The following is a 72,089-nucleotide window of genomic DNA, read 5'->3' as shown; positions in this document are numbered from 1 at the left end:
CCAGTCCAGAGCCTTCAGCGGCGGTCCGCAGCCTGGAGCCTTCAGCGGCGGTCCGTAGCCCGGAGCCTTCAGCGGCTGTCCGGAGCCTCCAGCGACGCTCCTCAGCCCGGAGCCTCCAGTGAAGCTCCCCAGTCCAGAGCCTCCAGCGACACTCCCCAGTCCGGAGCCTCCAGCGACGCTCCTCAGCCCGGAGCCTCCAGCGATGCTCCTCAGTCCGGAGCCTCCAGCGATGCTCCTCAGCCGTGGAGCCTCCAGCGACGGTCCTCAGCCCGGAGCCTCCAGTGAAGCTCCCCTGTCCGGAGCCTCCAGCGACACTCCCCAGTCTGGAGCCTCCAGCAACGCTCCCCAGTCCAGAGCCTTCAGTGGCGGTCTGCAGCCTGGAGCCTTCAGCGGCAGCCCGCAGCCCGGAGCCTTCAGCGGCGGTCCGGAGCCTTCAGCGGCGGTCCGCAGCCCGGAGCCTCCAGGGACGCTCCTCAGCCCGGAGCCTCCAGTGAAGCTCCCCTGTCCGGAGCCTCCAGCGACACTCCCCAGTCCGGAGCCTCCAGCAACGCTCCCCAGTCCAGAGCCTTCAGCGGCGGTCCACAGCCCGGAGCCTTCAGCGGCGGTCCGCAGCCCGGAGCCTTCAGCGATGGCCTGCAGCCTGGAGTCTTCAGCAGCGGTCGGCAGTTCAGTGCCTCCGGCGCTGATCCACGGTCGGGTTCCTCCGGCGACACAGAAGCGGGGGGATCAGCGGGCGGTGTGGGGGCTACGCCCCGAACCAGAGCCGCCGCCTAGTATAGATGCCCACCCGGACCCTCCCTTATAGGTTCAGGTTTGCGGCCGGGAGTCCACACCTTTGAGGGGGCGGGGGGGGTACTGTCACGCCCTGACCTGAGAGAGAGGGTTTGTTTCTCTATGTGGTTAGGTCAGGGTGTGGGGTGGCCATTCTATGTGTTGTATTTCTTTGTGTTGGGCCGAGTATGACTCCTAACCAGAGGCAGCTGTCTATCGTTGTCTCTGATTAGGAACCATACTTAGGCAGCCTGTTTTTTCTTTGGGTTTTGTGGGTAGTTTTCTGTTTTGTTCCTTGTAACCAGACGGAACTGTTGACGGTCGTTTTTGTTGTTTTCATTTAGTGTTTTCATTAAAGAAAAATATGAGCACTTTACACGCCGCGACTTGGTCCCCTTTGTAGGACCTTCGTTACACGTATTCAATCAAAGCTAGAAAACAGGCTTCTAGGGTAGGATAAAAACAAACCCATTAACTGTGGAATGAGAAACCATGCGTGATTTAATATTCAATAAGTACAACTATTATTTCATCATAAACACAGACCATTGAAAGCATGTATCCTAGCATGTTAACAGTTATGGGCTAAGTGTGTGGTAACAAATTCATGCGATATCAACATTCTAGATTATAAATTATGTCAAACTCTGTGATGAAACTGTTCACAAGTTAGATACAGTGGGGGAAATGTATTTGATCCCCTGCTGATTTTGTATGTTTGCCCACTGATAAAGAAAGGATCAGTCTATAATTTGAATGGTAGGTTTATTTGAACAGTGAGAGACAGAATAATAACAAAAATATCCAGAAAAACGCATGTCAAAAATGTTATGAATTGATTTGCATTTTAATGAGGGAAATAAGTATTTGACCCCCTCTCAATCAGAAAGATTTCTGGCTCCCAGGTGTCTTTTATACAGGTAACGAGCTGAGATTAGGAGCACACTCTTAAAGGGAGTGCTCCTAATCTCAGCTTGTTACCTGTAAAAAAGACACCTGTCCACAGAAGCAATCAATCAATCAGATTCAAAACTCTCCACCATGGCCAAGACCAAAGAGCTCTCCAAGGATGTCAGGGACAAGACTGTAGACCTACACAAGGCTGGAATGGGCTACAAGACCATCGCCAAGCAGCTTGGTGAGAAGGTGACAACATTTGGTGCGATTATTCGCAAATGGAAGAAACACAAAAGAACTGTCAATATCCCTTGGCCTGGGGCTCCTTGCAAGATCTCACCTCGTGGGGTTGCTATGATCATGAGAACGGTGAGGAATCAGCCCAGAACTACACGGGAGGATCTTGTCAATGATCTCAAGGCAGCTGGGACCATAGTAACCAAGAAAACAATTGGTAACACACTATGCCGTGAAGGACTGAAATCCTGCAGCGCCCGCAAGGTCCCCCCGCTCAAGAATACATATACATGCCCGTCTGAAGTTTGCCAATGAACATCTGAATGATTCAGAGGACAACTGGTGAAAGTGTTGTGGTCAGATGAGACCAAAATGGAGCTCTTTGGCATCAACTCAACTCGCCGTGTTTGGAAGAGGAGGAATGCTGCCTATGACCCCAAGAACACCATCTCCACCGTCAAACATGGAGGTGGAAACATGCTTTGGGGGTGTTTTTCTGCTAAGGGGACAGGACAACTTCACCGCATCAAAGGGACGATGGGCCATGTATCGTCAAATCTTGGGTGAGAACATCCTTCCCTCAGCCAGGGCATTGAAAATGGGTCGTGGATGGGTATTCCAGCATGACAATGACCCAAAACACACGGCCAAGGCAACAAAGGAGTGGCTCAAGAAGAAGCACATTAAGGTCCTGCAGTGGCCTAGCCAGTCTCCAGACCTTAATCCCATAGAAAATCTGTGGAGGGAGCTGAAGGTTCGAGTTGCCAAACGTCAGCCTCGAAAACTTAATGACTTGGAGGAGTGGGACAAAATCCCTCCTGAGATCTGTGCAAACCTGGTGGCCAACTACAAGAATTGTCTGACCTCTGTGATTGCCAACAAGGGTTTTGCCACCAAGTACTAAGTCATGTTTTGCAGAGGGGTCAAATACTTATTTCCCTCATTAAAATGCAAATCATTTTATAACATTTTTGACATGCGTTTTTCTGGATTTTTGTTGTTGTTATTCTGTCTCTCACTGTTCAAATAAACCTACCATTAAAATTATAGACTGATCATTTCATTGTAAGTAGGCATACGTACAAAATCAGTAGGGAATCAAATACTTTTCCCCCCACTGTATGTAGAATTGTTGCTGTGTAAAAAATAAAATGTCAACAGAGTATTTTGTATTCACTGAAAACATTGCTCTGACCATTGTGGATTTATAGGGTGTGTTCGTAAATTCACTTTAGAGTGCCAGAGTGCGCTCTGGGTGTTCTTAAATTCAGAGCATTGTCAGATTGTCCGTTGGTAAAGGCAGTCAAGCACCCAAGCTAACTGACTAATGTTGGATAGCTTGCTACCCAGCTAGCACAGTGGATCTGGGACGATTCTGGCTGAGAGTCGGGGCACTCGGATGAGAGTCAGACTCGTCCGACGTCATGTGGCCCGAGTCAGTATTACTTATGGCTGGTATGCGGGGATTGAGTTTGGGCCGATTCCGGTGTGAGTTATCTGGCCCAAATATATTACTTGGGGCTCGGGCAGATTCCGGTGAGAGTTATCTGGCACAAATGTATATATTACTTGGACTCGGGCCGATTGGGGCTACTCTCTGGCAGATGATTACATGGGCTGCTTTATATAATTAACATTTCATTATTTATTTTTCCATATTTTCTCATTGTTTCTGTGATCATAAAATACAATTAACATTGAAATTAAATTCTTTAAGTCCTGTGTAGTATTTTAGTATTTTGATACTTTGTGCAAGGCAATTGATAAGCATTAAAAACTTTGTGGATGGAGCCTCCCGAGTGGCGCAGCGGTCTAAGACCCTGCATCACAGTGCAAACTGCGTTGCTACACATGCTGGTTCGAGACCTGTGCCGGCCACGACTGGGAGACCCATGAGGCGACGCACAATTGGCCCAGCGTCATTCGGGTTAGAGGATGGTTTGGCCGGCCCGGGATGTCGTTGTCCCATTGCGCTGTAGTGACTCCTGTGGCGGGCCCGGTGCATCACACACGGTCACCAGGTGTATGGTGTTTCCTCCGACACAAAATGCTTTTTTTGTGGATGGTTATAATTTGTATGTATAAAATGTATAATAGTAATATTTAAAATGACTAAATCGGTACATTTTGTATACATTTACATACATTTGCATCAGGCCACTTCTGGGGGGATTCTGGTAAGATGCCGGCAAAGTTGGCTGAATTCCGGTAGACGGAAACGGCCCAGTGTACATGGGCCGATTCTGGCCAGTCATTTATTTTGATTCTGGGCTGAGTCCGACACCCGATTCCGGGTCGATTCAATCAGTTCCGGCCCCTCGGAAGAGGGATGCTTCTGGGCCGATTCCTTATTGCTAGCTGGGTAGCTACTTTCAGACACAAATGAGAGAACACCTCACTCTGGCCATTTTACTCGCCCTAGCAGAGCTGGTTAGGCTGTTTTCATGTTATCTAGAATGCTGGTAACTGTGCTGCTGGCAACAATTTAATAAAAGAATGTTGCAGACGTTTACTGACAGGTCATATTCAGTGGGTGTTGAGAGTGCTCTGAAATCGGAGTAGATAGCCAGAGTAAATTTACAGACACACCCATAAGCTCGTCAAAGTCTATGGGTGCGTTTGTAAATTCACTCAGGCTATCTACTCCGATTTCAGAGCGCTCTTGTCTGAGTTTGCCAGAGCGCAGAATAACTGAGGAATTTATGAATGCTTAACACCCCTTAAGTATGTCAGTAAACGTCAGCAAAAAAAAACATTATTAAATTGTGGCCAGCAGCACAGTCACCAACACTCTAGAAAACATGAAAACAGCCTAAGCAGCTCTGCTAGGGCAAGTAAAATGGTCACAGTGAGGTGTTCTCTCATTTGTGTCTGGAAGTAGCTAGCAAGATAGCCAACTTCAGCCAATTAGCTTGGATGCTTGAGGTCAGAACACTCGGATCAACCCTACTCCTCGGCCAAAGCATCCAGTGTGTGCTCTGAACTCTCCAAGAGTGAAACGTGAAACGCACAATCTGACAACACTCTAAATTTATGAACGCCCAGAACACACCCGAAAGCCCTCTTTCCATTGGACCTTTGAAGTCAACCCAGGTTGGGCTGGCCTTGGTTTGGATATCTCAAATTGCGCTTCCACTGCCAGAAATGAGAAATTATGTCATGTTACTAGTTAGCCAATATGTAACTGCAGCTGGCTTCGCTATTGTTGCAAGCTAGCAAGATTTTGAAGAATTTAATTCACCCTCACTATGCTGTAACTAACGTTACCCCATACTCCTGCCAGTGCCATCCAGACTCAGAGCCATGTACTGTATTTAGCTTGCTGACATTAGCTAGATAGCTAAACAGTTAGTGTTGTCGTGAGCATAACAGGCTAGCTAGCTTAATTCCTACCTTGCTTGCCATGGCATTAGCTAGCTAGCTAACCAAGCAAACCAGAAATGTTTGATATGATGTAGCTAGCTAGCTTTCAATACGCCCGGCCAGCTAAAATTCCTGCTGGCTCTCATTAGCTAGCTAGTGCCAGTGGAAACAGGGTAAAAAATATGTCACTTACAGGTTGGTTCTGATTTATGCAGTATGACTAAATATATAACAAAGAGAAGGGGTTCAAATAAATATGTAAAAAATGTACAAATACTGTATATTGTTTTTAATGGCTTCCTCTATTCACGCCCACTACTGCGCCACACTGCCAGGTGCTTCTCAGACCGGTGGTCATAAAGGAAATGAGACATTGGCCTAGGTTTTAGTTTTGTGTTTTATATTCATTTTTATTTCTATAACTTTTTAAATGTTTATTTGAAATTCAGTTTAGTTTCAGTTAGTTTTCAGACCTGATTTACTAGTTTTTATTTAGTATGAGTTTTATAAAAACATTGCTATTGCGTTTTTATAATGTTTATTTTCAGTTGAAGGTTTAGTGTTAGGGACTTAAATTTGTGGATTTTTCCCTGTTAGCTAGTGATAGTGTTGCACAAGCTAGGCCTATCTGAAACATCGCAATCTCCTGGCAGAATTTACTGCCAGATTCAGAAACTTTAAAATCCCATTAGAAAAAGGCTTGAAAATCCCATTAGAGTTTTGCTCAAAAGTATAAATACAACTGAACACAATTCATGATGTTTTTTTTTTAATTTTATTTGGTTTTGGAGTCAAAGATAATAGTTTCAGCATAGTTTTAGTTTTTCAAATGGGCTTGTTCATTATTTTATTTCAGTTTACAAAATCGTTTTTTTCATGATTAGTTTAAGTTTCAGTTTTAGTTTGCTATAATAATCTTCTCCCACACAGACTTGATCATCATGCGGCTGGCTCGGGTTGAGTACGGGACACGTCCTTTCCAGGTCGCCCAGTGGAGGCCAGAGTTCCAGCCGATGTGTTCGCCGGCAGGATGCCAGTCACCGTTCAAGCTGGCAGAACCACAGCGGCTGTACCACCACCCTCCTCCATCCAAGAAGCTGCACTTGTCCACGGCGATGTCGCCAAATAAGATGCAGGGTGAGCAGCCGTCATTGTCCTTGTCGGTTGTGCTGAAGCCAAAGCCGTTCTGGTCAATGCCGGCGTATTTCCCACGGATGGCATCACCTACGGAGAGACGGGGAGGGAGGAAGAGAGAGTACATAAGTTCTACTTCAAATTCACTCTTAATTGTATTGACTTCAATATTACAATATCAACACAGCATACATATCATATGACATAAATGAGAGGCGGAGAGGTCCCATTGCTGCCACCAAATGTGAAATAATTGTAAGACTGAAGTAAATAATATGACCCCTGTCACCTTGTGCTGTTGAAATGAACTGTTACCTGCGTTGCCCTTGTAGGCTCCAACGTTCAGCTTGTAGCTCTCCTTCTCCGTGCCCAGACGGAAGTCGCTGTACTCAGCGAAGGCAGTGCCCCCTTCAAAGTCCCACAGGTCGACCCGCATAGTCGAACTCCGCCCCCTGCCCCCGTTGGTTAGAGCAAACACCTTACTCAGACCCAGCCAGTGGTCCTCTAGGAAACAACGGCAAAGAGAACTGAATTGAGAAGTGAAAAACATACTTAAAGTAAATGCACTGCATTATGGGGAACCCTCTATGATAATTTGACTAAGAAGTAAACATGAGCGTTATAGACAAAAATGTATTTCAATTTGTCTAACATTGGCTCAGCAAACTACACAGTTCTCAGTATCCATTGCTGGTGGAATATGTGGTGTTAGAGGGACCCTTCCTTACTCTGTAAATGCCCAAAGCCTTGTTCGTATTCAGCCCACGTCTTGTTGAAAAGAACCTCTGCCCCAGTGCGCATTTGAAAGACTGTCCAGCCTCCGTCCGTCAGCATCTCACAATACACCTGTATACAATGTAAATATACTTTTGAATCAACAAATTGGTTTGTTGGAACCCTGTGGAATTCCAGTAATTCTGGCAAGCCTGGCGACACCTTCAACATTCTATAGCTAAGCTTTACTTCGCCTGTGTGGCTGTGTAACCAAATGACAACTGTAGATATAGTACCTGGCCTATATATTTAATGTTTCCATACCTTAAAAGGGGATGTGACTCCTGCAGGCTGAATGACATACACTCCACTGGTGGCTCGAGGGGAGAGAGTTTTGATCTGTGTGCAATCTGTCCCTGAAATGAGCAAAACACATGCACATACACAATAACATATTGAAAAGTGCAGGGGTCAGGTTAAGAATGGTTGTCTCTTGTGTTTACAATGTAAGTTAAACAAATAAAAAAACGAACACTTACCTTGAACAACTGAAGGTGTTTTCTGGCCCTGTACAAACCAGCAGATAAGTAATGGTTACTCCCAGGTTTAAAGGAATAACATGTTTCTCTGTTTTTCAGTGCTAACTGACTGTATATTTACCCGAGTCTGGTCAGTGAGGCAGATGAGACAGACCACCAGTCCACAAAAAATTATCCAATTCCACATTTCGTCAAGTTTCTGAGAGAGAGATAAAGCGATTAACATTTGTTAGCTTTTTTCTTTTTATGGGTGGCATTGATATCACATACAGCAATTTTTTAAATTTTTAATCCCACCAAAATAATTTTCTCTTTTAAACTGAAAAGGAAATGTCTAACTTATCTAAAATCTTAGCAGACTACTGGCAAATATCACAACATTATCACAGAGAACATGAAATGTCACCATTCCCTCTCCATTCACAACACAGTGGTCACCATACATGTAACGTTGAAATTCAGTTTGACCAAATAAGGGAAAATGTAACAGTTATAGTATATGCTTTTTGTTATGCTGCCATCATTAGACATTTCACACAGGATAAATAATATGTAAGTTATTATAATCACAATTTTGAAACATGCGTGCGTGTGATTCATGAAGAGAAAACCTACCTTGTCCCATGTATTCCTTTACGGTCTATGGTCTACTCCCAGTCAGTTTAAAGGTTATTCAGAGAGGGTTTCCTGTAAGCCTATTTATTTAGGCCAAGGGGGTGGATCTGTAGGTAACCATCCGTACCGCCCTCGTTCCGCCCCTCTTGATCTCCTGGAAAGATCTGTATCATGTATTGCGCATATGTTTCTTTACCTTTACTTTACACACAAATTGTTGTGGTCACCCTCCCTTCACATTTCTCACTGTCATTCGTGAATTATAAGTTTTCAAGTTTAACCAGTGAAATGTCCATGCAGCATCTGCATGCCATCATTTGATCTCAATCAGATTCATGGGAATATGCATTTAGATCTTTTTAGTTATGTACAGCGTGCAAATTTAGAGAAGATGGTGTTAAGAAACTGTAGAATACTAGTGTTTTGTTTCAATCAAAGCACATCTTCTTCCTAGTGGCACGTGTTGTTGAGTTGTTGCTGTACGAGACAAAAATTTGACCATTCATACAATCATCCTAAATGTACATATTATTTTTTTTTGTCTTACAGTAACATTATACTATGCCTTATTTGGTTATGTTATGTAATATACTATCATTATGTGATCTTGCAGACACTGATTCAGTATGATAGATAGATAGTTAATGTTGTTGCAAAAAACACTCCACCATCATGTGCTTGTCCTAGTGTTATTGTGGGCTCTGTGAGCCCTGTTGCTATGCTACTTACAGCCCCCCCGCCCCCCACAGAAAACACTCTTAACAATCCAATATTGGAGTGTAGAGGAAATTACAAACCGCCAGGAATACATCCAGCACAGTCCAATGAGCAAGGAATAAAATAAAGTTTGTGTTTATGTGTTTATCTCTCAAATGTCTTTAATGTATCCTATTCACCCCAAATACAATTGCAAAGTGTTTCAAATGGTATTATTTATGTATCAGGGTTGGGTGGATTTCTTGAAAAATTTTATCAGTTACTGATTACAGATTACATGACATGAAAAGTAATTAGTAACATAATCCATTGGATTACGCAAAATGAGTAACGTTCTTTTGGTAATCTGATTACTTTTGGACACTCCTCAGTTTATGGTCTAGACCGATCAGTTCCCTCTCTAACACTGCTCTGTGGAAGCTCTTCCCTCAGATTTATCCTCAGTGCCCAACACCGATGTTCTAGAATGGGATGGATCCTCTGTGACTCTGCTCTGCAAAAACTATGACATGAGTAATGCTTGCTGGAGCAGAAAGATGTCATTGGTTTCGATGCATTGAACCCATAGTGGAGATATCAGGACCCAAAAAATGTTTTGTCCTGACACACCCTGCCAAACACAGGCTCAGAGGTGACCAGATGGGTAACCCTACGAAACAGGTTTGAGGTGTTAGCGAGGTAACTCTGCAACTCGGAATAACTGGTCTTACAAAAGTGGCTCACCTTTTAGCCAGGTCAATTTCTATTGCAACATATCCTTCAGAACTAGCCTGCTCTGGGGCAGGCCAACTCACGGCTAACTCCTCTTAAATATATCACATTACACATTTAGTAATGAAAGAATGCAATTTAAACTTCACGCACAGTAACACTTTTGTATGACTTAATACAATTATTTTATAGCTAAGAGAAAGGTGCTTGTGGTTGTGCAGTGATAAGCTCACCAAAATCGACCATTAACAATAAGTAATACAATAAAGATACTATTTCATACCATAGCTTGCAGAATTTGCAAGATAACTTTTTCTTTCATTTAGATTTCAGTACAAATTAAAATGTGGCACTGACTTGCCCATGGATTAATGTTTTAACATTGTCTCAATGAAGAGTTTGGTGTGTGACCAGCCATGTGCGACATGCAAGCGGAGTTACACGCCTGCTAGAGGTCGTAGTACAGATTAAGCCTGACCTGGAACATGAAGCTAACTGAAGCTGGTTAGCTTCAGAAAACCCTGGGTAGATGTACAGTATCTTGCTTCATAGAATACCATTCTGAGCGCTGGAGAGGTAGACCTCACCTACTGCTGCATGACCAGAGCTTCTCCAGACCAGCTGACTTACCATCTAAAGATAGTTAATGGCAAGTCGTTTTAAGTCAACGTCCTTCAATTGTGGTCCAGGGAAAGTACTCCCTTTCTAAGTATGTGTTTGCCTCCATTGTTGCTTGTGTCACCGACAGTTGTCACAAACAGTATTTAATATCAACTCACTGCGATACTAGACGTTTCTCCAACAGTCGCAAATGTCGGATTTTGGAACGTTGAATTATGACAAGAATTTATTTGCTTTGTCAAAATAATGACATTAGCTTATCAAAATGATGATTCAATTTCACAATAACCCAGTTTAGCCAACGCTTCGACTTGGTTAAAGTGCGATTGGCACGTGTTTTTCTGTTGCTCATTAGAAAAACAAAATTTCAGTCTTGGAGGTGTGTTTCCTGACTGATTCTGCATTTGGTTAATGATTTTTGTCCACCATGAGACACTGTAGCCTATTTCACTTCCTCAAAATCCCCAGAATGAATCTAAGAACTCAATAATCTTTAATTATTTTTTGGATTATAACTAAGGTGTTTGGGACAGTTTTTCTCAAGTAAAAAAATTTGCAATGTGTTGTCTTATGTAAACAGAGTCGTAGATGCTGGGCAGTTCTGTCTCACTGTCTATGCTATTGGGTAGAGAGCAATCACCACAGCTGTTCACCCCATGTTAGTGGGCAAATTGACATTTTAAAATTTAAACCCAACGTTAATTTACCTGTTATGACGCCCTGATGTTCCAAACTCCGACTTGACCAAAATTAGAAGTCAATTTTGACACTAGAATAACTGTTTCTGACTCATATTGATGCCACATAGGCCGCTTTTAAAGGGATTTGTTGCTTTTTAAAGGGAGTCACTCTTTAAGGTTAGGGTTTGGTTAAGGGAGAAGTGCATGCGTGTAGCCAGCTAACGTCGCCATGATATCGCATTCATGTGTAATCAGGGAATTTATATTCGCTGTGAAAGTGACAGCTGCTTATGCTTTACTTCAGTATTCTTTCCCATGCTGTTTTGAATAGGCTTTAAGATTAGGCCTCCCTGTGGCTCAGTTGGTAGAGCATGGTGTTTGCAACGCCAGGGTTGTGGGTTTGATTCCCACAGGGCCAGTATGAAAAAAAAAAAAAGAAAAACAAATGTATGAATTGAAATGTATTTATTCACTACTGTAAGTTGCTCTGGATAAGAGTGTCTGCTAAATGACTAAAATGTAAAAATGTAAATGATTATATAATCAAATTCATTAAAAACACTGTCATTTAAGATATTGTAGCGAACAGCAGGGCAGGGATGTGAACCAGGGATTCACACTAAGCGTTGCCCTATTGTCTGCGGGAAGTGTACTGAGCAGTCCTACTGGTTGAGCCTACTCTGAGGTTGCCCCATTGGGCAGGTGATTTAAAAAAACAACCAACCTGCAAATAATTCCAGCCTAAAGCTGAACTTTCTCGTTCCTCCCCATTTTTTAGTCGAGCAAGTTAAGCCTGCTCTGCAAACATTTTTTACTGACAACTAAAATACAAATAATTACACAACTGATCTTTCTGGTTCCTCTCCTATGTGTAGGTGAAAGGCTTGCAATACTGTATATAACATTTCTGCATGTAAATAGCTCATTTATATTTTCGGGCAAGTGATCATAATCTTCGAGCAACCAAAAAAGATTCCTGACTTGTCTGACAGGCCAACTGCCTTTCAAACCTTCACATCAATCTCTGCAAACACCTTACGCATCACGCCAATCAACCCACATGGTGGGAATTATAACGTGGCTCATATAGCGAGAATTGCTACAATATACACTGAGTATCAAAACATTAGGAACACATGCTTTTTCCTTGACCAAGACCGACCACGTGAATCCAGTTGAAAGCTATGATGCCTTTTTGATGGCACCTGTTAAATCCACTTCAATCAGTGTAGATGAAGGGAATGAGACAGGTTAAATAAGGATTTTTAAGCCTTGAGACATGGATTGTGCACAGTATGTGTGCCATTCAGAGGGTGAATGTGCAACACAAAATATTTAAGGGCCTTTGAACGTGGTATGGTAGTACGTGCGAGGCGCACCAGTTTCAGTGTGTCAGGTTTTTCACACTCAACAGTTTCCCGTGTGTATCAACAATGGTCCACCACTCAAAGGACATCCAGCCAACTTGACTCAACTGTGAGAAGCATTGGAGTCAACATGGGCCAGAATCCCTGTGGAACTCTTTCGACACTTTGTAGAGTCCATGCCCTGACGAATGGAGGCATGTTCTGAGGGCAAAAGGGGGTGCAACTCAATATTAGGAAGGTGTTCTCAATATTTTGTACACTCAGTGTATATATAGGTTTTTATCAATCACTTTGGCACGTTATTCAAATATAAGAGGTATATTTACAAAACTTCAATTTCACTTTTAATGCCCGTGTTTTATGTTCAAAATCTTTGATGAGCACTCTTTGGTGTTGAACACATCTTCCACCACAGAGTCATTAACACAAAATAATTGTTTTTGTTTATGTGAAATACCATAGTTTAGTCACAAGATGCAGACCTCCTTATTGTTCCTAAAATTTCTAAGCAAACAGCTGGAGCCACTGGGATTCTCTGCCTCTGACCCTATTATGGGGGATAACTCACTGACTCCTCTGCTCATATGGTGGGGGAGATATTTTGTGAGCTATACTTGGCCATGTCTCAGGGTAGTAAGTTAGTGGTCTGTTGATATTCCTTGTGGGGTCTGTGCTTTGGGTAAATGGGTGGGATTATATCCTGCCTGATTGGCACTGTCCAGGGGTAACTTTGAACGGGGCCACAGTGTCCCCCAACCCACTCTGTCTCAGTCTCCAGTATCTATGCTACCCTATGTGGCGGTGGGCTCGGGTCAGTCTGTCCTATCTGCTGTACTGTGTGATCTTAGGCATACTCCCTCTTATTCTCCTCTCTCTCTTTATGTCCCCCCTCCCCATCCCGGAGAACCTGAGCCCCAGGACCATGCCTCAGGACTACCTGGCCTGATGACTCATGTCTGTCCCTGTCCCCAGTCCACCTAGTAGTGCTGCCAATCTAGTTCTAGTGTCTCTACCTTCGGCTATGGAACCCTGACCTGTTTTACCAGATGTGTTACCTTGTCCCGGACCTGCTGTTGCAACCCTGTCTCTCTCTCTCACTCTCACTTTCTCTCTTGGACCTGCTGTCTGGACCTCTGAATGCTCGGCTATGAAAAGCCAACTGACATTTACTCCTGTGGTGTTGAACTGTTGCACCCTCTAACCATTCCGCTTTGCGTTGTGCCTAAGAGCAGCCCTTAGCTGTGGTATATTGACCATTATAAACTGGGTGGTTCAAGCCCTGAATTCTGATTGGTATATTAGACCGTATACCAAGGGTATGACAAAACATTTATTTTTAGTGCTCTAATTACGTTGGTAACCAGTTTTTAATACCAATAAGGCACCTCACGGGTCAGAGGAGTGGAGACACTGGCTGGAGGATGCCAAGGAACCTTTCGTCATGCTCACCGACCATCGGAACCTGGAGTACTTACGGACAGCGAGGAGACTGAATCTGCGCCAAGCCAGGTGGGCACTTTTCTTCACCAGGTTCGACTTCACACTGACCTATCGCCCAGGTTCCAAGAACATCAAGGCCGATGCCCTGTCCTGTATCTACGATTCTGGAGAGGGTCCTGTCCAGAGTGCACCTATAATCCCATCTTCCCGAGTTGTAGGCCCAGTGGCCTGGGACACAGAGAGGGAGCCCACAACTCTGAACTGTCCTCCTAAGCGCATCTACGTTCCCACAGGGATAAGGGATCGACAGCTGACCTAGGCACACACAGCTGTTGTCGCTGGACATCCAGGTATTTCTCACACTATCCACTCCATCGCTGAGAAGTACTGGTGGCCCACCTTGGCGCAGGATGTAACTCGTTATGTCAACTCCTGTTCCATGTGCCCAAACCAAGTCCCCCCGGAATGCATCAGCAGGGAAGCTCTTGCCGCTTCCCGTGCCTCAGCGACCCTAGTCTAATCTATCCATTGACTTTGTAACCGATCTCCCCTCTGACTGTTTCAGCACCATTCTGGTGGTAGTGGATAGATTTTCTAAGTCATGTTGTTTAATCCCCCTTCCTGGTCTCCCCACTGCTCTCCAGGTCACTGAGGCACTCTTCCAGCAGGTCTTCCGGCATTATGGCCTTCCAGAGGACATTGTCTCCGACTGTGGCCCCCAATTCACATAAAGAGTATGGAGGGCCTTCATGGAGAAGCTCAGGGTCACGGTCAGCCTCACTTTCCGGGTACCGGCCTCAGTCCAAAAGATATCTGCAGCATAAACTAAGGAGGCAGATGCTGGCTAACCAAAGAAGCAATCCAAAAGTAATCAGATTTGTCATGTCCTGACCAGTAATAGGGGTTATTTGTTATTGTAGTGTGGTCAGGACGTGGCAGGGGGTATTTGTTTTATGTGGTTTGGGCTGGTGGTGTTAGTAGTAGGGTGTTTGATTTATTATTCTGGGTTTTGGGCACTGTTCTATGTTAATGTATTTCTATGTTCAGTCTAATCATTTGTATTTCTATGTTTAGTTAATTGGGGGTTGGACTCTCAATTGGAGGCAGGTGTTTTCTCTATGTGTTTGTGTTAGTATTTTGTGTGAGATTGTTCTTGTTTTGATGTGTGTGTGTGTGTGTGTGTGTGTGTGTGTGTGTGTGTGTGTGTGTGTGTGTGTGTGTGCATGCGTGTGTGTGCGTGCGCGCCTGACAAGACTGTCAAGTTCGTTTGTGTTTTTGTATACGTGTTTATCTTGTGTTTTCCTTCTTCACCAAATAAAAAGAAGATGAGTGTACATTTTCCCGCTCCTTCTTGGTCTCAACCCTACGACACCCGTGACAGATTACGTTACTCATTTCGAGTAATCCAATGGATTACATTACTAATGATTTATTGTTATGTAATTTGTAATCAGTTACTGATTACATTTTTCAATTAATCAGTCCAACCATGGATATACAGTACAGTGAGCTCCAAAAGTGTTGGGACAGTGACACGTGTTGTTGTTTTGGCTCTGTACTCCAGCACTTTGGATTTGGCTATGGGATTAAAGTGCAGACTGTCAGCTTTAATTTGAGGGTATTTTCATCCATATTGGGTGACCATTTAGAAATTTCAGCACTTTTTGTACATAGTCCCTCCATTTTAGTGGGCCAAAAGTATTGGAACAAATTCACTTAAGTGTATTAAAGTAGTCAAAAGTTTAATATTTGGTCCCATATTCCGAGCATGGAATATTCCTAGCAATGTGTCACTGTCCCAATACATTTGGAGCTCACTGTATACTGTAATATCACTACAAACAGAAAGTGCAACAACAAAAATATTCACCATGTGTTGATAGCTACAGTGTATAAAGTAGATACAACATGTCAATTCTATACCTCTGAGAAGTCTCCATTTTCGGCAGACTGTATTGCATTCTGGGCAATGTAGTTGCGGAGCACCACGGGTGGGTTGGTGCTGTCCATCACACGGATCCTCTCTTCCTCTATGGTACACACCTCCCTCGCTCCATCACACTCCTTCACCAACCACTTCCTGGGTCATCGAACACACAGGGGGGATGATGTAAACCACGATTACAGCGTGAAACAGAAGAGGCTGGTGAGGGGAGGACAGCTCATAATAATTAATAGAATGGAGTGAATGGAATGGTATAAAACACATAGAAAACAGGTGTTTGATGTGTTTAAGATCATTCCATTTATTCTGTTCCAGCCATTACTATGAGCCCGTCCTCCCAATTTAAAATGCCACCAGCCACCACTGGCGTGCAACAATACCAAGAAAGTATGGATCAATTCATATATGCTTTGGTATGCAGGATGCATGCTATTTCTTTCATCAATAACCAAGTAAGTGGTTTTGATTGAGTAGGATCCTTGATCCCTGTCGTTCTCCACCAACATCAAGGCGGTGACCCGATCCTGTAGGTTCATGCTCTACAACATTCGCAGAGTACGACCCTGCCTCACACAGGAAGCGGCGCAGGTCCTAATCCAGGCACTTGTCATCTCCCGTCTGGATTATTGCAACTCGCTGCTGGCTGGGCTCCCTGCCTGTGCCATTAAACCCCTACAACTCATCCAGAACGCCGCAGCCCGTCTGGTGTTCAACCTTCCCAAGTTCTCTCACGTCACCCCGCTCCTCCGCTCTCTCCACTGGCTTCCAGTCGAAGCTCGCATCCGCTACAAGACCATGGTGCTTGCCTACGGAGCTGTGAGGGGAACGGCACCTCCGTACCTTCAGGCTCTGATCAGGCCCTACACCCAAACAAGGGCACTCCGTTCATCCACCTCTGGCCTGCTCGCCTCCCTACCTCTGAGGAAGCACAGTTCCCGCTCAGCCCAGTCAAAACTGTTCGCTGCTCTGGCACCCCAATGGTGGAACAAGCTCCCTCACGACGCCAGGACAGCGGAGTCAATCACCACCTTCCGGAGGCCCCTGAAACCCCACCTCTTTAAGGAATACCTGGGATAGGATAAAGTAATCCTTCTAACCCCCCCCTTAAAAGATTTAGATGCACTATTGTAAAGTGGTTGTTCCACTGGATATTATAAGGTGAATGCACCAATTTGTAAGTTGCTCTGGATAAGAGCGTCTGCTAAATGACTTAAATGTAAATGTAAATGGCATCTCCAAACTAACCAACCTGTACTGACTGATCCAGAGTAGCCAATTCTCTCTCTGCTTTGCCTTCAGCTCGTCCTGATTGGTGCTTAGCAGCTCCTTCAGCCTGCCCATCTTCTCCAGCTGATGGGCCACCTCTGGTCGGTCTGCCACCAGGCCAAACATAGCTGGGTTGGTCTGGGCCATAGAGAGGACCATATCCAGCTGACTGTGTGCATAGAGGGAGTCAAGAGAGAGGTAAAAACTGAGACTAAGGGGTTAGATTGAAAACATTAGCTAGGAGAATGGGCAATATAGTGCTAGTTAGCTAATTACTTGGGGATAACAATATGAATATGAATACATACACTGAGGTGCTATATCTGACATACTTACATTAGCATGTGTAGCTAATATTGCTAGCGACCTACTTAACCAGACAGATAATAAAAAATGTATAGCAACCTTCAACAAGTCCTTCTGCACTAAAACAGCTTTAACTGACAGATTCTCCTTGTATAATTTTTATCCAAATCGCTGATTGCACATCAAGGGAACAAAATGAAGGATGATATTAGGAACCACAACATCTTTCAAACGTGATTAGGAACATCCCAACAAGCAAACATTTCTGACAACATTTGTTAGGTAAACCTACTGTATGGCCCAGTCATTGGGGGTTTGCCTGCTGTATAGCCAAGTCATTTGGGGTTAACCTACTGTATAGCCCAGTCATTTGGTGTTTGCCTACTGTATAGCCCAGTCATTTGGGGTTTGCCTACTGTATAGCCCAGTCATTTGGTGTTTGCCTACTGTATAGCCCAGTCATTTGTTAGGTTAACCTACTGTATAGCCCAGTCATTTGGGGTTTGCCTACTCTATAGCCAAGTCATTTGTTAGGTTAACCTACTGTATAGCCCAGTCATTTGTTAGGTTAACCTACTGTATAGCCCAGTCATTTGGGGTTAACCTACTGTATAGCCCAGTCATTTGGGGTTTGCCTACTGTATAGCCAAGTCATTTGTTAGGTTAACCTACTGTATAGCCCAGTCATTTGTTAGGTTAACCTACTGTAAAGCCCAGTCATTTGGGGTTTGCCTGCTGTATAGCCCAGTCATTTGGGGTTTGCTTACTGTATAGCCCAGTCATTTGTTAGGTTAACCTACTGTATAGCCCAGTCATTTGTTAGGTTAACCTACTGTATAGCCCAGTCATTTGTTAGGTTAACCTACTGTATAGCCCAGTCATTTGGGGTTAACCTACTGTATAGCCCAGTCATTTGGGGTTTGCCTACTGTATAACCCAGTCATTTGGGGTTAACCTACTGTATAGACCAGTCATTTGTTAGGTTAACCTACTGTATAGCCCAGTCATTTGGGGTTTGCCTACTGTATAGCCCAGTCATTTGGGGTCAACCTACTGTATAGCCCAGTCATTTGGGGTTAACCGACTGTATAGCCCAGTCATTTGGGGTTAACCTACTGTATAGCCCAGTCATTTGGGGTTAACCTACTGTATAGCCCAGTCATTTGGGGTTAACCTACTGTATAGCCAAGTCATTTGTTAGGTTAACCTACTGTATAGCCCAGTCATTTGTTAGGTTAACCTACTGTATAGCCCAGTCATTTGTTAGGTTAACCTACTGTATAGCCCAGTCATTTGGGGTTTGTCTACTGTATAGCCCAGTCATTTGTTAGGTTAACCTACTGTATAGCCCAGTCATTTGTTAGGTTAACCTACTGTATAGCCCAGTCATTTGGGGTTAACCTACTGTATAGCCCAGTCATTTGGGTTATCCTACTGTATAGCCCAGTCATTTGGGGTTTGCCTACTGTATAGCCAAGTCATTTGTTAGGTTAACCTACTGTATAGCCCAGTCATTTGTTAGGTTAACCTACTGTATAGCCCAGTCATTTGTTAGGTTAACCTACTGTATAGCCCAGTCATTTGGGGTTTGCCTGCTGTATAGCCAAGTCATTTGGGGTTTGCCTACTGTATAGCCCAGTCATTTGTTAGGTTAACCTACTGTATAGCCCGGTCATTTGTTAGGTTAACCTACTGTATAGCCCAGTCATTTGGGGTTTGCCTGCTGTATAGCCAAGTCATTTGGGGTTTGCCTACTGTATAGCCCAGTCATTTGTTAGGTTAACCTACTGTATAGCCCGGTCATTTGTTAGGTTAACCTACTGTATAGCCCAGTCATTTGGGGTTAACCTACTGTATAGCCCAGTCATTTGGGGTTTGCCTACTGTATAGCCCAGTTATTTGGGTTATCCTACTGTATAGCCCAGTCATTTGGGGTTAACCTACTGTATAGCCCAGTCATTTGTTAGGTTAACCTACTGTATAGCCCAGTCATTTGGGGTTTGCCTACTGTATAGCCCAGTCATTTGGGTTATCCTACTGTATAGCCCAGTCATTTGGGGTTAACCTACTGTATAGCCCAGTCATTTGTGGTTCGCCTACTGCATAGCCCAGTCATTTGGGGTTTGCCTACTGTACAGCTCAGTCATTTGGGGTTTGCCTACTGCATAGCCCAGTCATTTGGGGTTCGCCTACTGTATAGCCCAGTCATTTGGGGTTTGCCTACTGCATAGCCCAGTCATTTGGGGTTTGCCTACTGTACAGCTCAGTCATTTGGGGTTTGCCTACTGCATAGCCCAGTCATTTGGGGTTCGCCTACTGTATAGCCCAGTCATTTGGGGTTTGCCTACTGTATAGCCCAGTCATTTGGGGTTAACCTACTGTATAGCCCAGTCATTTGTTGGGTTAACCTACTGTATAGCCCAGTCATTTGGGGTTAACCTACTGTATAGCCCAGTCATTTGGGGTTTGTGTGTGAATGAAAATGAGGGGATCACAGTGGATTGGTTGGTGGCAGAATCGTTGAAGTCAATTACTTCCAAGTTAACCTACTGTATAGCCCAGTCATTTGTTAGGTTAACCTACTGTATAGCCCAGTCATTTGTTAGGTTAACCTACTGTATAGCCCAGTCATTCGGGGTTAACCTACTGTATAGCCCAGTCATTTGGGTTATCCTACTGTATAGCCCAGTCATTTGGGGTTTGCCTACTGTATAGCCAAGTCATTTGTTAGGTTAACCTACTGTATCGCCCAGTCATTTGTTAGGTTAACCTACTGTATAGCCCAGTCATTTGGGGTTTGCCTGCTGTATAGCCAAGTCATTTGGGGTTATCTTACTGTATAGCCCAGTCATTTGTTAGGTTAACCTACTGTATAGCACGGTCATTTGTTAGGTTAACCTACTGTATAGCCCAGTCATTTGGGGTTAACCTACTGTATAGCCCAGTCATTTGGGGTTTGCCTACTGTATAGCCCAGTTATTTGGGTTATCCTACTGTATAGCCCAGTCATTTGGGGTTAACCTACTGTATATCCCAGTCATTTGGGTTATCCTACTGTATAGCCCAGTCATTTGGGGTTTGCCTACTGTATAGCCCAGTTATTTGGGTTATCCTACTGTATAGCCCAGTCATTTGGGGTTAACCTACTGTATAGCCCAGTCATTTGGGGTTATCCTACTGTATAGCCCAGTCATTTGGGGTTTGCCTACTGTATAGCCCAGTCATTTGGGTTATCCTACTGTATAGCCCAGTCATTTGGGGTTAACCTACTGTATAGCCCAGTCATTTGTGGTTCGCCTACTGCATAGCCCAGTCATTTGGGGTTTGCCTACTGTACAGCTCAGTCATTTGGGGTTTGCCTACTGCATAGCCCAGTCATTTGGGGTTCGCCTACTGTATAGCCCAGTCATTTGGGGTTTGCCTACTGCATAGCCCAGTCATTTGGGGTTTGCCTACTGTACAGCTCAGTCATTTGGGGTTTGCCTACTGCAAAGCCCAGTCATTTGGGGTTCGCCTACTGTATAGCCCAGTCATTTGGGGTTTGCCTACTGTATAGCCCAGTCATTTGGGGTTTGTGTGTGAATGAAAATGAGGGGATCACAGTGGATTGGTTGGTGGCAGAATCGTTGAAGTCAATTATTTCCAAGTTAACCTACTGTATAGCCCAGTCATTTGTTAGGTTAACCTACTGTATAGCCCAGTCATTTGTTAGGTTAACCTACTGTATAGCCCTGTCATTTGGGGTTAACGTACTGTATAGCCCAGTCATTTGGGTTATCCTACTGTATAGCCCAGTCATTTGGGGTTTGCCTACTGTATAGCCAAGTCATTTGTTAGGTTAACCTACTGTATAGCCCAGTCATTTGTTAGGTTAACCTACTGTATAGCCCAGTCATTTGGGGTTTGCCTGCTGTATAGCCAAGTCATTTGGGGTTATCTTACTGTATAGCCCAGTCATTTGTTAGGTTAACCTACTGTATAGCACGGTCATTTGTTAGGTTAACCTACTGTATAGCCCAGTCATTTGGGGTTAACCTACTGTATAGCCCAGTCATTTGGTGGTTTGTCCTACTGTATAGCCCAGTCATTTGGTGTTATGCCTACTGTATAGCCCAGTCATTTGGGGTTTGCCTACTGTATAGCCCAGTCATTTGGGTTATCCTACTGTATAGCCCAGTCATTTGTTGGGTTATCCTACTGTATAGCCCAGTCATTTGGTGTTTGCCTACTGCATAGCCAAGTCATTTGTTAGGTTAACCTACTGTATAGCCCAGTCATTTGTTAGGTTAACCTACTGTATAGCCCAGTCATTTGGGGTTAACCTACTGTATAGCCCAGTAATTTGGGTTAACCTACTGTATAGCCCAGTCATTTGGGGTTTGCCTGCTGTATAGCCAAGTCATTTGGGGTTTGCTTACTGTATAGCCCAGTCATTTGTTAGGTTAACCTACTGTATAGCACGGTCATTTGTTAGGTTAACCTACTGTATAGCCCAGTCATTTGGGGTAACCTACTGTATAGCCCAGTCATTTGTGGTTTGCCTACTGTTTAGCCCAGTTATTTGGGTTATCCTACTGTATAGCCCAGTCATTTGGGGTTAACCTACTGTATAGCCCAGTCATTTGTTAGGTTAACCTACTGTATAGCCCAGTCATTTGTTAGGTTAACCTACTGTATAGCCCAGTCATTTGGGGTTTGCCTACTGTATAGCCCAGTCATTTGGGGTTATACCTACTGTATAGCCCAGTCATTTGGGGTTAACCTACTGTATAGCCCAGTCATTTGGGGTTTGTCCTACTGTATAGCCCAGTCATTTGTTAGGGTCTAACCTACTGTATAGCCCAGTCATTTGGGGTTATTACCTGACTGTGATCAGCCCAGTCATATGGGGTTTGCCTACTGCATAACCCAGTCATTGGGGGTTTGCCTACTGTATAGCCCAGTCATTTGGGGTTAACCTACTGTATAGCCCAGTCATTTGTTAGGTTAACCTACTGTATAGCCCAGTCATTTGTTAGGTTAACCTACTGTATAGCCCAGTCATTTGGGGTTTGCCTACTGTATAGCCAAGTCATTTGTTAGGTTAACCTACGGTATAGCCAAGTCATTTGTTAGGTTAATCTACTGTATAGCCCAGTCATTTGGGGTTTGCCTACTGTATAGCCCAGTCATTTGGGTTATCCTACTGTATAGCCCAGTCATTTGGGGTTAACCTACTGTATAGCCCAGTCATTTGGGGTTAACCTACTGTATAGCCCAGTCATTTGGGGTTAACCTACTGTATAGCCCAGTCATTTGTTAGGTTAATCTACTGTATAGCCCAGTCATTTGGGGTTTGTCTACTGTATAGCCCAGTCATTTGTTAGGTTAACCTACTGTATAGCCCAGTCATTTGGGGTTTGTCTACTGTATAGCCCAGTCATTATTTAGGTTAACCTACTGTATAGCCCAGTCATTTGGGGTTTGCCTACTCTGACGCCCAGTCATATGGGGTTTGCCTACTGCATAACCCAGTCATTGGGGGTTTGCCTACTGTATAGCCCAGTCATTTGGGGTTAACCTACTGTATAGCCCAGTAATTTGTTAGGTTAACCTACTGTATAGCCCAGTCATTTGGGGTTAACCTACTGTATAGCCCAGTCATTTGTTAGGTTAACCTACTGTATAGCCCAGTCATTTGGGGTTTGCCTACTGTATAGCCCAGTCATTTGGGTTATCCTACTGTATAGCCCATTCATTTGGGGTTAACCTACTGTATAGCCCAGTCATTTGTGGTTCGCCTACTGCATAGCCCAGTCATTTGGGGTTTGCCTACTGTACAGTTCAGTCATTTGGGGTTTGCCTACTGCATAGCCCAGTCATTTGGGGTTCGCCTACGGTATAGCCCAGTCATTTGGGGTTTGCCTACTGCATAGCCCAGTCATTTGGGGTTTGTCTACTGTACAGCTCAGTCATTTGGGATTTGCCTACTGCAAAGCCCAGTCATTTGGGGTTCGCCTACTGTATAGCCCTGTCATTTGGGGTTTGCCTACTGTATAGCCCAGTCATTTGGGGTTAACCTACTGTATAGCCCAGTCATTTGTTAGGTTAACCTACCTTATAGCCCAGTCATTTGGGGTTAACCTACTGTATAGCCCAGTCATTTGGGGTTTGTGTGTGAATGAAAATGAGGGGATCACAGTGGATTGGTTGGTGGCAGAATCGTTGAAGTCAATTCCTTCCAAGTTAACCTACTGTATAGCCCAGTCATTTGTTAGGTTAACCTACTGTATAGCCCAGTCATTTGTTAGGTTAACCTACTGTATAGCCCAGTCATTTGGGGTTAACCTACTGTATAGCCAAGTCATTTGGGGTTTGCCTACTGTATAGCCAAGTCATTTGTTAGGTTAACCTACGGTATAGCCAAGTCATTTGTTAGGTTAACCTACTGTATGGCCCAGTCATTGGGGGTTTGCCTGCTGTATAGCCAAGTCATTTGGGGTTAACCTACTGTATAGCCCAGTCATTTGGTGTTTGTCTACTGTATAGCCCAGTCATTTGGTGTTTGCCTACTGTATAGCCCAGTCATTTGGGGTTTGCCTACTGTATAGCCCAGTCATTTGGTGTTTGCCTACTGTATAGCCCAGTCATTTGTTAGGTTAACCTACTGTATAGCCCAGTCATTTGGGGTTTGCCTACTGTATAGCCAAGTCATTTGTTAGGTTAACCTACTGTATAGCCCAGTCATTTGTTAGGTTAACCTACTGTATAGCCCAGTCATTTGGGGTTAACCTACTGTATAGCCCAGTCATTTGGGGTTTGCCTACTGTATAGCCAAGTCATTTGTTAGGTTAACCTACTGTATAGCCCAGTCATTTGTTAGGTTAACCTACTGTAAAGCCCAGTCATTTGGGGTTTGCCTGCTGTATAGCCCAGTCATTTGGGGTTTGCTTACTGTATAGCCCAGTCATTTGTTAGGTTAACCTACTTTATAGCCCAGTCATTTGTTAGGTTAACCTACTGTATAGCCCAGTCATTTGTTAGGTTAACCTACTGTATAGCCCAGTCATTTGGGGTTAACCTACTGTATAGCCCAGTCATTTGGGGTTTGCCTACTGTATAACCCAGTCATTTGGGGTTAACCTACTGTATAGACCAGTCATTTGTTAGGTTAACCTACTGTATAGCCCAGTCATTTGGGGTTTGCCTACTGTATAGCCCAGTCATTTGGGGTCAACCTACTGTATAGCCCAGTCATTTGGGGTTAACCGACTGTATAGCCCAGTCATTTGGGGTTAACCTACTGTATAGCCCAGTCATTTGGGGTTAACCTACTGTATAGCCCAGTCATTTGGGGTTAACCTACTGTATAGCCAAGTCATTTGTTAGGTTAACCTACTGTATAGCCCAGTCATTTGTTAGGTTAACCTACTGTATAGCCCAGTCATTTGTTAGGTTAACCTACTGTATAGCCCAGTCATTTGGGGTTTGTCTACTGTATAGCCCAGTCATTTGTTAGGTTAACCTACTGTATAGCCCAGTCATTTGGGGTTAACCTACTGTATAGCCCAGTCATTTGGGTTATCCTACTGTATAGCCCAGTCATTTGGTGTTTGCCTACTGTATAGCCAAGTCATTTGTTAGGTTAACCTACTGTATAGCCCAGTCATTTGTTAAGTTAACCTACTGTATAGCCCAGTCATTTGTTAGGTTAACCTACTGTATAGCCCAGTCATTTGGGGTTTGCCTGCTGTATAGCCAAGTCATTTGGGGTTTGCCTACTGTATAGCCCAGTCATTTGTTAGGTTAACCTACTGTATAGCCGGGTCATTTGTTAGGTTAACCTACTGTGTAGCCCAGTCATTTGGGGTTAACCTACTGTATAGCACAGTCATTTGGGGTTTGCCTACTGTATAGCCCAGTTCATTTGGGGTTATGCCTACTGTATAGCCCAGTCATTTGGGGTTAACCTACTGTATAGCCCAGTCATTTGTTAGGTTAACCTACTGTATAGCCCAGTCATTTGGGGTTTGCCTACTGTATAGCCCAGTCATTTGGGGTTAACCTACTGTATAGCCCAGTCATTTGTTAGGTTAACCTACTGTATAGCCCAGTCATTTGGGTTATCCTACTGTATAGCCCATTCATTTGGGGTTAACCTACTGTATAGCCCAGTCATTTGTGGTTCGCCTACTGCATAGCCCAGTCATTTGGGGTTTGCCTACTGTACAGTTCAGTCATTTGGGGTTTGCCTACTGCATAGCCCAGTCATTTGGGGTTCGCCTACGGTATAGCCCAGTCATTTGGGGTTTGCCTACTGCATAGCCCAGTCATTTGGGGTTTGTCTACTGTACAGCTCAGTCATTTGGGATTTGCCTACTGCAAAGCCCAGTCATTTGGGGTTCGCCTACTGTATAGCCCTGTCATTTGGGGTTTGCCTACTGTATAGCCCAGTCATTTGGGGTTAACCTACTGTATAGCCCAGTCATTTGTTAGGTTAACCTACCTTATAGCCCAGTCATTTGGGGTTAACCTACTGTATAGCCCAGTCATTTGGGGTTTGTGTGTGAATGAAAATGAGGGGATCACAGTGGATTGGTTGGTGGCAGAATCGTTGAAGTCAATTCCTTCCAAGTTAACCTACTGTATAGCCCAGTCATTTGTTAGGTTAACCTACTGTATAGCCCAGTCATTTGTTAGGTTAACCTACTGTATAGCCCAGTCATTTGGGGTTAACCTACTGTATAGCCAAGTCATTTGGGGTTTGCCTACTGTATAGCCAAGTCATTTGTTAGGTTAACCTACGGTATAGCCAAGTCATTTGTTAGGTTAACCTACTGTATGGCCCAGTCATTGGGGGTTTGCCTGCTGTATAGCCAAGTCATTTGGGGTTAACCTACTGTATAGCCCAGTCATTTGGTGTTTGTCTACTGTATAGCCCAGTCATTTGGTGTTTGCCTACTGTATAGCCCAGTCATTTGGGGTTTGCCTACTGTATAGCCCAGTCATTTGGTGTTTGCCTACTGTATAGCCCAGTCATTTGTTAGGTTAACCTACTGTATAGCCCAGTCATTTGGGGTTTGCCTACTGTATAGCCAAGTCATTTGTTAGGTTAACCTACTGTATAGCCCAGTCATTTGTTAGGTTAACCTACTGTATAGCCCAGTCATTTGGGGTTAACCTACTGTATAGCCCAGTCATTTGGGGTTGCCTACTGTATAGCCAAGTCATTTGTTAGGTTAACCTACTGTATAGCCCAGTCATTTGTTAGGTTAACCTACTGTAAAGCCCAGTCATTTGGGGTTTGCCTGCTGTATAGCCCAGTCATTTGGGGTTTGCTTACTGTATAGCCCAGTCATTTGTTAGGTTAACCTACTTTATAGCCCAGTCATTTGTTAGGTTAACCTACTGTATAGCCCAGTCATTTGTTAGGTTAACCTACTGTATAGCCCAGTCATTTGGGGTTAACCTACTGTATAGCCCAGTCATTTGGGGTTTGCCTACTGTATAACCCAGTCATTTGGGGTTAACCTACTGTATAGACCAGTCATTTGTTAGGTTAACCTACTGTATAGCCCAGTCATTTGGGGTTTGCCTACTGTATAGCCCAGTCATTTGGGGTCAACCTACTGTATAGCCCAGTCATTTGGGGTTAACCGACTGTATAGCCCAGTCATTTGGGGTTAACCTACTGTATAGCCCAGTCATTTGGGGTTAACCTACTGTATAGCCCAGTCATTTGGGGTTAACCTACTGTATAGCCAAGTCATTTGTTAGGTTAACCTACTGTATAGCCCAGTCATTTGTTAGGTTAACCTACTGTATAGCCCAGTCATTTGTTAGGTTAACCTACTGTATAGCCCAGTCATTTGGGGTTTGTCTACTGTATAGCCCAGTCATTTGTTAGGTTAACCTACTGTATAGCCCAGTCATTTGGGGTTAACCTACTGTATAGCCCAGTCATTTGGGTTATCCTACTGTATAGCCCAGTCATTTGGTGTTTGCCTACTGTATAGCCAAGTCATTTGTTAGGTTAACCTACTGTATAGCCCAGTCATTTGTTAGGTTAACCTACTGTATAGCCCAGTCATTTGTTAGGTTAACCTACTGTATAGCCCAGTCATTTGGGGTTTGCCTGCTGTATAGCCAAGTCATTTGGGGTTTGCCTACTGTATAGCCCAGTCATTTGTTAGGTTAACCTACTGTATAGCCGGGTCATTTGTTAGGTTAACCTACTGTATAGCCCAGTCATTTGGGGTTAACCTACTGTATAGCACAGTCATTTGGGGTTTGCCTACTGTATAGCCCAGTTATTTGGGTTATCCTACTGTATAGCCCAGTCATTTGGGGTTAACCTACTGTATAGCCCAGTCATTTGTTAGGTTAACCTACTGTATAGCCCAGTCATTTGGGGTTTGCCTACTGTATAGCCCAGTCATTTGGGGTTAACCTACTGTATAGCCCAGTCATTTGTTAGGTTAACCTACTGTATAGCCCAGTCATTTGGGGTTTGTCTACTGTATAGCCCAGTCATTTGTTAGGTTAACCTACTGTATAGCCCAGTCATTTGTTAGGTTAACCTACTGTATAGCCCAGTCATTTGTTAGGTTAACCTACTGTATAGCCCAGTCATTTGGGTTTTGTCTACTGTATAGCCCAGTCATTTGTTAGGTTAACCTACTGTATAGCCCAGTCATTTGGGGTTTGCCTACTGTGACGCCCAGTCATATGGGGTTTGCCTACTGCATAACCCAGTCATTGGGGGTTTGCCTACTGTATAGCCCAGTCATTTGGGGTTAACCTACTGTATAGCCCAGTCATTTGTTAGGTTAACCTACTGTATAGCCCAGTCATTTGGGGTTAACCTACTGTATAGCCCAGTCATTTGTTAGGTTAACCTACTGTATAGCCCAGTCATTTGGGGTTTGCCTACTGTATAGCCCAGTCATTTGGGTTATCCTACTGTATAGCCCAGTCATTTGGGGTTAACCTAATGTATAGCCCAGTCATTTGTGGTTCGCCTACTGCATAGCCCAGTCATTTGGGGTTTGCCTACTGTACAGCTCAGTCATTTGGGGTTTGCCTACTGCATAGCCCAGTCATTTGGGGTTCGCCTACTGTATAGCCCAGTCATTTGGGGTTTGCCTACTGCATAGCCCAGTCATTTGGGGTTTGCCTACTTTACAGCTCAGTCATTTGGGGTTTGCCTACTGCATAGCCCAGTCATTTGGGGTTCGCCTACTGTATAGCCCAGTCATTTGGGGTTTGCCTACTGTATAGCCCAGTCATTTGGGGTTAACCTACTGTATAGCCCAGTCATTTGTTGGGTTAACCTACTGTATAGCCCAGTCATTTGGGGTTAACCTACTGTATAGCCCAGTCATTTGGGGTTTGTGTGTGAATGAAAATGAGGGGATCACAGTGGATTGGTTGGTGGCAGAATCGTTGAAGTCAATTACTTCCAAGTTAACCTACTGTATAGCCCAGTCATTTGTTAGGTTAACCTACTGTATAGCCCAGTCATTTGTTAGGTTAACCTACTGTATAGCCCAGTCATTTGGGGTTAACCTACTGTATAGCCCAGTCATTTGGGTTATCCTACTGTATAGCCCAGTCATTTGGGGTTTGCCTACTGTATAGCCAAGTCATTTGTTAGGTTAACCTACTGTATCGCCCAGTCATTTGTTAGGTTAACCTAATGTATAGCCCAGTCATTTGGGGTTTGCCTGCTGTATAGCCAAGTCATTTGGGGTTATCTTACTGTATAGCCCAGTCATTTGTTAGGTTAACCTACTGTATAGCACGGTCATTTGTTAGGTTAACCTACTGTATAGCCCAGTCATTTGGGGTTAACCTACTGTATAGCCCAGTCATTTGGGGTTTGCCTACTGTATAGCCCAGTTATTTGGGTTATCCTACTGTATAGCCCAGTCATTTGGGGTTAACCTACTGTATATCCCAGTCATTTGGGTTATCCTACTGTATAGCCCAGTCATTTGTGGTTCGCGTACTGCATAGCCCAGTCATTTGGGGTTTGCCTACTGTACAGCTCAGTCATTTGGGGTTTGCCTACTGCATAGCCCAGTCATTTGGGGTTCGCCTACTGTATAGCCCAGTCATTTGGGGTTTGCCTACTGCATAGCCCAGTCATTTGGGGTTTGCCTACTGTACAGCTCAGTCATTTGGGGATTGCCTACTGCAAAGCCCAGTCATTTGGGGTTCGCCTACTGTATAGCCCAGTCATTTGGGGTTTGCCTACTGTATAGCCCAGTCATTTGGGGTTAACCTACTGTATAGCCCAGTCATTTGTTGGGTTAACCTACTGTATAGCCCAGTCATTTGGGGTTAACCTACTGTATAGCCCAGTCATTTGGGGTTTGTGTGTGAATGAAAATGAGGGGATCACAGTGGATTGGTTGGTGGCAGAATCGTTGAAGTCAATTATTTCCAAGTTAACCTACTGTATAGCCCAGTCATTTGTTAGGTTAACCTACTGTATAGCCCAGTCATTTGGGGTTAACCTACTGTATAGCCCAGTCATTTGGGGTTTGCCTACTGTATAACCCAGTCATTTGGGGTTAACCTACTGTATAGACCAGTCATTTGTTAGGTTAACCTACTGTATAGCCCAGTCATTTGGGGTTAACCTACTGTATAGCCCAGTCATTTGGGGTTTGCCTACTGTATAGCCCAGTTATTTGGGTTATCCTACTGTATAGCCCAGTCATTTGGGGTTAACCTACTGTATAGCCCAGTCATTTGTTAGGTTAACCTACTGTATAGCCCAGTCATTTGGGGTTTGCCTACTGTATAGCCCAGTCATTTGGGTTATCCTACTGTATAGCCCAGTCATTTGGGGTTAACCTACTGTATAGCCCAGTCATTTGGGGTTAACCTACTGTATAGCCCAGTCATTTGTTAGGTTAACCTACTGTATAGCCCAGTCATTTGGGGTTTGTCTACTGTATAGCCCAGTCATTTGTTAGGTTAACCTACTGTATAGCCCAGTCATTTGTTAGGTTAACCTACTGTATAGCCCAGTCATTTGTTAGGTTAACCTACTGTATAGCCCAGTCATTTGGGTTTTGTCTACTGTATAGCCCAGTCATTTGTTAGGTTAACCTACTGTATAGCCCAGTCATTTGGGGTTTGCCTACTGTGACGCCCAGTCATATGGGGTTTGCCTACTGCATAACCCAGTCATTGGGGGTTTGCCTACTGTATAGCCCAGTCATTTGGGGTTAACCTACTGTATAGCCCAGTCATTTGTTAGGTTAACCTACTGTATAGCCCAGTCATTTGGGGTTAACCTACTGTATAGCCCAGTCATTTGTTAGGTTAACCTACTGTATAGCCCAGTCATTTGGGGTTTGCCTACTGTATAGCCCAGTCATTTGGGTTATCCTACTGTATAGCCCAGTCATTTGGGGTTAACCTACTGTATAGCCCAGTCATTTGTGGTTCGCCTACTGCATAGCCCAGTCATTTGGGGTTTGCCTACTGTACAGCTCAGTCATTTGGGGTTTGCCTACTGCATAGCCCAGTCATTTGGGGTTCGCCTACTGTATAGCCCAGTCATTTGGGGTTTGCCTACTGCATAGCCCAGTCATTTGGGGTTTGCCTACTGTACAGCTCAGTCATTTGGGGTTTGCCTACTGCATAGCCCAGTCATTTGGGGTTCGCCTACTGTATAGCCCAGTCATTTGGGGTTTGCCTACTGTATAGCCCAGTCATTTGGGGTTAACCTACTGTATAGCCCAGTCATTTGTTGGGTTAACCTACTGTATAGCCCAGTCATTTGGGGTTAACCTACTGTATAGCCCAGTCATTTGGGGTTTGTGTGTGAATGAAAATGAGGGGATCACAGTGGATTGGTTGGTGGCAGAATCGTTGAAGTCAATTACTTCCAAGTAACCTACTGTATAGCCCAGTCATTTGTTAGGTTAACCTACTGTATAGCCCAGTCATTTGTTAGGTTAACCTACTGTATAGCCCAGTCATTCGGGGTTAACCTACTGTATAGCCCAGTCATTTGGGTTATCCTACTGTATAGCCCAGTCATATGGGGTTTGCCTACTGTATAGCCAAGTCATTTGTTAGGTTAACCTACTGTATCGCCCAGTCATTTGTTAGGTTAACCTACTGTATAGCCCAGTCATTTGGGGTTTGCCTGCTGTATAGCCAAGTCATTTGGGGTTATCTTACTGTATAGCCCAGTCCTTTGTTAGGTTAACCTACTGTATAGCACGGTCATTTGTTAGGTTAACCTACTGTATAGCCCAGTCATTTGGGGTTAACCTACTGTATAGCCCAGTCATTTGGGGTTTGCCTACTGTATAGCCCAGTTATTTGGGTTATCCTACTGTATAGCCCAGTCATTTGGGGTTAACCTACTGTATATCCCAGTCATTTGGGTTATCCTACTGTATAGCCCAGTCATTTGGGGTTTGCCTACTGTATAGCCCAGTTATTTGGGTTATCCTACTGTATAGCCCAGTCATTTGGGGTTAACCTACTGTATAGCCCAGTCATTTGGGGTTATCCTACTGTATAGCCCAGTCATTTGGGGTTTGCCTACTGTATAGCCCAGTCATTTGGGTTATCCTACTGTATAGCCCAGTCATTTGGGGTTAACCTACTGTATAGCCCAGTCATTTGTGGTTCGCCTACTGCATAGCCCAGTCATTTGGGGTTTGCCTACTGTACAGCTCAGTCATTTGGGGTTTGCCTACTGCATAGCCCAGTCATTTGGGGTTCGCCTACTGTATAGCCCAGTCATTTGGGGTTTGCCTACTGCATAGCCCAGTCATTTGGGGTTTGCCTACTGTACAGCTCAGTCATTTGGGGTTTGCCTACTGCAAAGCCCAGTCATTTGGGGTTCGCCTACTGTATAGCCCAGTCATTTGGGGTTTGCCTACTGCATAGCCCAGTCATTTGGGGTTCGCCTACTGTATAGCCCAGTCATTTGGGGTTTGCCTACTGTATAGCCCAGTCATTTGGGGTTAACCTACTGTATAGCCCAGTCATTTGTTGGGTTAACCTACTGTATAGCCCAGTCATTTGGGGTTAACCTACTGTATAGCCCAGTCATTTGGGGTTTGTGTGTGAATGAAAATGAGGGGATCACAGTGGATTGGTTGGTGGCAGAATCGTTGAAGTCAATTACTTCCAAGTTAACCTACTGTATAGCCCAGTCATTTGTTAGGTTAACCTACTGTATAGCCCAGTCATTTGTTAGGTTAACCTTCTGTATAGCCCAGTCATTCGGGGTTAACCTACTGTATAGCCCAGTCATTTGGGTTATCCTACTGTATAGCCCAGTCATATGGGGTTTGCCTACTGTATAGCCAAGTCATTTGTTAGGTTAACCTACTGTATCGCCCAGTCATTTGTTAGGTTAACCTACTGTATAGCCCAGTCATTTGGGGTTTGCCTGCTGTATAGCCAAGTCATTTGGGGTTATCTTACTGTATAGCCCAGTCATTTGTTAGGTTAACCTACTGTATAGCACGGTCATTTGTTAGGTTAACCTACTGTATAGCCCAGTCATTTGGGGTTAACCTACTGTATAGCCCAGTCATTTGGGGTTTGCCTACTGTATAGCCCAGTTATTTGGGTTATCCTACTGTATAGCCCAGTCATTTGGGGTTAACCTACTGTATATCCCAGTCATTTGGGTTATCCTACTGTATAGCCCAGTCATTTGGGGTTTGCCTACTGTATAGCCCAGTTATTTGGGTTATCCTACTGTATAGCCCAGTCATTTGGGGTTAACCTACTGTATTGCCCAGTCATTTGGGGTTATCCTACTGTATAGCCCAGTCATTTGGGGTTTGCCTACTGTATAGCCCAGTCATTTGGGTTATCCTACTGTATAGCCCAGTCATTTGGGGTTAACCTACTGTATAGCCCAGTCATTTGTGGTTCGCCTACTGCATAGCCCAGTCATTTGGGGTTTGCCTACTGTACAGCTCAGTCATTTGGGGTTTGCCTACTGCATAGCCCAGTCATTTGGGGTTCGCCTACTGTATAGCCCAGTCATTTGGGGTTTGCCTACTGCATAGCCCAGTCATTTGGGGTTTGCCTACTGTACAGCTCAGTCATTTGGGGTTTGCCTACTGCAAAGCCCAGTCATTTGGGGTTCGCCTACTGTATAGCCCAGTCATTTGGGGTTTGCCTACTGTATAACCCAGTCATTTGGGGTTAACCTACTGTATAGCCCAGTCATTTGTTGGGTTAACCTACTGTATAGCCCAGTCATTTGGGGTTAACCTACTGTATAGCCCAGTCATTTGGGGTTTGTGTGTGAATGAAAATGAGGGGATCACAGTGGATTGGTTGGTGGCAGAATCGTTGAAGTCAATTATTTCCAAGTTAACCTACTGTATAGCCCAGTCATTTGTTAGGTTAACCTACTGTATAGCCCAGTCATTTGTTAGGTTAACCTACTGTATAGCCCTGTCATTTGGGGTTAACGTACTGTATAGCCCAGTCATTTGGGTTATCCTACTGTATAGCCCAGTCATTTGGGGTTTGCCTACTGTATAGCCAAGTCATTTGTTAGGTTAACCTACTGTATAGCCCAGTCATTTGTTAGGTTAACCTACTGTATAGCCCAGTCATTTGGGGTTTGCCTGCTGTATAGCCAAGTCATTTGGGGTTATCTTACTGTATAGCCCAGTCATTTGTTAGGTTAACCTACTGTATAGCACGGTCATTTGTTAGGTTAACCTACTGTATAGCCCAGTCATTTGGGGTTAACCTACTGTATAGCCCAGTCATTTGGGGTTTGCCTACTGTATAGCCCAGTTATTTGGGTTATCCTACTGTATAGCCCAGTCATTTGGGGTTAACCTACTGTATATCCCAGTCATTTGGGTTATCCTACTGTATAGCCCAGTCATTTGGGGTTTGCCTACTGTATAGCCCAGTTATTTGGGTTATCCTACTGTATAGCCCAGTCATTTGGGGTTAACCTACTGTATAGCCCAGTCATTTGGGGTTATCCTACTGTATAGCCCAGTCATTTGGTGTTTGCCTACTGCATAGCCAAGTCATTTGTTAGGTTAACCTACTGTATAGCCCAGTCATTTGTTAGGTTAACCTACTGTATAGCCCAGTCATTTGGGGTTAACCTACTGTATAGCCCAGTAATTTGGGTTAACCTACTGTATAGCCCAGTCCTTTGGGGTTTGCCTGCTGTATAGCCAAGTCATTTGGGGTTTGCTTACTGTATAGCCCAGTCATTTGTTAGGTTAACCTACTGTATAGCACGGTCATTTGTTAGGTTAACCTACTGTATAGCCCAGTCATTTGGGGTAACCTACTGTATAGCCCAGTCATTTGTGGTTTGCCTACTGTTTAGCCCAGTTATTTGGGTTATCCTACTGTATAGCCCAGTCATTTGGGGTTAACCTACTGTATAGCCCAGTCATTTGTTAGGTTAACCTACTGTATAGCCCAGTCATTTGTTAGGTTAACCTACTGTATAGCCCAGTCATTTGGGGTTTGCCTACTGTATAGCCCAGTCATTTGGGTTATCCTACTGTATAGCCCAGTCATTTGGGGTTAACCTACTGTATAGCCCAGTCATTTGGGGTTAACCTACTGTATAGCCCAGTCATTTGGGGTTAACCTACTGTATAGCCCAGTCATTTGTTAGGTTAACCTACTGTATAGCCCAGTCATTTGGGGTTTGTCTACTGTATAGCCCAGTCATTTGTTAGGTTAACCTACTGTATAGCCCAGTCATTTGGGGTTTGTCTACTGTATAGCCCAGTCATTTGTTAGGTTAACCTACTGTATAGCCCAGTCATTTGGGGTTATTCTACTGTGACGCCCAGTCATATGGGGTTTGCCTACTGCATAACCCAGTCATTGGGGGTTTGCCTACTGTATAGCCCAGTCATTTGGGGTTAACCTACTGTATAGCCCAGTCATTTGTTAGGTTAACCTACTGTATAGCCCAGTCATTTGTTAGGTTAACCTACTGTATAGCCCAGTCATTTGGGGTTTGCCTACTGTATAGCCAAGTCATTTGTTAGGTTAACCTACGGTATAGCCAAGTCATTTGTTAGGTTAATCTACTGTATAGCCCAGTCATTTGGGGTTTGCCTACTGTATAGCACGGTCATTTGTTAGGTTAACCTACTGTATAGCCCAGTCATTTGGGGTTAACCTACTGTATAGCCCAGTCATTTGGGGTTTGCCTACTGTATAGCCCAGTTATTTGGGTTATCCTACTGTATAGCCCAGTCATTTGGGGTTAACCTACTGTATATCCCAGTCATTTGGGTTATCCTACTGTATAGCCCAGTCATTTGGGGTTTGCCTACTGTATAGCCCAGTTATTTGGGTTATCCTACTGTATAGCCCAGTCATTTGGGGTTAACCTACTGTATAGCCCAGTCATTTGGGGTTATCCTACTGTATAGCCCAGTCATTTGGGGTTTGCCTACTGTATAGCCCAGTCATTTGGGTTATCCTACTGTATAGCCCAGTCATTTGGGGTTAACCTACTGTATAGCCCAGTCATTTGTGGTTCGCCTACTGCATAGCCCAGTCATTTGGGGTTTGCCTACTGTACAGCTCAGTCATTTGGGGTTTGCCTACTGCATAGCCCAGTCATTTGGGGTTCGCCTACTGTATAGCCCAGTCATTTGGGGTTTGCCTACTGCATAGCCCAGTCATTTGGGGTTTGCCTACTGTACAGCTCAGTCATTTGGGGTTTGCCTACTGCAAAGCCCAGTCATTTGGGGTTCGCCTACTGTATAGCCCAGTCATTTGGGGTTTGCCTACTGCATAGCCCAGTCATTTGGGGTTCGCCTACTGTATAGCCCAGTCATTTGGGGTTTGCCTACTGTATAGCCCAGTCATTTGGGGTTTGCTTACTGTATAGCCCAGTCATTTGTTAGGTTAACCTACTGTATAGCACGGTCATTTGTTAGGTTAACCTACTGTATAGCCCAGTCATTTGGGGTAACCTACTGTATAGCCCAGTCATTTGTGGTTTGCCTACTGTTTAGCCCAGTTATTTGGGTTATCCTACTGTATAGCCCAGTCATTTGGGGTTAACCTACTGTATAACCCAGTCATTTGTTAGGTTAACCTACTGTATAGCCCAGTCATTTGTTAGGTTAACCTACTGTATAGCCCAGTCATTTGGGGTTTGCCTACTGTATAGCCCAGTCATTTGGGTTATCCTACTGTATAGCCCAGTCATTTGGGGTTAACCTACTGTATAGCCCAGTCATTTGGGGTTAACCTACTGTATAGCCCAGTCATTTGGGGTTAACCTACTGTATAGCCCAGTCATTTGTTAGGTTAACCTACTGTATAGCCCAGTCATTTGGGGTTTGTCTACTGTATAGCCCAGTCATTTGTTAGGTTAACCTACTGTATAGCCCAGTCATTTGGGGTTTGTCTACTGTATAGCCCAGTCATTTGTTAGGTTAACCTACTGTATAGCCCAGTCATTTGGGGTTATTCTACTGTGACGCCCAGTCATATGGGGTTTGCCTACTGCATAACCCAGTCATTGGGGGTTTGCCTACTGTATAGCCCAGTCATTTGGGGTTAACCTACTGTATAGCCCAGTCATTTGTTAGGTTAACCTACTGTATAGCCCAGTCATTTGTTAGGTTAACCTACTGTATAGCCCAGTCATTTGGGGTTTGCCTACTGTATAGCCAAGTCATTTGTTAGGTTAACCTACGGTATAGCCAAGTCATTTGTTAGGTTAATCTACTGTATAGCCCAGTCATTTGGGGTTTGCCTACTGTATAGCCCAGTCATTTGGGTTATCCTACTGTATAGCCCAGTCATTTGGGGTTAACCTACTGTATAGCCCAGTCATTTGGGGTTAACCTACTGTATAGCCCAGTCATTTGGGGTTAACCTACTGTATAGCCCAGTCATTTGTTAGGTTAATCTACTGTATAGCCCAGTCATTTGGGGTTTGCCTACTGTATAGCCCAGTCATTTGGTGTTTGCCTACTGTATAGCCCAGTCATTTGGGGTTTGCCTACTGTATAGCCCAGTCATTTGGTGTTTGCCTACTGTATAGCCCAGTCATTTGTTAGGTTAACCTACTGTATAGCCCAGTCATTTGGTGTTTGCCTACTGTATAGCCCAGTCATTTGTTAGGTTAACCTACTGTATAGCCCAGTCATTTGGGGTTTGCCTACTGTATAGCCAAGTCATTTGTTAGGTTAACCTACTGTATAGCCCAGTCATTTGTTAGGTTAACCTACTGTATAGCCCAGTCATTTGGGGTTAACCTACTGTATAGCCCAGTCATTTGGGGTTTGCCTACTGTATAGCCAAGTCATTTGTTAGGTTAACCTACTGTATAGCCCAGTCATTTGTTAGGTTAACCTACTGTAAAGCCCAGTCATTTGGGGTTTGCCTGCTGTATAGCCCAGTCATTTGGGGTTTGCTTACTGTATAGCCCAGTCATTTGTTAGGTTAACCTACTTTATAGCCCAGTCATTTGTTAGGTTAACCTACTGTATAGCCCAGTCATTTGTTAGGTTAACCTACTGTATAGCCCAGTCATTTGGGGTTAACCTACTGTATAGCCCAGTCATTTGGGGTTTGCCTACTGTATAACCCAGTCATTTGGGGTTAACCTACTGTATAGACCAGTCATTTGTTAGGTTAACCTACTGTATAGCCCAGTCATTTGGGGTTTGCCTACTGTATAGCCCAGTCATTTGGGGTCAACCTACTGTATAGCCCAGTCATTTGGGGTTAACCGACTGTATAGCCCAGTCATTTGGGGTTAACCTACTGTATAGCCCAGTCATTTGGGGTTAACCTACTGTATAGCCCAGTCATTTGGGGTTAACCTACTGTATAGCCAAGTCATTTGTTAGGTTAACCTACTGTATAGCCCAGTCATTTGTTAGGTTAACCTACTGTATAGCCCAGTCATTTGTTAGGTTAACCTACTGTATAGCCCAGTCATTTGGGGTTTGTCTACTGTATAGCCCAGTCATTTGGGGTCAACCTACTGTATAGCCCAGTCATTTGGGGTTAACCGACTGTATAGCCCAGTCATTTGGGGTTAACCTACTGTATAGCCCAGTCATTTGGGGTTAACCTACTGTATAGCCCAGTCATTTGGGTTATCCTACTGTATAGCCCAGTCATTTGGTGTTTGCCTACTGTATAGCCAAGTCATTTGTTAGGTTAACCTACTGTATAGCCCAGTCATTTGTTAGGTTAACCTACTGTATAGCCCAGTCATTTGTTAGGTTAACCTACTGTATAGCCCAGTCATTTGGGGTTTGCCTGCTGTATAGCCAAGTCATTTGGGGTTTGCCTACTGTATAGCCCAGTCATTTGTTAGGTTAACCTACTGTATAGCCGGGTCATTTGTTAGGTTAACCTACTGTATAGCCCAGTCATTTGGGGTTAACCTACTGTATAGCACAGTCATTTGGGGTTTGCCTACTGTATAGCCCAGTTATTTGGGTTATCCTACTGTATAGCCCAGTCATTTGGGGTTAACCTACTGTATAGCCCAGTCATTTGTTAGGTTAACCTACTGTATAGCCCAGTCATTTGGGGTTTGCCTACTGTATAGCCCAGTCATTTGGGGTTAACCTACTGTATAGCCCAGTCATTTGTTAGGTTAACCTACTGTATAGCCCAGTCATTTGGGGTTTGTCTACTGTATAGCCCAGTCATTTGTTAGGTTAACCTACTGTATAGCCCAGTCATTTGTTAGGTTAACCTACTGTATAGCCCAGTCATTTGTTAGGTTAACCTACTGTATAGCCCAGTCATTTGGGTTTTGTCTACTGTATAGCCCAGTCATTTGTTAGGTTAACCTACTGTATAGCCCAGTCATTTGGGGTTTGCCTACTGTGACGCCCAGTCATATGGGGTTTGCCTACTGCATAACCCAGTCATTGGGGGTTTGCCTACTGTATAGCCCAGTCATTTGGGGTTAACCTACTGTATAGCCCAGTCATTTGTTAGGTTAACCTACTGTATAGCCCAGTCATTTGGGGTTAACCTACTGTATAGCCCAGTCATTTGTTAGGTTAACCTACTGTATAGCCCAGTCATTTGGGGTTTGCCTACTGTATAGCCCAGTCATTTGGGTTATCCTACTGTATAGCCCAGTCATTTGGGGTTAACCTAATGTATAGCCCAGTCATTTGTGGTTCGGCTACTGCATAGCCCAGTCATTTGGGGTTTGCCTACTGTACAGCTCAGTCATTTGGGGTTTGCCTACTGCATAGCCCAGTCATTTGGGGTTCGCCTACTGTATAGCCCAGTCATTTGGGGTTTGCCTACTGCATAGCCCAGTCATTTGGGGTTTGCCTACTGTACAGCTCAGTCATTTGGGGTTTGCCTACTGCATAGCCCAGTCATTTGGGGTTCGCCTACTGTATAGCCCAGTCATTTGGGGTTTGCCTACTGTATAGCCCAGTCATTTGGGGTTAACCTACTGTATAGCCCAGTCATTTGTTGGGTTAACCTACTGTATAGCCCAGTCATTTGGGGTTAACCTACTGTATAGCCCAGTCATTTGGGGTTTGTGTGTGAATGAAAATGAGGGGATCACAGTGGATTGGTTGGTGGCAGAATCGTTGAAGTCAATTACTTCCAAGTTAACCTACTGTATAGCCCAGTCATTTGTTAGGTTAACCTACTGTATAGCCCAGTCATTTGTTAGGTTAACCTACTGTATAGCCCAGTCATTTGGGGTTAACCTACTGTATAGCCCAGTCATTTGGGTTATCCTACTGTATAGCCCAGTCATTTGGGGTTTGCCTACTGTATAGCCAAGTCATTTGTTAGGTTAACCTACTGTATCGCCCAGTCATTTGTTAGGTTAACCTAATGTATAGCCCAGTCATTTGGGGTTTGCCTGCTGTATAGCCAAGTCATTTGGGGTTATCTTACTGTATAGCCCAGTCATTTGTTAGGTTAACCTACTGTATAGCACGGTCATTTGTTAGGTTAACCTACTGTATAGCCCAGTCATTTGGGGTTAACCTACTGTATAGCCCAGTCATTTGGGGTTTGCCTACTGTATAGCCCAGTTATTTGGGTTATCCTACTGTATAGCCCAGTCATTTGGGGTTAACCTACTGTATATCCCAGTCATTTGGGTTATCCTACTGTATAGCCCAGTCATTTGGGGTTTGCCTACTGTATAGCCCAGTTATTTGGGTTATCCTACTGTATAGCCCAGTCATTTGGGGTTAACCTACTGTATAGCCCAGTCATTTGGGGTTATCCTACTGTATAGCCCAGTCATTTGGGGTTTGCCTACTGTATAGCCCAGTCATTTGGTTTATCCTACTGTATAGCCCAGTCATTTGGGGTTAACCTACTGTATAGCCCAGTCATTTGTGGTTCGCGTACTGCATAGCCCAGTCATTTGGGGTTTGCCTACTGTACAGCTCAGTCATTTGGGGTTTGCCTACTGCATAGCCCAGTCATTTGGGGTTCGCCTACTGTATAGCCCAGTCATTTGGGGTTTGCCTACTGCATAGCCCAGTCATTTGGGGTTTGCCTACTGTACAGCTCAGTCATTTGGGGATTGCCTACTGCAAAGCCCAGTCATTTGGGGTTCGCCTACTGTATAGCCCAGTCATTTGGGGTTTGCCTACTGTATAGCCCAGTCATTTGGGGTTAACCTACTGTATAGCCCAGTCATTTGTTGGGTTAACCTACTGTATAGCCCAGTCATTTGGGGTTAACCTACTGTATAGCCCAGTCATTTGGGGTTTGTGTGTGAATGAAAATGAGGGGATCACAGTGGATTGGTTGGTGGCAGAATCGTTGAAGTCAATTATTTCCAAGTTAACCTACTGTATAGCCCAGTCATTTGTTAGGTTAACCTACTGTATAGCCCAGTCATTTGTTAGGTTAACCTACTGTATAGCCCAGTCATTTGGGGTTAACGTACTGTATAGCCCAGTCATTTGGGTTATCCTACTGTATAGCCCAGTCATTTGGGGTTTGCCTACTGTATAGCCAAGTCATTTGTTAGGTTAACCTACTGTATAGCCCAGTCATTTGTTAGGTTAACCTACTGTATAGCCCAGTCATTTGGGGTTTGCCTGCTGTATAGCCAAGTCATTTGGGGTTATCTTACTGTATAGCCCAGTCATTTGTTAGGTTAACCTACTGTATAGCACGGTCATTTGTTAGGTTAACCTACTGTATAGCCCAGTCATTTGGGGTTAACCTACTGTATAGCCCAGTCATTTGGGGTTTGCCTACTGTATAGCCCAGTTATTTGGGTTATCCTACTGTATAGCCCAGTCATTTGGGGTTAACCTACTGTATATCCCAGTCATTTGGGTTATCCTACTGTATAGCCAAGTCATTTGGGGTTTGCCTACTGTATAGCCCAGTTATTTGGGTTATCCTACTGTATAGCCGAGTCATTTGGGGTTAACCTACTGTATAGCCCAGTCATTTGGGGTTATCCTACTGTATAGCCCAGTCATTTGGTGTTTGCCTACTGCATAGCCAAGTCATTTGTTAGGTTAACCTACTGTATAGCCCAGTCATTTGTTAGGTTAACCTACTGTATAGCCCAGTCATTTGGGGTTAACCTACTGTATAGCCCAGTCATTTGGGGTTTGCTTACTGTATAGCCCAGTCATTTGTTAGGTTAACCTACTGTATAGCACGGTCATTTGTTAGGTTAACCTACTGTATAGCCCAGTCATTTGGGGTTAACCTACTGTATAGCCCAGTCATTTGTGGTTTGCCTACTGTTTAGCCCAGTTATTTGGGTTATCCTACTGTATAGCCCAGTCATTTGGGGTTAACCTACTGTATAGCCCAGTCATTTGTTAGGTTAACCTACTGTATAGCCCAGTCATTTGTTAGGTTAACCTACTGTATAGCCCAGTCATTTGGGGTTTGCCTACTGTATAGCCCAGTCATTTGGGTTATCCTACTGTATAGCCCAGTCATTTGGGGTTAACCTACTGTATAGCCCAGTCATTTGGGGTTAACCTACTGTATAGCCCAGTCATTTGGGGTTAACCTACTGTATAGCCCAGTCATTTGTTAGGTTAACCTACTGTATAGCCCAGTCATTTGGGGTTTGTCTACTGTATAGCCCAGTCATTTGTTAGGTTAACCTACTGTATAGCCCAGTCATTTGGGGTTTGTCTACTGTATAGCCCAAGTATTTGTTAGGTTAACCTACTGTATAGCCCAGTCATTTGGGGTTATTCTACTGTGACGCCCAGTCATATGGGGTTTGCCTACTGCATAACCCAGTCATTGGGGGTTTGCCTACTATATAGCCCAGTCATTTGGGGTTAACCTACTGTATAGCCCAGTCATTTGTTAGGTTAACCTACTGTATAGCCCAGTCATTTGTTAGGTTAACCTACTGTATAGCCCAGTCATTTGGGGTTTGCCTACTGTATAGCCAAGTCATTTGTTAGGTTAACCTACGGTATAGCCAAGTCATTTGTTAGGTTAACCTACTGTATAGCCCAGTCATTTGGGGTTTGCCTACTGTATAGCCCAGTCATTTGGGTTATCCTACTGTATAGCCCAGTCATTTGGGGTTAACCTACTGTATAGCCCAGTCATTTGGGGTTAACCTACTGTATAGCCCAGTCATTTGGGGTTAACCTACTGTATAGCCCAGTCATTTGTTAGGTTAATCTACTGTATAGCCCAGTCATTTGGGGTTTGTCTACTGTATAGCCCATTCATTTGTTAGGTTAACCTACTGTATAGCCCAGTCATTTGGGGTTTGTCTACTGTATAGCCCAGTCATTATTTAGGTTAACCTACTGTATAGCCCAGTCATTTGGGGTTTGCCTACTCTGACGCCCAGTCATATGGGTTTTGCCTACTGCATAACCCAGTCATTGGGGGTTTGCCTACTGTATAGCCCAGTCATTTGGGGTTAACCTACTGTATAGCCCAGTAATTTGTTAGGTTAACCTACTGTATAGCCCAGTCATTTGGGGTTAACCTACTGTATAGCCCAGTCATTTGTTAGGTTACCCTACTGTATAGCCCAGTCATTTGGGGTTTGCCTACTGTATAGCCCAGTCATTTGGGTTATCCTACTGTATAGCCCAGTCATTTGGGGTTAACCTACTGTATAGCCCAGTCATTTGTGGTTCGCCTACTGCATAGCCCAGTCATTTGGGGTTTGCCTACTGTACAGTTCAGTCATTTGGGGTTTGCCTACTGCATAGCCCAGTCATTTGGGGTTCGCCTACTGTATAGCCCAGTCATTTGGGGTTTGCCTACTGCATAGCCCAGTCATTTGGGGTTTGCCTACTGTACAGCTCAGTCATTTGGGGTTTGCCTACTGCATAGCCCAGTCATTTGGGGTTCGCCTACTGTATAGCCCAGTCATTTGGGGTTTGCCTACTGTATAGCCCAGTCATTTGGGGTTAACCTACTGTATAGCCCAGTCATTTGTTAGGTTAACCTACTGTATAGCCCAGTCATTTGGGGTTAACCTACTGTATAGCCCAGTCATTTGGGGTTTGTGTGTGAATGAAAATGAGGGGATCACAGTGGATTGGTTGGTGGCAGAATCGTTGAAGTCAATTCCTTCCAAGTTAAGCTACTGTATAGCCCAGTCATTTGTTAGGTTAACCTACTGTATAGCCCAGTCATTTGTTAGGTTAACCTACTGTATAGCCCAGTCATTTGGGGTTAACCTACTGTATAGCCCAGTCATTTGGGGTTTGCCTACTGTATAGCCAAGTCATTTGTTAGGTTAACGTACGGTATAGCCAAGTCATTTCTTAGGTTAACCTACTGTATAGCCCAGTCATTTGGGGTTTGCCTACTGTATAGCCCAGTCATTTGGGTTATCCTACTGTATAGCCCAGTCATTTGGGGTTAACCTACTGTATAGCCCAGTCATTTGGGGTTAACCTACTGTATAGCCCAGTCATTTGGGGTTAACCTACTGTATAGCCCAGTCATTTGTTAGGTTAACCTACTGTATAGCCCAGTCATTTGGGGTTTGTCTACTGTATAGCCCAGTCATTTGTTAGGTTAACCTACTGTATAGCCCATTCATTTGGGGTTTGTCTACTGTATAGCCCAGTCATTATTTAGGTTAACCTACTGTATAGCCCAGTCATATGGGGTTTGCCTACTGCATAACCCAGTCATTGGGGGTTTGCCTACTGTATAGCCCAGTCATTTGGGGTTAACCTACTGTATAGCCCAGTAATTTGTTAGGTTAACCTACTGTATAGCCCAGTCATTTGGGGTTAACCTACTGTATAGCCCAGTCATTTGTTAGGTTAACCTACTGTATAGCCCAGTCATTTGGGGTTTGCCTACTGTATAGCCCAGTCATTTGGGTTATCCTACTGTATAGCCCAGTCATTTGGGGTTAACCTACTGTATAGCCCAGTCATTTTGTGGTTCGCCTACTGCATAGCCCAGTCATTTGGGGTTTGCCTACTGTACAGTTCAGTCATTTGGGGTTTGCCTACTGCATAGCCCAGTCATTTGGGGTTCGCCTACTGTATAGCCCAGTCATTTGGGGTTTGCCTACTGCATAGCCCAGTCATTTGGGGTTTGCCTACTGTACAGCTCAGTCATTTGGGGTTTGCCTACTGCATAGCCCAGTCATTTGGGGTTCGCCTACTGTATAGCCCAGTCATTTGGGGTTTGCCTACTGTATAGCCCAGTCATTTGGGGTTAACCTACTGTATAGCCCAGTCATTTGTTAGGTTAACCTACTGTATAGCCCAGTCATTTGGGGTTAACCTACTGTATAGCCCAGTCATTTGGGGTTTGTGTGTGAATGAAAATGAGGGGATCACAGTGGATTGGTTGGTGGCAGAATCGTTGAAGTCAATTCCTTCCAAGTTAACCTACTGTATAGCCCAGTCATTTGTTAGGTTAACCTACTGTATACCCCAGTCATTTGTTAGGTTAACCTACTGTATAGCCCAGTCATTTGGGGTTAACCTACTGTATAGCCCAGTCATTTGGGTTATCCTACTGTATAGCCCAGTCATTTGGGGTTTGCCTATTGTATAGCCAAGTCATTTGTTAGGTTAACCTACTGTATAGCCCAGTCATTTGGGGTTAACCTACTGTATAGCCCAGTCATTTGGGTTTGCCTACTGCATAACCCAGTCATTTGGGGTTTGCCTGCTGTATAGCCAAGTCATTTGGGGTTTGCTTACTGTATAGCCCAGTCATTTGTTAGGTTAACCTACTGTATAGCACGGTCATTTGTTAGGTTAACCTACTGTATAGCCCAGTCATTTGGGGTTAACCTTCTGTATAGCCCAGTCATTTGGGGTTTGCCTACTGTATAGCCCAGTTATTTGGGTTATCCTACTGTATAGCCCAGTCATTTGGGGTTAACCTACTGTATAGCCCAGTCATTTGGGGTTATCCTACTGTATAGCCCAGTCATTTGGTGTTTGCCTACTGCATAGCCAAGTCATTTGTTAGGTTAACCTACTGTATAGCCCAGTCATTTGTTAGGTTAACCTACTGTATAGCCCAGTCATTTGGGGTTAACCTACTGTATAGCCCAGTCATTTGGGTTATCCTACTGTATAGCCCAGTCATTTGGTGTTTGCCTACTGCATAGCCAAGTCATTTGTTAGGTTAACCTACTGTATAGCCCAGTCATTTGTTAGGTTAACCTACTGTATAGCCCAGTCATTTGGGGTTAACCTACTGTATAGCCCAGTCATTTGGGTTAACCTACTGTATAGCCCAGTCATTTGGGGTTTGCCTGCTGTATAGCCAAGTCATTTGGGGTTTGCTTACTGTATAGCCCAGTCATTTGTTAGGTTAACCTACTGTATAGCACGGTCATTTGTTAGGTTAACCTACTGTATAGCCCAGTCATTTGGGGTTAACCTACTGTATAGCCCAGTCATTTGGGGTTTGCCTACTGTATAGCCCAGTTATTTGGGTTATCCTACTGTATAGCCCAGTCATTTGGGGTTAACCTACTGTATAGCCCAGTCATTTGTTAGGTTAACCTACTGTATAGCCCAGTCATTTGTTAGGTTAACCTACTGTATAGCCCAGTCATTTGGGGTTTGCCTACTGTATAGCCCAGTCATTTGGGTTTTCCTACTGTATAGCCCAGTCATTTGGGGTTAACCTACTGTATAGCCAATTCATTTGGGGTTAACCTACTGTATAGCCCAGTCATTTGGGGTTAACCTACTGTATAGCCCAGTCATTTGTTAGGTTAACCTACTGTATAGCCCAGTCATTTGGGGTTTGTCTACTGTATAGCCCAGTCATTTGTTAGGTTAACCTACTGTATAGCCCAGTCATTTGGGGTTTGTCTACTGTATAGCCCAGTCATTTGTTAGGTTAACCTACTGTATAGCCCAGTCATTTGGGGTTTGCCTACTGTGACACCCAGTCATATGGGGTTTGCCTACTGCATAACCCAGTCATTGGGGGTTTGCCTACTGTATAGCCCAGTCATTTGGGGCTAACCTACTGTATAGCCCAGTCATTTGTTAGGTTAACCTACTGTATAGCCCAGTCATTTGTTAGGTTAACCTACTGTATAGCCAGGTCATTTGGGGTTTGCCTACTGTATAGCCAAGTCATTTGTTAGGTTAACCTACTGTATAGCCCAGTCATTTGTTAGGTTAACCTACTGTATAGCCCAGTCATTTGGGGTTAACCTACTGTATAGCCCAGTTATTTGGGGTTAACCTACTGTATAGCCCAGTCATTTGTTAGGTTAACCTACTGTATAGCCCAGTCATTTGGGGTTTGTCTACTGTATAGCCCAGTCATTTGGGGTTTGCCTACTGTATAGCCCAGTCATTTGTTAGGTTAACCTACTGTATAGCCCAGTCACTTGTTAGGTTAACCTACTGTATAGCCCAGTCATTTGGGGTTTGCCTACTGTATAGCCAAGTCATTTGTTAGGTTACCCTACTGTATAGCCCAGTCATTTGTTAGGTTAACCTACTGTATAGCCCAGTCATTTGGGGTTAACCTACTGTATAGCCCAGTCATTTGGGGTTAACCTACTGTATAGCCCAGTCATTTGGGTTAACCTACTGTATAGCCCAGTCATTTGGGGTTTGCCTGCTGTATAGCCAAGTCATTTGGGGTTTGCTTACTGTATAGCCCAGTCATTTGTTAGGTTAACCTACTGTATAGCACGGTCATTTGTTAGGTTAACCTACTGTATAGCCCAGTCATTTGGGGTTAACCTACTGTATAGCCCAGTCATTTGGGGTTTGCCTACTGTATAGCCCAGTCTTTTGGGTTATCCTACTGTATAGCCAAGTCATTTGGGGTTAACCTACTGTATAGCCCAGTCATTTGGGGTTAACCTATTGTATAGCCCAGTCATTTGTTAGGTTAACCTACTGTATAGCCAAGTCATTTGTTAGGTTAACCTACTGTTGCCCAGTTATTTGGGGTTAACCTACTGTATAGCCCAGTCATTTGGGGTTAACCTACTGTATAGCCCAGTCATTTGGGGTTTGCCTACTGTATAGCCCAGTCATTTGGGGTTAATCTACTGTATAGCCCAGTCATTTGGGGTTTGTCTACTGTATAGCCCAGTCATTTGTTAGGTTAACCTACTGTATAGCCCAGTCATTTGGGGTTAACCTACTGTATAGCCCAGTCATTTGGGGTTTGCCTACTGTATAGCCCAGTCATTTGGGTTATCCTACTGTATAGCCCAGTCATTTGGGGTTAACCTACTGTATAGCCCAGTCATTTGTGGTTTGCCTACTGCATAGCCCAGTCATTTGGGGTTTGCCTACTGTACAGCTCAGTCATTTGGGGTTTGCCTACTGCACAGCCCGGTCATTTGGGGTTCGCCTACTGTATAGCCCAGTCATTTGGGGTTTGCCTACTGCATAGCCCAGTCATTTGGGGTTGCCTACTGTACAGCTCAGTCATTTGGGGTTTGCCTACTGCATAGTCCAGTCATTTGGGGTTCGCCTACTGTATAGCCCAGTCATTTGGGGTTTGCCTACTGTATAGCCCAGTCATTTGGGGTTAACCTACTGTATAGCCCAGTCATTTGTTAGGTTAACCTACTGTATTGCCCAGTCATTTGGGATTAACCTACTGTATAGCCCAGTCATTTGTTAGGTTAACCTACTGTATAGCCCAGTCATTTGGGGTTTGTGTGTGAATGAAAATGAGGGGATCACAGTGGATTGGTTGGTGGCAGAATCGTTGAAGTCAATTCCTTCCAAGTTAACCTCAATGCATGTTGTAGAGCATTACATGTGTACATCTTGCATTTCCAATCCTGTGAACTGTGAATTAAAACAGAGTTGACATCAAATCTATTCTGATGACTGTCTAATGGGGAAATTCTGATCACCAAAAGATCATGTTTAGGTTTCATGTGATCGAGGACTAGACCCCAGGTGGGCCACACAACTGTACCCCCCCTCACCGTGGCTCCATGGTGGGCTTGTTGGTCACCTTAAGCTCCTCCAGGTAGACACACTGCTCCAGGATGAGGTCCGCCACCGGGCCCCCCATGGCCCCCTTCCCCTCCCCCGCCACAGGGCAGGACACGCCACTCAGCAGGCGGAATGTGTTGGTGAAGGCTGGTCCGATGCGTTGCACACAAACTCTGGGACGAATCTGGAAGATGGGAAGAGATATGAAGTGTTTACCAATAAGCCCTTATGATTAATCAATTATGTACCGTATATAACTGCACAAATTGCATTTTGTTAGCAAAAATGTATAATAACACATTTTAACTCAGTGTTCTTTCTACCTAATAATACTGTATATTCAGCTTGCCTATAAGTAATTTTGTGAGTTACGCACAGCACTTGTGATACAATGTCCTGAATGAACATGTTTTGATGTCAATAGGACATCTTGAAGTTCCTGTTGAAAGGGGAAGTGAGGCAGATGTACCTGTCTATGAAGCCAAAGGGGCCATAATCCACAGTAAATCCCAATATGCTCATGTTGTCTGTGTTGAGGACACCATGACAGAAGCCAACACATTGCCACTTGGCCACCAGACGAGCCATCCTCACTGTCTCCTGGGAACACAAGGGGGCGCCACAGAGCAGGTCTACAAATAAATGTAATTTTGTCACAGTGTGTACTTTAAGGTGAAATGTATTCACCCTGTATAGTTTATGTACAGTGCTAGAGAATCTTTTTTGAATATTAGCAATGTCCATCTGGTACCGTTGTTCATATTGATAATAAGTAACAATCTCATATTTATCATGAGTAGAAATACAAAGGGTAGTACAGTTGTCGTATAGTGCTACAGGCACCTCACGTTGAATCTGAAGTTTCAGTGTAGGCCACACCTCTTTGAAAAATGCTGTGTTCCTCTCTTTGCGGTTGCCATGGCTTCGTTGGATGTCAAGGTAAAAGGTGTCGATGACTTAGTCCACTAGCTGAGCCCGAATGTCGTGGCGGCCTGGACTGGGACCGTCAGCCTGAAAACTCATCCCGAGACTGAAAGATCTCAAAGGACCCGAACCTGCACAAGCAAGTCAGCATTCAGTACCAAAAGCAGAGTTCATGGCCAGTCAGCTAGTCCTTCAGTCAGCCAGTCAGTCAGCTAGTCCTTCAGTCAGCCAGTCATCCAGTCAGTCAGCTAGTCAGGTAGTCAGCCAGTCAGCCAGTCCAGCCAGTCAGCCAGCCAGTCAGTCAGTCAGCTAGTCAGGTAGTCAGCCAGCCAGTCCAGCCAGTCAGCCAGTCAGTCAGCCGGTCAGCTACATCCCGATGCTGTTAAATTAATGATTTTCCTTGTTTTCTTTCACCTATGACCCTGGTACCCCACATACAGTAAGAAAGCTATCACAGTAATATAATATGGCCTAATCATCATATTCAATGGCTTCCTCTCTCTACCACTGAGAACTTGACAAGGGAGAGAAATATTGTATAAATCCATCCATTCCATTCACCTTCCTACTGTGGTCATCATGAAGGAAAGGAGACAAGGAAAGGAGGCCATTGATACATATATTGTAATTGAGAGGAAGAGGGGAACCACCAATAACCGTTCACCTGATGAAGGAGGGGGCGATGCGCAGGACCACCGAACACCTCTCCGAGTGGCGCCGGCCATTGTTGAGGGGGTCTCTGTTGACATAGAGTTCCGATGCCACCAGAGAGGCGGCACGGGTGGTGGGGATGCCCAGAGCGGCCATGGCCTCGCTGCACAGGAACTCCCGGATGCTGGAACGAAGGAAAGTTTTTTCAGCGCGACGTTGTTGAAAGGTAGGCGCTTGAGAGATGAGGATGCAGAGCCCTCCGAGTCCATGCCGACAGTGACCACTGTAGTGGTAAACAGAGGTTAGGTCGGCCAGTTAGTCATGCCCGGCACAAAACAAGTGCTCTATAATCCACTCATAGATTTAGCCTATGACAACACTCACACTGACTGGATCATGGTGCAAAACAGTGAGTGAGTTTACTAGTGCACTATTCAAAACCAGCCTACATAGAAAGTCTTTAAAGTCTCAATTTGACACACTTGAAGGTTGTCATTATGGTCATGTGACATCCCTCTAGTCTATTTGCCTTGGTTAAACCAGATTGGGAATGTTATTTGCCCGATGGAGTGGGCTACAATGCTCAAAGAAAGTATTGTTCTACAGAGGGCTTTCAAAGAGTGTGTGTGTGTGTGTGTGTGTGTGCACGTGTGTAAGTAAGGTATGCCTGGCTGTGTGTGTGTGTAGCTCAGTGTGTGTTGCATTGTGTATGTTTGTGTAGCTATGTGTGTGGGTGTGTAGCTATGTGTGTGGGTGTGTAGCTATGTGTGTGGGCGTGTAGCTATGTGTGCGTGGTTTGTAATGTAACCTTTTTAATTGCCAATAATATAGACCAGGGCACATTATTGCTTCCTTGTGCAGGAGATCTTATCACCCTTGTCTTGGGTTGAAATTAGATGTCATACAGGTACCCATAATTCAACCCTGTGACTGTGTCTGGCCAGAGAGGCCCAGGCAGAATCGACCATTCCCTAGGCAGAAGATTTAACACTCGCGTCCACTTCCAGCACGGATCCTGGTCATAAAATAAACCCAGCTAGCATCCAAGGCTTTTAAAATGCAGATGGAAGTGCTGTGCCTGCCAATCTGTGAAGCTGGAAATAAAATTGGCAGTTTATATCTTTAAAGAGGAAGAACTGGGGGAAGGACTCCCTGGATTCGTTTTTGGGCAAAAGGGTGGGATATGACTATGGAATTTTAATCATAAAGACTTAGTTTGAAAAATACAGTATAGGCATTTGGCACAACTGGCCACTATCATGCATATTCCCATAGCTTAAATGTGTACAACAGCAAGTCATATACTGTATACCGTCACAAAATACATGAAGGATATACACTACAGATGGTTTATAAAGAGTTGCAGAAACATCAACACACAATCTGTTTTCAAAGATTCACTCACTAGATAATTTTGTCATTGGAGTGTAGTTCATTACAGTAAAGAACTCACCCTCGTCCTTTCCTTTGAGTATTTTAGTGAAATTTACTTTCCGGTGAATGTATTTTTATATACACGAGTTGTGTTTATCAGATTATGGCCACATCAACATGAGTAGTACAGTTGTGTCATGTGTTTGTGTCAAGGTCAACCAACCGACTGTGAAGTACACCCATTCTCTGTCACGTGGTATGACACAGATCTTTTGTTCATCAGTCATGAGGTAATGTCTGTGTGTCGGGTTCACCATCACCGATACGCATTAGAATAGATGTTACACATTATAAACTGGGTGGTTTGAGTCCTGAATGCTAATTGGCTGACAGCCGTGGTATATCAGACCGTATACCACAGGTATGACAAAACATGTATTTTTACTGCTCTAATTACGTTGGTAACCAGTTTGTAATAGCAATAAGGCACCTCATGGGTTTTGTGATATATGGCCAATATACCTCCGTGTTGCGTTGTGCATTAAGAACAGCCCTTAGCCTTGGTATATTGGCCATATACCACACCCCCTCGGGCATTATTGCTTAATTATAATACCTGGAACACAACACACACACAATTACAAGAGAAAGAGAATCAAAATGCACAGTGAGTATTGGAGGGGAGAGGTGATTGTGAGATCACATTAGGGAATGTATTGATCCATTGGGCTGTACACAAGACATAAATTAGGAGGCGGGTGTTGAAACAACCTAGAATGGGAATAGATGTCTATTACAAATGATTAGGGGAAACAAGACATTTTGAAGACAGTTCCCCCACCTACAAAATCCCTTTTCAATTCCTGGTTGTATAGATGGTTATTTTTTGTATGATAGACTTCCATAGGTCTGAGTTACTTGACCGTGAAATGATCCTCTCTTTGATTTATTTCAATGCCATTGATTATAATTAGCAATCATATTTAATATAAAATCAATGTCAATTGCCATTTTTATTGCAGTTCGATGAACAACAATGCACCTTGTGAGGAATTGCGATAGTTGTACAAAAGGAATCACTGAGTTAATGGTGATTTTTCAGGCTGTCCTGTACTGCTTCATGCTTATGTGACAGCCCAACCAATGCACTATATCCGTGTCATGCCAATGCTTTGGGACCACTACAGAATTGGTGTGTAGTTGAATTTATGTATGCGCTAAATATAACAAAGTCTTATTGTCACAGTAACTTAGCAAACCGAGACCAGAAAAGGATGATACATTCCCATCATAATACTCCAAATGGAGGTAAATGATCACAAACACATTATAGACATGTATCTGGTCTTTTCAAAAGAGTAACCTGACTATTTATGTTGGGAGTGTATGGCCCATGAGTATGTATCTAAAAATATAACTGCACAAACACTTAATAAAAATGTTTACATTGAACTAGACCTAGGGTGTGTCTGCTGTAGCAATTTGGACATTAGACATCTTCCATAATGGTCAACTGACTGTCAAATATTGATATACAAGACAAATATCACCAAACTGAAAATGGTATAGTCAGTACACTCTTAGAAAAAAAGTCATACCTAAAAGGGTTCTTCGGCTGTTCCTATAAGAGAACACTTGGAAGAACCCTTTTTGGTTCCATGTAGAACCCCGTTCCACAGAGAGTTCTACATTGAACCCAAAAGGATGTTCCTATGGGGACAGCCGAAGAACCCTTTTGGAACCCCTTTTTCTAAGAGTGTATGGTCAAGTCTGATCATAACAATCATACGGTTCAAATATAACAGTAAATGTTAAATTTCTCTGACGGATTATTTACAAGAAACAACCAAATTAGTTGGTATGACTTGCCAAAATAGCACAGAATAAAATAACACTTTGTTTCACTACACATCTTCGCACATGTAAATGTTCAGTCTTCACATTTCTTAAAGGGGCATGTTCATAAGCAGCAAGCAGTATATTTACAGTCATGTCAATGGTCGCTCTTCACAGATGTCCGTGTATATACAGTAAATATCTCAGGATTGTTGGTTGGAGAAACAGATGGTGAGTGGATATGAAAAGGAGCAGCTAACCTCGTTGTTGGGTTAAAGTAGTGACACTACACTGTCAGAGACAGAGTAAAATTATATTTCCTATATATTCCTCTTCCACACACAATCCGAAATTTGAAATTAGAGGCATTGTACAGTCCAAATGGTAATACTCTCCGATGGGTGGATCCCTAGTCAAGGTCCAGGGTTGCCCACTCTCTTTATTAGTGTGCGACTGGTCGGTGGGGTCTTGGTTGCAGGCGGTTAGCTAGTAGACAGGCCAAGGCGATGCCGCCTATCTGGGTGAAGGCTAGCCCCAGCACGGTGGCAGCAATGTGGAAGACGTTGTCATTGACGAAACTGAACACCTTCCTGAAACATCCGTGGGGATGGATCCCAGCAGCCGCCACCCCTTCGCTACCCACTGCTGGCAGGGGTCGGTTCCTGCAGCCCTTGCGTCGGACGCAGCAGCTCTCAGGTAGAGACACAGAGGAGCCGTTGCACATGGGCGAGAATGCTGCGTCCTGATTGGCCCAGTCAGAGGTCAGCCAATCGCGCCAGCCCTCGGCCCCGCAGCACTCTAGCCCCCGCTGCAGGCTATCCAGAGCATTGGAGCGGCCCTCGTCTTCGCCATAGCCCGCCACTGCCTGCTGCAGTCCACTACGGAACCCTAGGGCGATGTCCTCGCGGTAAAACAGGCCTGAGAGGCCGGCGGCTAGCCCTGCCATAAGTGCCGCCAATTGTATGAAGCCGTATGCCCGCAGCACGAAGGGTAGGTTGGCGGCCACTCCCAGACAGCCCAGGAAGCCCCAGGCTGTGACGGTGGCCCCAGTAGCCAGAAGGATGAGCGGGGCATTGGGGTAGCGGTTGGCTGACAGCAGCATGTAGTCAGCCAGCGATACCTGGGCCCACACGCCCAGGGTGAAGATGGCCAGACCGGACGCCCAAAAGAGGCAGCTGAAGGCCAGCAGGGCCAGGCGCAGCAGGGGCATGACGCCCACTGGCCGGCAGCAGGGCAGGGGTCCACCCACGCGGGGAGCTGGGGGCGCCATGGAGGCCTCGGAGCACAGGGATATTGAGAGATGCTGTTGCAGCTTCTCCTGGTGCTCCTGGTGTTGCTTCTCCTGGAAGGGCGAGAGCATGTACCCGGGGAGTGCCGAGTGCCGCCGAAGCCCAGTAGAAGGGTTGAGGAGGCTCAGCCTCCTGGGAGAGGAGAGCCTCCGCGCCGCTAGCTGCTCACGTTCCCAGTCCACCGCTCGCCTGGGGCTCAGCCGAGCGGGCAAGGAGTCGTAGGGCAGTGCACAGCTCATGATGCCGGTTCAGGCTTTATCTACCTCCCTTTCTTGCTCTCTCTCTTCCTCTCTTTCTCTCTCTCTTTCTCTTTTTCTCTCTCCTCCCGTTCTCCCTTGTTTCTCCCTACGAGGCAACCCTCCCCCAGTTATTTACTACTGGCTGTTAACCCACCTTCCCCACACACCCCCCTCCGTACCCCCACTTCACCGTAAATCTCGTTGACGGAGACGTTGTGTCATGGTGTTATCTGCATCCGCAGCCCCCCTCTTTCTGTCTTATTTATCTGTTTATTTCGGGGATTCCTTCCACCTGCGTGGTCACCAGAGCTCCATGTCACTATGGTGAGTGCCGCATCCTCTCGCTCTATGGTCAGGGGCAGAGGTGTTTATGATGGCTAGGACTCAGAAACCACCCAGGCACCCCCCCTCTCGGTGCGGAGGAATCACTTGTCAGGATTTTAGTACCTACTCTGGTTGATTTGTAGCATCAACAAGCCGGCAAGAAAGTCCCCTATTCTGGTATGTCCTGTATTTTGTGAATATCATCCCAATAAAGACACATGCACTCGCATGTATGATATTCTGCTGAGATAAGGCAAGTGGTCAACAACCATTTTATGAACCAATATCAGTCCAGGACCTGTATGGACTACTGTACTTTATGGCACTTGGGATTGGATGGCAATAGAAACTAACGCAACTGGAAATGTACTAGATGTGTGCTCTGAATCTGATAAACTGTATTAGATAACGAAACACAACTGGTTACACGTCCTAAATTAGGCTATATAATTGCTTTGTTGACTATAGCCCGACTAATCCCATAATATCCTGCAAAATCCATGCAAATTAGAAGTCCCGTGTAGCTCAGTTGGTAGACAATGGTGCTTGCAACGCCATGGTTGTGTGTTTGATTCCAGTATAAAAATAAACAAAAGTTGAAAATGTATGAATTCACTACTGTAAGTCGCTCTGGGTAAGAGTGTCTGCTGAATGACAAATGTTCCAGCAGAAATTTTGCTACAAATGATATGGCGTCGAAGGAGAGGCATATCCCCTAGCCTTCCCATAGACATTAGCTATCGTTAGCTTTTAAATGTAAATTGAGCCGATTGTTGTAATTCTTCCAAACTGTCTTCATGCAATGGAGGCTGCTGAAGGGAGCCATTATTATGAGCCATCTCATAATAATGGCTGGAATGGAGTTAATGGCATGGTATCAAAAATATGATAACATTCCATTAACTCCATTCCAGCCATTATTATGAGCCGTTCTCCCCTCAGCATCCTCCACTGTCATTATGAGACCAAAATAAACTTGACAATGTATTTGGTTAGCTAGCATGCTATAGTTTCAGTTAGTTTGTCATGCTACCTTCCATTTTTGGTAACATCTGAGTAATTTACAAAGAGATTACAACAACAGTCCCTTTTGGACCCCCTCTACACTTGCGATACGCTTCAGCCATTTTGTGAACAATGTTTTAATTGGAATTAGACCGGAGTTGATATTGATAGCCAATGGGAAACCAAATAGAGCTAAAGAGTTTGTAAAGGGTAATGGGTTTAATGGCCTGATTGCCATTAACATAGCCAAGGTGAAGGTCTCAGTTTGATGTCATAGCACCACCACTATATCATGGTATATCCTCCATCTTGGGCTTCCTGGACACATTCATATACTTTCCCCTCTGATAGTTTGCTGCAAATGGCACTGACCCCAAAGTTTTATACATATTTTCCAGAAATAGCATTGGTTTACAGTGTTTAGTCGTGGAAGAGATTAAACAGGCTACTGTATCTGCGCCAAATAGATTCTGAATGCTAAATATAGTCTCCCAGTTCATGGACCGAAGATATCTCCTTCTCTCAGGTGCTGTTAAATGGTAACCCGTTGTCCCCGGCAAGAATGAGTGCATCCCTCTCAAACATTGGTCATCTCCATCCTCCATCTGCAACACACACACACACACACACACACACACACACACACACACACACACACACACACACACACACACACACACACACACACACACACACACACACACACAACAATCAGGCTTCATTAAAGCCCCTTCCGCTAATTAAACACATTTGCGCAATGAAGTCGTCGTTTGAAAAAAACAACCATTCATCAGGGGGGAGGGGCAGGGGAGAGGGGCATACCTTGGAAGGCCATTTAACTAGTGTGTTCCACTAGTGAGGTGGGGGCGAGGTAGGCTCTGTGCGAACCAAGCCAGGAATATTTTCCATACGTATGGTAACATCCATGCCATGAGATTCCTCCTATTCCATCGTCTTGACACCTCACACAATGTGCCAGTTAGTGTTTGTCACGTTTAACTTATGTCTGAATAGACAGCCCGGGCTTCTGATAAATATGGTTGAAAAAGGGACAAAAAAATAGGACAAAGGTCACAGAAAACCACAGTAGAGGGCAGCATATGCAAAGGAATCAAAATTCCAGCAGAAATATTCACCTCTTGTTCACCTAGGGAAAATAGTTTAGATCGATAAACTTTGATTCCTGGCTATTTTTGCAGTGCTGATTATCATTTCTATAATAGTCACCACAATGTGACTGAAATTGGTTGACGGTATAATCATCCATTGAGTCATCTCCACCCCTTCTCTCCACATCTGGCCCAGTCCAAGGTATTTCAGGCAGTGAAACTGTTCAACTGCTAGACTGGTAGCTGTGGGAGTGAAACTGAGATTTACATAGACAGGGCTGGGTGGTTCTGCTTGTTCCAGAATAGAGCAGCACTGTCACCAGATGTTCACTCTGTCCCCAGGGGTTTGCTAAATACAGATGTGGTCACATTGGTGAGTGTCCAAGATATTGATGAAATGTTCAATAGCATTCTTAATTTGAGCCAGTTTACTACAGCAGAAAAATAATCCAACAGTAACAGGAAATGTGAATTATAATGGGGATGATAATTCATTTACATTTTTGTAGGGGATGATGCGTTTTTCATCAAGGAAAATCAAGTCTGAAATTTCAAGGTGGAAATTACAAATGTCAGAAACTATTTTAAACCTTAAATACACTAAATGTTTTACATTTCCTGCATTGCAGGACAGTTCTCCTGCAATAGGGTGATCAAATGAAGGTCCTACAGTTGAAGTCTGAAGTTTACATACACCTTAGCCAAATACATTTAAACTCAGTTTTCACAATTCCTGACATTTAATCCTTGTAAAAATTCCCTGTCTTAGGTCAGTTAAGATCACCACTTTATTTTAAGAATGTGGAATGTCAGAATAATAGTAGAGAGAATGATATATTTCAGCTTTTATTTCTTACATCACATTCCCAGTGGGTTAGAACTTGACATACACTCAAAGAGTATTTGGTAGCATTGCCTTTAAATTGTTTAACTTGGGTCAAACGTTTCGGGTAGCCTTCCACAAGCTTCCCATAAAAAGTTGGGTGAATTTTGGCACATTTATTCTGACAGAGCAGGTGTAACTGAGTCAGGTTTGCAGGCCTCATTGCTCGCACACGCTTTTTCAGTTCTGCCCACACATTTTCTATGGGATTGCGGTCAGGGCTTTGTGATGACCACTCCAATACCTTGACTTTGTTGTTCTTAAGCCATTTTGCCACAACTTTGGAAGTATGCTTGGGGTCATTGTCCACTTGGAAGACCCATTTGTGACCAAGCTTTAACTTTCTGACTGATGTCTAGAGATGTTGCTTCAATATATCCACATAATTTTCCTTCCTTATGATGCCATCTATTTTGTGAAGTGCACCAGTCCCTCCTGCAGCAAAGCAACCCCACAACATGAAGCTGCCACCACCGTCCTTCACGTTTGGGATGGTGTCTTCAGCTTGCAAGCCTCCCCTTTTTCCTCCAAACATAATGATGGTCGTTATGGCCAAACAGTTCTATTTTTGTTTCATCAGACCAGAGGACATTTCTCCAAAAAGTATGATCTTTGTCCCCATGTGCAGTTGCAAACTGTAGTCTGGCTTTTTTATGGCGGTTTTGGAGCAGTGAATTCTTCCTTGCTGAGTGGCCTTTCAGGTTATGTCGATATAGGACTTGTTTTACTGTGGATAGAGATACTTTTATACCTGTTCCTCCAGCATCTTCACAAGATCCTTTGCTGTTGTTCTGGGATTGATTTGCACTTTTCGCGCCAAGTATATTAATCTCTAGGAGACAGAACGCGTCTCCTTCCTGAGCGGTATGACGGCTGCGTGGTCCCATGGTGTTTATACTTGTGTACTATTGTTTGTACAGATGAACGTGGTACCTTCAGGTGTTTGGAAATTGCTCCCAAGGATGAACCAGACTTGTGGAGGTCTACAATTGTTTTTCTGAGGTCTTGGCGGATTTCTTTTGATTTTCCCATGATGTCAAGCAAAGAGGCAGTGAGTTTGAAGGTAGACCTTGAAATACATCCACAGGTATACCTCCAATTGACTCAAGTGATGTAAATTAGCCTATCAGAAGCTTCTAAAGCCATGACATAATTTTCTGGAATTTTCCAAGCTGTTTAAATGTACAGTCAACTTAGTGTATGTAAACTTCTGACCCACTGGAATTGTGATACAGTGAATTATAAGTGAAATAATCTGTCTGTAAGCAATTGTTGGAAAAATTACTTGTGTCATGCACAAAGTAGATGTCCTAACCGATTTGCCAAAACTATAGTTTGTTAAGAAGAAATTTGTGGAGTGGTTGAAAAACAAGTTTTAATGACTCCAACCTAAGTGTATGTAAACTTCCGACTCTAACTGTACATCTGTAGATTACAGCCTTTATAAATCTATAAATCAAGCAGGTAAAAAACTGTTCCAAGAAAGATGAATAAGGAGTACCATCTACTACATGTGGCTAGACCTCTCCTGTTAATCTGTTAACATTGTAGTATCTAGACCTCTCCTGTTAATCTGTTAACATTGTAGTATCTAGACTTCTCCCGTTAATCTGTTAACATTGTAGTATCTCCAAAAAGTATGATCTTTGTCCCCATGTGCAGTTGCAAACCGTAGTCTGGCTTTTTTATGGCGTACATCTACTACATGTAGTATCTAGACCTCTCCTGTTAATCTGTTACCTTTGTAGTATCTAGAGCTCTCATGTTAATCTGTTAACATTATAGTATCTAGACCTCTCATGTTAATCTGTTAGCATTGTAGTATCTAGACCTCTCCTGTTAATCTGTTAACATTGTAGTATCTAGACCTCTCCTGTTAATCTGTTAACATTGTAGTATCTAGACCTCTCCTGTTAATCTGTTAGCATTGTAGTATCTAGACCTCTCCTGTTAATCTGTTAATTTTGTAGTATCTAGACCTCTCATGTTAATCTGTTAACATTGTAGTATCTAGACCTCTCATGTTAATCTGTTAACATTGTAGTATCTAGACCTCTCCTGATAATCTGTTAACATTGTAGTATCTAGACCTCTCCTGTTAATCTGTTAACATTGTAGTATCTAGACCTCTCCTATTAATCTGTTAACATTGTAGTATCTAGACCTCTCATGTTAATCTGTTAACATTGTAGTATCTAGACCTCTCCTATTAATCTGTTAACATTGTAGTATCTAGACCTCTCATGTTAATCTGTTAACATTGTTGTATCTAGACCTCTCCTGTTAATCTGTTAACATTGTAGTATCTTGGGTTAGTATGAACTAGTGGTTGATGACGATGGTGGTTTCAAGTGAGAACATAAATAACTAAGCAATGACATTTAGGTCTGATAGTTTTCAAACTGTCAACAAGGATTTATGAATATATTTGTATATCATTCAACAACATTTAAGATTAAAGTCTACTTTGGTTTATTGAAAGAGACAACACAAATATTTGTTCTCAAGGTAAATCTTTATTTTCATTTATTCATCATAGCATCAATGCAAACATTTGTACAGTATAAAATAGTAGTAAAACAGAACATATCAAATCTATCACTGATACAACCTCAGTCTACAGAGAGGACTGATACATGAACTCAAGCAAAGCCCCCTGTTAGTCTACATGTCAGTGATCAATCAGACAGAGAACATCTGATCTCAGAACAGAGTGAAAGCAGAGGAACCAGCAGCCTCTCTCCACAGGGGTGTGACTGAGGGGTCCTACCCAGAACAGTCAGCCTTCCTCAGGGTCTTGGTGACTGGAGTCTGCAACTTATGGGACTGGCCTCCTGCTTCTTGCTGGTCCCGTCCACTTTCCAGCTCATGATCCTGTCTGAGGGGAAGCCATTGTTGGCCAGACACGTCAGTATGGCTGTTGATGTACTGGACAGCTCCTCACTAGAGTGCTGCAGGACAGTCAGGGTGGGGGCACTGTTACCTGGAACAAACAGAAAACATCAACTAAGTAACTACATCAAGTGAAGGTACAGGAGGAGATTATCATCAGCAAAGCAAGGATGTAAAGTACTTACACTGTATTCAGAAAGTATTCAGACCCATTGACTATTTACACATTTTGTTACATTATAGTCTTATTCTAAAATTGATTAAAAATAAATAATAATCTCATCAATCTACACCCAATACCCCATAATGACAAAGCAAAACGTTTTGTAGAAATGTTTGCATATGTATATATATTTTTTAAATGAAATACCTTATTTACATAAGTAGTCAGACCCTTTTCTTTGAGACTCGAAATTGAGCTCAGGTGCATTCTGTTTCCATTGATCATCCGTGAGATGTTTCTACAACTTGATTGGAGTCTACCTGTCATAAATTCAATTGAATGGACATGATTTGGATTTCTGAGTAAAAACCAAGCCATGAGGTCGAAGGAATTGTGCGTAGAGCTCCGACACAGGATTGTGTCGAGGCACAGATCTGGGGAAGGGTACCAAAACATTTCTGCCGCATTGAAGGTCCCCATGAACACTGTGGCCTCCATCATTCATAAATAGAAGAAGTTTGGAACCACCAAGACTCTTCCTAGAGCTGGCCACCTGGCAAACTGAGCATCGGGGGAGAAAGGCCTTGGTCAGGGAGGTGACCAAGAACCCGATGGTCACTCTGACAGAGCTCTGAAGTTCCTCTGCCGAGATGGGGGAACCTTTCAGAAGGACATCCATCTCTGCAGCACTCCACCAATAAGGCCTTTATGGTAGAGTAGCCAGACAGACGGAAGCCACTTCTCAGTAAAAGGAACATGACAGCCCGCTTGGAGTTTGCCAAAATACACCTAAAGACTCTCAGATAATGAGAAACAAGATTCTCTGGTCTGATGAAACCAAGATTGAACTCTTTGGCCTGAATGCCAAACGTTACGTCTGGAGGAAAGCTGGCACCGGTGAAGCATGGTTGTGGCAGTATCATGCTGAGGGGATGTTTTTCAGCGGCAGGGATTGCGAGACTAGTCAGGATCGAGGGAAAGATGAACAGAGCAAAGTACAGAGAGATCCTTGATGAAATCCTGCTCCAAAGTGCTCAGAACCTCAGACTGGGGCGAAGTTTCCCCTTCCAGCAGGACAACGAACCTAAGCACACAGAGAAGACAACACAGGAGTGGCTTCGGGACAAGTCTCTGAATGTCCTTGAGTGACCAACCAGAGCCCGGACTTGATTCCAATCAAACATCTCTGGAGAGACCTGAAAATAGTTGTGCAGCGACGCTCCCCATCCAACCTGACAGAGCTTGAGAGGATCTGCAGAGAAGAATGGGAGATACTCCCCAAATACAGCTGTGACCAAGCTTGTAGCATCATTGCAGACAGCGTGGTGAAGAAGGCGGAACAGCGCCTCTTCAACCTCAGGAGGCTGAAGAAATTTGGCTTGTCACCAAAAACACTCAACTTTTTGACCTTTTAATGGCGTCAGACCGAGGCTCTGCATCTGTCCTCGTGCACCTAGATCTTAGTGCTGCTTTTGATACCATTGATCACCACATTCTTTTGGAGAGATTGGAAACCCAAATTGGTCTACACGGACAAGTTCTGGCCTGGTTTAGATCTTATCTGTCGGAAAGATATCAGTTTGTCTCTGTGAATGGTTTGTCCTCTGACAAATCAACTGTACATTTCTGTGTTCCTCAAGGTTCCGTTTTAGGACCACTATTGTTTTCACTATATATTTGACCTCTTAAGGATGTCATTCGAAAACGTAGTGTTAAATTTCACTGCTATGCGGATGACACACAGCTGTACATTTCAATGAAACATGGTGAAACCCCAAAATTGCACTCGCTAGAAGCCTGTGTTTCAGACATAAGGAAGTGGATGGCTGCAAACGTTCTACTTTTAAACTCGGACAAAACAGAGATGCTTGTTCTAGGTCCCAAGAAACAAAGAGATCTTCTGTTGAATCTGACAATTAATCTTGATGGTTGTACAGTCGTCTCAAATAAAACTGTGAAGGACCTCGGCGTTACTCTGGACCCTGATCTCTCTTTTGAAGAACATATCAAGACTGTTTCAAGGACAGCTTTTTTCCATCTACGTAACATTGCAAAAATCAGAAACTTTCTGTCCAAAAATGATGCAGAAAATGAATCCATGCTTTTGTTACTTCTAGGTTGGACTACTGCAATGCTCTACTTTCCGGCTACCCGGATAAAGCACTAAATAAACTTCAGTTAGTGCTAAATACGGCTGCTAGAATCCTGACTAGAACCAAAAAAAATTATCATATTACTCCAGTGCTAGCCTCCTTACACTGGCTTCCTGTTAAGGCAAGGGCTGATTTCAAGGTTTTACTGCTAACCTATAAAGCATTACATGGGCTTGCTCCTACCTATCTTTCCGATTTGGTCCTGCTGTACATACCTACACGTACGCTATGGTCACATCCTGACCCCTCCTGTCTAAGCCTCTAGTATTTATGCTGCAGTAGTTTATGTGTCGGGGGGCTAGGGTCAGTCTGTTCTATCTGGAGTATTTCTCCTGTCTTATCTGGTGTCCTGTGAGAATTTAAGTATGCTCTCTCTAATTCTCTCTCTCTTTCTTTCTTTCTTTCTTTCTTTCTTTCTTTCTTTCTTTCTTTCTTTCTTTCTTTCTTTCTTTCTTTCTCTCTTTCGGAGGACCTGAGCCCTAGGACCTTGCCTCGGGACTACCTGGCATGATGACTCCTTGCTGTCCCCAGGCCACCTGGCCATGCTGCTGCTCCAGTTTCAAAATGTTCTGCCTCCGGCTATGGAATCCTGACCTGTTCACCAGACGTGCTACCTGTCCCAGACCTGCTGTTTTCAACTCTCTAGAGACAGCAGGAGCGGTAGAGATCCTCTCAATGTTCGGCTATTAAAAGCCAACTGACATTTACTCTTGAGGTGCTGACTTGTTGCACCCTCGACAACTACTGTGATTATTATTTGACCATGCTGGTCATTTATGAACATTTGAACATCTTGGCCATGTTCTGTTATAATCTCCACCTGGCACAGCCAGAAGAGGACTGGCCACCCCTCACAGCCTGGTTCCTCTCTAGGTTTCTTCCTAGGTTTTGGCCTTTCTAGGGAGTTTTTCCTAGCCACCGTGCTTCTACACCTGCATTGCTTGCTGTTTGGGGTTTTAGGCTGGGTTTCTGTACAGCACTTTGAGATATCAGCTGATGTAAGAAGGGCTATATAAATACATTTGATTTGATTTTGATTTGATTTTACAGATGCACAACCAAGAGCATTCTTTCGGGCTTTATCACAGCCTGGTACGGCAACTGCACCGCCCTCAACCGCAAGGCTCTCCAGAGGGTAGTGCAGTCTGCACAACGCATCACCAGGGGCAAACTCCCTGCCCTTCAGGCCACCTACAGCACCCGATGTCACAGGAAGACCAAAAAGATCATCAAGGACAACAACCACCCGAGTCACTGCCTGTTCACCCCACTATCATCCAGAAGGCGAGGTCAGTACAGGTGCATCAAAGCTGAGACCGAGAGACTGAAAAACAGCTTCTATCTCAAGGCCATCAGACTGTTAAACAGCCATCACTAACATAGAGAAGCTGCTGCCAACATACAGACTCAATCTCTGGCCACTTTAATAAATGGATCCCTAGTCACTTTAAATAACGCCACTTTTATAATGTTTACATGTCCTACATTACTCATCTCTTATGCATATACTGTATTCGATTGCATCTTGCCTACGCCACACGGCCATCGCTCATCCATATATTTATACATAGATATTCTTATTCATCCCTTTACATTTGTATGTATAAGGTAGTCGTTGTGATTTTGTTAGATTACTTGTTAGATATTACTGCACTGTCGGAGCTAGAAGCACAAGCATTTCGCTACACTCGCATTAACATCTGCTAACCATGTGTACGTGACCAATAACATTTGATTTGATTTGATCATCATCAGAATAAAACTATAATGGTGGTGTGACATAGAAGTTACCGTACATTAGTGATCTGAGTAAACAGTTGCTGTTTGATGTTATAAAAGCTGTGACATGAAGGATACAATACTCTAATCATTGAAGCATACTTGGAAACAGAAATAGATTTGAAACATTCATTTGCATAATACATCTGCTCCGCTGCTCTGAGAGCATTTATATCCCTGTGAGTTTAACACTTCATGACTGAGAGCTGTCCTTCATGACAACAGAACCCACAACAACCATGACTTTTATCACCATCTTCATCTGGACACTTGTTTCCTGCTTTCAAGGTTATAATTTTCAGAATTTATTGTTGAAAATGAATGAAATCTACGGTGTATACATGTACAGCATTTCAACGTTAATATTTATATTCAGAACTATTCATTACAATATGTAATATTTCATTTATATAAATGTTTATTTTTTATTTTTCAGAAGCCAGAGGACAGTACGTTCTGACACAGACTCCTGCAGTGAAAGCTGTTGTCCCAGGACAGCAAGTCTCTCTGAACTGTAAAACCAGCAGTGATGTGTATAATGATAACTGTCTAGCCTGGTACCAACAGAAACCTGGAGGAGCTCCTAAACTCCTTATTTACTATGCTACAACACTTCAGTCTGGGACTCCATCTAGATTCAGTGGCAGTGGATCTAGGAGTGACTTCACTCTGACCATCAGTAGAGTCCAGGCTGAAGATGCAGGAGATTACTACTGTCAGAGTTTACACTATCCCAATAGTAAAGATGTGTTCACACAGTGATACAGAGCCGTACAAAAACCTCCCTCAGTCAGACTGCACAGTGACTGTACTGCTACAGCTGGGACCTACTGCAGGTGCTGAGGGGGAAGAGGCAGTGACATGGAACAATGGTCACTAGATGAGGTCAACTGTGACATGTGACAATATGATTAGAAAGCAATCATTCAGATCACATGACCATAATCATCATCATCATGGTTATGACTTATAGTATTTGCCATGGTCTTTAAGTGTATATATATAAAAGTTACTTGAAGTTTTGTAACACACTTCCTGTCCATATGCAAAGCAAGATCTACAGAAGTTAAACAAAAGGTGTTATGACCTTAACAGTACTTCAAAGTTACAATCACTTCAGCCCCCCAAAACAAGTCCTCATATGGACCTCAACCAAATGTCTGATTTAAATGGATGTGATCTCCTAACATTACAACTATTTTGATGAGCAGGTTACTGACTGTTACATCTGTTAATGAGACATCATGCTGGGCTCAAACATCAGACACATGTACTCTACTGGTGGGAGGAGCTATTGGACGGACGGGCTCATCGTAATGGCTGAAATGGAATACATGTTATGTTTGATATCGTTGAATTGATTCCATTCCAGCCATTACAATGATGTCATGCTCCTATTGCTCCTCCCACCAGCCTCCTCTGCACTACATACGCTATCTACATAAAGTAAAATTCCCATTTTATCTGTAATTAATTGCATGGTGCCATATCATTTGTCTCTCTCCCTGATTCCACCATAGAGGTTCAAACCAGTCCACTCCCTCACATCTGGTCCAGTCCAGGGTATATCAGGCTGTGAAACTGTTCAACTGCTAGACTGGTATCTGTGGGAGTGAAACTGAGATTTACATAGACAGGGCTGGGTGGTTCTGCTTGTCCCAGAATAGAGCAACACTGTCACCAGATGTTCACCCTGTTCCCAGAGTGTTGGAGGTAGAGAAGACCAGGGGAAATAATGAAGTGTAGAATACACATTGTTGAAAACCATTGCTAAAACATCTAATATGATAAATATTGTAAATATACATATGTTATGAAAAGTAACTATTTAGAAGTGAGAGTTCTGAGAGCAGATCTTAGAGGTTTATTATCAAACATCACTAATCATTATCACTGGTATTGATGCTACAGTATAACATGATCATTCAGTTGTAGAAATGAATGCAGAGTATTTGTTGGATCAGATACACTTTTAATTCTGTTTGAAAACATGAGAGTAGCTATATGCAACAATGCTAAATTATGAAAGAAGCTGATTGATATAAATAAGTATGAAATGTTCTGCCTATTCATGAGATAGAGATCATTGGAATCATGATTAAATAAACTCTTGCGGTTATTTTTTAATCAAAACAAGCTTTATTTGAACTCAAAGGCAAGAAGACATGTACAACTAAATCTCAAAATAGTTCATTTAGCACACAGCACTACTGATATTATTCACTATTCTACTGTAACATTCAGCTCTTAAACACTAATGTTTCTTTCACTTGCACCATGTGGGGACTCTCTAGCCCCCTACAATGGCTTCTAGACACTACAGTGACTTTTCCGGAAGGCGGCCGAATCACTGGTGTCGTCGTGGGCGACCCTGCAGGTGTAGACCTCTCCCTCTTCCCAGCGTGCCTTGCTCAGGGTCAGGGTGCTGCTGCGACTGTAGCGGCCACCCTTCTCTTCTTCTGTGGTGGTCAGGACCCCCTCCTTCACTTCCGCCCCGTCCACCTCCCAGCTCACCATCGCCCCCTGGGGGGAGTAGCCACTCAGCAGGCAGGCCAGTGTGGCCGAGCCCCCGGAGAGCTGCTCAGAGGACGGGGGGAGCAGAGACACTGTGGGCCTGACAGAGGGACCAGCTGGAAAAGAGGAGAGGGTCAGCTACTACTACTATATAACATTAGGAGAGGAGAAGATCAGTTACTACTACTACTCTATAACATTAGGAGAGGAGAGGGTCAGTTACTACTACTACTATATAACATTAGGAGAGGAGAGGGTCAGTTACTACTACTACTCTATAACATTAGGAGAGGAGAGGGTCAGTTACTACTACTACTCTATAACATTAGGAGAGGAGAGAGTCAGTTACTACTACTACTCTATAACATTAGGAGAGGAGAGGGTCAGTTACTACTACTACTCTATAACATTAGGAGAGGAGAGGGTCAGTTACTACTACTACTCTATAACATTAGGAGAGGAGAGGGTCAGTTACTACTACTACTCTATAACATTAGGAGAGGAGAGGGTCAGTTACTACTACTACTCTATAACATTAGGAGAGGAGAGGGTCAGTTACTACTACTACTCTATAACATTAGGAGAGGAGAAACTTATCAGTGAACAAAACCATTTCAGATCAACAATACACACAGGATGAACAACTAGCTACAGTACAGAGAACAACCGACAACACTGAAACACTGAATCTATGAAGATAATGGCAAAAAAAACTCTGGATGGATTTTTAGATAAACAATCCATCAGATAAATGCTCTACAGTTTAGCACACCAAGAGCAACAAAACACTAGGAGGGGGTTTCCTGGAAACAGATGAAGCCTAGTCCTCGACTAAAAATCCCTTTCATATAGTCTGGGTACAGAATCATTTAATATTCACAATTTTAAATAAGACATGAAATATCAATTTATGTCAAATCTACTCTGAGATAAAAGCCACAAATTACCTCAAAATACTATTCAAAACTATAGATGAGGTTCCCCTTGAAACCATGTCAGTGTTAACATCTACTGTGAATACAATACAAAGTGCTGCTTATATTATAGAAATAGTAGTTGCTACATCTTGACAGAACAATGACCTGACATGCAATACTGTACATCAAAATGTGCCCTTTTTAAATTGCACGTTAGAATACTTATGGTTTTATTACCAAATAATAATTCTCTCACTTCAGTGACTCTGCCCTCTAAAAATCATCCAATCTGTCCACAGAAATCTCTAAAAATATATAGCCTAGAAGGCTTTCCTCTGGAGAAGATGATAACATCTCATAACGTTGTTCAATAGCATGATTACATTTAGTTTTATGAGAGAAAGACAAAAATGGACTTACTTTTCAACACCAGTTTTGTGCCACTTCCAAAAGTGTACCACAGTGATTAATTCTGGTGAAGTCTCCGTACAAAAACCTCCTTCACACAAGAGTGAGCACCTTCACACACAGTGCACTCTCAGTACCACCCTGATAGTACTGAAGTACTAGTATAATACAATAGGGACTGATAGTACTTCCGTACTAGTATAATATCATAGGGACTGATAGTACTGAAGTACTAGTATATCATAGGGACTGATAGTACTGAAGTACTAGTATAATATCATAGGGACTGATAGTCCTGAAGTACTAGTATAATACAATAGGGACTGATTGTACTGAAGTACTAATATAATATCATAGGGAATGATAGTCCTGAAGTACTAGTATAATACAGTTGTGGCCAAAAGTTTTGAGAATGATACAAATATTAATTTTCACAAAATCTGCTGCCTCAGTTTATATGATGGCAATTTGCATATACTCCAGAATGTTATGAAGAGTGATCAGATGAATTGCAATTAATTGCAAAGTCCCTCTTTGCCATGCAAATGAATCCCAAAAAAACATTTCCACTCCATTTCAGCCCTGCCACAAAAGGACCAGCTGACATCATGTCAGTGATTCTCTCATTAACACAGGTGTGAGTGTTGACGAGGACAAGGCTGGAGATCACTCTGTCATGCTAATTGAGTTCGAATAACAGACTGGAAGCTTCAAAAGGAGGGTGGTGCTTGGAATCATTGTTCTTCCTCTGTCACCCATGGTTACCTGCAAGGAAACATGTGCCGTCATCATTGCTTTGCACAAAAAGGGCTTCACAGGCAAGGATATTGCTGCTAGTAAGATTTCACCTAAATCAACCATTTATCGGATCATCAAGAACTTCAAGGAGAGCGGTTCAATTGTTGTGAAGGCTTCAGGGCGCCCAAGAAAGTCCAGCAAGCGCCAGGACCCTCTCCTAAAGTTGATTCAGCTGCGGGATCGGGGCACCACCAGTACAGAGCTTGCTCAGGAATGGCAGCAGGCAGGTGTGAGTGCACCTGCATGCACAGTGAGGCGAAGACTTTTGGAGGATGGCCTGGTGTCAAGAAGGAAAAATATCAGGGACAGACTGATATTCTGCAAAAGGTACAGGGATTGGACTGCTGAGGACTGGGGAAAAGTCATTTTCTATGATAAATCTCCTTTCCGATTGTTTGGGGCATCTGGAAAAAAAACATCAGTCCTGTGTCATGCCAACAGTAAAGCATCCTGAGACCATTCATGTGTGGGGTTTGTTCTCAGCCAAGGGAGTGGGCTCCCTAACAATTTTAAGAACACAGCCATGAATAAAGAATGGAACCAACACATCCTCCGAGAGCAACTTCTCCCAACCATCCAGGAACAGTTTGGTGACGAACAATGCCTTTTCCAGCATGATGGAGCACCTTGCAATAAGGCAAAAGTGATAACTAAGTGGCTCGGGGAACAAAACATTCATATTTTGGGTCCATGGCCAGGAAACTCCCCAGACCTTAATCCAATTGAGAACTTGTGGTCAATCCTCAAGAGGCGGGTGGACAAACAAAAACCCACAAATTCTGACAAACTCCAAGCATTGATTATGCAAGAATGGGCTGCCATCAGTCAGGATGTGGCCCAGAAGTTAATTGACAGCATGCCAGGGCGGATTGCAGAGGTCTTGAAAAAGAAGGGTCAACACTGCAAATATTGACTCTTTGCATCAACTTCATGTAATTGTCAATAAAAGCCTTTGACACTTTGTGAGAATGTATATTTGTGTCACTCTCAAAACTCTTGGCCACAACTGTACATTATGTACTGGTAGTAATGAAGTAACTAGTATAATACATTATGTACTGGTAGTACTGAAGTAACTAGTATAATACAAAAGGGACTGATAGTCCTGGGTTATGAGTAAATCCATTGAAGAACGCAAATCATTATATATTTACGTTATTATGTTTTGCAAATATGATAATATAATCTGTATAATTAGTATCATCCTTACCAGGAAGACTATTTACATAGAACACTTTGCATAGACAGCACATGCTTCAGTGCTCTGGGAGTGTTTATATCCCTGTGAGTTTAACACTTCATGACTGAGAGCTGTCCTTCATGACAACAGAACTTCAACAACGACTTTGATCATGAGCTTCTTGTGGATATTGATGTTCTTAATACAGGGTAAAACTATTGAATTTCATGATCTTCAAATTATTTTTCTTATTGAAATATTACATCTAAATTACCTCTGCCTCAACAGACTCAGATTCATGAAAATGTCGACAAAACAAACGCAGTTCAATAAAAATGTATATAATATCTCTGTTTCAGAATCCAGAGGACAGGTCACTGTGACTCAGACTCCTGCAGCGAAAGTTGTTCTCCAAGGACAGACAGTTGTTATAAACTGTAAAACCAGTTCAAATGTAGTAGATGCTTGTGCTGGGGATTACACCTGTATGGCCTGGTACCAACAGAAACCTGGAGGAGCTCCTACACTCCTGATGCACTCTTCAAACAGACTTCAGTCTGGGATTCCATCAAGATTCAGTGGCAGTGGATCTCATAAGGACTTCACTCTGACCATCAGTGGAGTCCAGGCTGAAGATGCAGGAGATTACTACTGTCAGAGTTACCACAGTGGTAATGTGTTCACACAGTGATACAGAGCCGTACAAAAACCTCCCTCAGTCAGACTGCACAGTGACTGTACTGCTACAGCTGGAACCTACTGCAGGTGCTGAGGGGGACAGACAGTGACATGGAACAGTGGTCACTAAACTGTGCCATGTGACAATATAGCTAGGACACAATCATTCAGATCATATGACATTCATCATCATCATGGTTGTGATCATAGAATGTCATATTATAACTATTTAATATAATAGGAATTTAGTAGG

At 43.7% G+C, this 72,089-nt stretch overlaps 1 protein-coding gene, 2 long non-coding RNA genes and 1 pseudogene across 3 annotated transcripts in view; 1 reads left to right on the top strand and 3 right to left on the bottom strand.

Annotated features, from left to right (window-relative positions):
- Positions 1-6,020: 6,020 nt before the first annotated feature.
- LOC106576378 (angiopoietin-4) lies at positions 6,021-8,378 on the bottom strand. The gene is made up of 7 exons (XM_014153518.3): positions 8,271-8,378; positions 7,777-7,854; positions 7,656-7,683; positions 7,441-7,532; positions 7,131-7,248; positions 6,718-6,906; positions 6,021-6,492 (listed from the first exon to the last, which is right to left on the bottom strand). Exons 2-7 carry the CDS (start codon positions 7,840-7,842, stop codon positions 6,167-6,169), a joined length of 819 nt encoding a protein of 272 aa, XP_014008993.1. The 5' UTR covers positions 7,843-7,854; positions 8,271-8,378; the 3' UTR covers positions 6,021-6,166.
- Positions 8,379-12,938: 4,560 nt separating this feature from the next.
- LOC145861335 (protein adenylyltransferase SelO-1, mitochondrial-like) lies at positions 12,939-50,610 on the bottom strand (annotated as a pseudogene).
- Positions 50,611-67,457: 16,847 nt separating this feature from the next.
- On the bottom strand, positions 67,458-69,552 carry LOC123728251 (uncharacterized). Its single transcript, XR_006760162.2, has 2 exons — positions 69,193-69,552; positions 67,458-67,971 (listed from the first exon to the last, which is right to left on the bottom strand). It is a non-coding gene; the product is annotated as an uncharacterized LOC123728251 (long non-coding RNA).
- A 1,690-nt stretch (positions 69,553-71,242) lies between these two features.
- Positions 71,243-72,089, top strand: part of LOC145861415 (uncharacterized) — a 2,145-nt gene continuing 1,298 nt past the window's right edge. Inside the window, exons 1-2 of the long non-coding RNA XR_014381201.1 lie at positions 71,243-71,367; positions 71,518-72,089. The exon at positions 71,518-72,089 is cut by the window's right edge and continues 1,298 nt beyond it. This is a non-coding gene — a long non-coding RNA (uncharacterized LOC145861415). The remainder of the gene's footprint in view (positions 71,368-71,517) is intronic.

The sequence above is a fragment of the Salmo salar genome, chromosome 17 (genome assembly GCF_965601325.2).
Source record: "Salmo salar chromosome 17, fSalSal1, whole genome shotgun sequence".
Classification (NCBI taxonomy): domain Eukaryota; kingdom Metazoa; phylum Chordata; class Actinopteri; order Salmoniformes; family Salmonidae; genus Salmo; species Salmo salar.
The sequence above is the reverse complement of the archived record's forward strand: the minus strand, read 5'-3'. Positions and strand labels throughout refer to the sequence as shown.

Excerpts from the sequence above, each read along its gene's own strand:
- LOC106576378 (XM_014153518.3), bottom strand. The coding sequence starts at position 7,842 with ATGTGGAATTGGATAATTTTTTGTGGACTGGTGGTCTGTCTCATCTGC. Across the intron at positions 7,249-7,440 it reads GAGTCACATCCCCTTTTAAG|GTGTATTGTGAGATGCTGAC; the intron begins GTATGGAAACAT and ends CATTGTATACAG. Across the intron at positions 6,907-7,130 it reads AGGCTTTGGGCATTTACAGA|AGGACCACTGGCTGGGTCTG; the intron begins GTAAGGAAGGGT and ends GTTGTTTCCTAG.